Source organism: Monodelphis domestica, chromosome 6, assembly GCF_027887165.1.
Source record: "Monodelphis domestica isolate mMonDom1 chromosome 6, mMonDom1.pri, whole genome shotgun sequence".
In the NCBI taxonomy this organism is placed as follows: Eukaryota; Metazoa; Chordata; class Mammalia; order Didelphimorphia; family Didelphidae; genus Monodelphis; species Monodelphis domestica.
This window is the reverse complement of record NC_077232.1, coordinates 5,830,939-5,896,887: the sequence shown is the minus strand read 5'-3', so window position 1 is coordinate 5,896,887 and position 65,949 is coordinate 5,830,939. Positions and strand designations below refer to the sequence as shown.

General features: G+C 55.6%; 5 protein-coding genes across 11 annotated transcripts in view; 3 read left to right on the top strand and 2 right to left on the bottom strand.

The window, feature by feature from the left end:
* Positions 1-5,115, bottom strand: part of LOC130454915 (cardiotrophin-like cytokine factor 1) — a 7,848-nt gene extending 2,733 nt beyond the window's left edge. Inside the window, exon 1 of one of the 3 annotated variants that reach the window (XM_056801220.1) lies at positions 4,877-5,115. In XM_056801220.1, the coding sequence (XP_056657198.1) occupies positions 4,877-5,000 (124 nt within the window). In that variant the 5' untranslated portion in view covers positions 5,001-5,115. Of the gene's footprint in view, positions 2,923-4,076; positions 4,857-4,876 lie in introns of those variants that run through there. The other 2 variants (XM_056801221.1, XM_056801219.1) reach the window with 2 other exon arrangements.
* A 21,961-nt stretch (positions 5,116-27,076) lies between these two features.
* LOC100014782 (cell cycle checkpoint control protein RAD9A) lies at positions 27,077-30,048 on the top strand. 4 transcript variants are annotated; one of them, XM_056801217.1, is made up of 11 exons: positions 27,077-27,156; positions 27,345-27,415; positions 27,505-27,636; positions 27,736-27,850; positions 27,940-28,039; positions 28,277-28,451; positions 28,532-28,638; positions 28,717-28,781; positions 28,933-29,049; positions 29,385-29,550; positions 29,670-30,048. In XM_056801217.1, exons 1-11 carry the CDS (start codon positions 27,092-27,094, stop codon positions 29,763-29,765), a joined length of 1,209 nt encoding a protein of 402 aa, XP_056657195.1. In that variant the 5' UTR covers positions 27,077-27,091; the 3' UTR covers positions 29,766-30,048. The 4 variants fall into 4 exon arrangements, with proteins under 4 accessions (XP_056657195.1, XP_056657193.1, XP_056657194.1 ...); XM_056801215.1 differs by having other exon boundaries at positions 27,110-27,268; positions 27,972-28,039; XM_003341912.4 differs by having other exon boundaries at positions 27,112-27,268; positions 28,342-28,451.
* Positions 30,049-30,092: 44 nt separating this feature from the next.
* PPP1CA (protein phosphatase 1 catalytic subunit alpha) lies at positions 30,093-32,597 on the bottom strand. Its single transcript, XM_056801218.1, has 7 exons — positions 32,414-32,597; positions 32,036-32,167; positions 31,403-31,633; positions 31,210-31,314; positions 30,889-31,112; positions 30,670-30,804; positions 30,093-30,576 (listed from the first exon to the last, which is right to left on the bottom strand). The coding sequence occupies exons 1-7, from the start codon at positions 32,466-32,468 to the stop codon at positions 30,466-30,468; spliced, it is 993 nt and encodes a 330-aa protein (XP_056657196.1). The 5' UTR covers positions 32,469-32,597; the 3' UTR covers positions 30,093-30,465.
* Positions 32,598-33,695: 1,098 nt separating this feature from the next.
* TBC1D10C (TBC1 domain family member 10C) lies at positions 33,696-43,267 on the top strand. The gene is made up of 10 exons (XM_056801214.1): positions 33,696-34,187; positions 34,340-34,515; positions 35,533-35,632; positions 38,555-38,662; positions 38,976-39,082; positions 39,293-39,407; positions 39,701-39,766; positions 39,879-40,068; positions 42,056-42,210; positions 42,315-43,267. The coding sequence occupies exons 2-10, from the start codon at positions 34,358-34,360 to the stop codon at positions 42,657-42,659; spliced, it is 1,344 nt and encodes a 447-aa protein (XP_056657192.1). The 5' UTR covers positions 33,696-34,187; positions 34,340-34,357; the 3' UTR covers positions 42,660-43,267.
* Positions 43,268-59,154: 15,887 nt separating this feature from the next.
* CARNS1 (carnosine synthase 1) overlaps positions 59,155-65,949 on the top strand; it is a 12,412-nt gene continuing 5,617 nt past the window's right edge. The window contains exons 1-7 of one of the 2 annotated variants that reach the window (XM_056801212.1): positions 59,155-59,465; positions 60,885-60,903; positions 62,610-62,880; positions 63,017-63,106; positions 63,598-64,085; positions 65,184-65,388; positions 65,948-65,949. The exon at positions 65,948-65,949 is cut by the window's right edge and continues 63 nt beyond it. In XM_056801212.1, the coding sequence (XP_056657190.1) occupies positions 60,901-60,903; positions 62,610-62,880; positions 63,017-63,106; positions 63,598-64,085; positions 65,184-65,388; positions 65,948-65,949 (1,059 nt within the window). In that variant the 5' untranslated portion in view covers positions 59,155-59,465; positions 60,885-60,900. The remainder of the gene's footprint in view (positions 59,466-60,884; positions 60,904-62,609; positions 62,881-63,016; positions 63,107-63,597; positions 64,086-65,183; positions 65,389-65,947) is intronic. The other variant, XM_056801213.1, reaches the window with a different exon arrangement.

The following is a 65,949-nucleotide window of genomic DNA, read 5'->3' as shown; positions in this document are numbered from 1 at the left end:
CCACTCCTGCCTTGGGCCTGGCCTGTTTGGTGGCTCCACGCCGGCACGCGTGCCAGAAGCGTGCCACCTCGGCTCGGTGGCCTTGAACCCAGGACCCACCCAGCCGCCCATCAGGGGCCCAGAGCCAGGCGGGAGCCCAAAGGCCGTTGAACCGCACGCGCGGCTCCGGGACTGACGAGCCTGTGTGAGCTGGGCCGAGTCACGCGAGAAGCCCAAGATGGGGCGGCCTCGTGCGTGCGGGGCAGATCGGGGCTGCTTGGCTCGGGGGTGGGAGTGGCATGAAAGCTGGCCGTTGGGTCACGGTCCAGAGAGGGTCCGGCGGGGCTCCCTTGAAGGGTTCGAAAGTGGCTCCGAGTCCGTGGTCTGGCGGGGCTTGTGCTGGGCCTGGGCCAGGGTCAGCTTTGCACAAGCTGCCTCAGAGGCTCGGGATGCTGGGCGGGCTTGCTGGGGGACCTGCGCCTTCAGACGAGGAGACCTTGGCCAAGTACCTTCTCCTCTCTCGGCTTCAGCTGCCTCCCTTTCGAGAAGTCCGTGCCCGGCTTGCCTCCCCTGCCTGTTGGGAATGCCAGCCCATACCCAGCTTTGCCCTGTGATGAGCTGGGCGGCTTGGGCCTCTCCTCCCAGCCTCCATCCCCGGAGGAGGAACCCTATCTCGGCTGTCACTGGGGGGCAGGCTTGGGCCTCTCCTCCCAGCCTCCATCCCCGGAGGAGGAACCCTATCTCGGCTGTCACTGGGGGGCGTTGGGGCCTCTGGGGTGGTGACTCAAGCCCACCGCCTTCCCCTTTGCCCCTGTGGCTGCTCCGTCCTCTTAAAGCTGCCACCCAGCCCCTTCTGTCTCTGGGGCCGCTGGGCCAGCCCTTCACTTGGGATCCCCAGAGACATTCCGACCTGCCCAAATGGGCCTCCGAGGTCTCCTCAGGTTAGGAAACAGCCCAAGAGAGTGGAAAAAGCACTGGGCTTGGCAACAAGAAGTTGGGCCTGGAATTCTGGCTCTGCCCGGACCAGCTTTGTGGGCTCGGGGAAGTCCTCAGTTTCCTTATTTGTAAAGGGATGCCCTCGAGGGCCCCTTCCCAGCATTTCCTTGTTTGGAAGTTAAAAAACAGTCCTTCCCCCCCTCCCCCAGGTACTCCCCTCTTGCCTCGACACCCCCCTTGGGTGCCATCGGGCCCACACTTGCTGTCCTAAAGGAGTGACTTGGCCCCGTCAGGCTGTACTCCTGATGGAGGGTCCCCCACGTTCAAGGCAGGGATGGTGCTGCTCCCCAGGATCTTGGAGCCTGGCCCTGGAGGATGCTGGGAGTTCTCCGGGCCAGGCTTCGGCTGGAGGTGGGAATGGGGCCCCGGGGTGCTGTGGGCAGCCCGGCTCTAGCCCTTCGCCCGGGCCCGGGTCCCCCACACCAGGGAGATGCCTTTGACTAAAGCAGAACCTCCTCATCTGGGCAGAAACACTCCTGAGATTAACCAGACGAGGCCGGTGTTTCCAGGAATATTTCAGTTCTGAGGTAACTGTGTCACCGCTGGGGGGGGGGGGGGAGCTGAGGGATGAAGGATGGAGAAAGCAGGGAGAGCAGGAGGGGGCGGCTGGGCCCTCCCCCACCTGCCCCCAGCCTGGTCTCCATCTCCAAGGCTGGGAGGGGACGGTGGGAGGGGCAGCGGACACCTGTGTGCCCCAGGAAGCGGGCCGCCCCTGGGGAGAGGAGGCCGGCTCTGGGCTCCGGCTGTCTTTGGGGGTGCTGTGGTCCAGGAGCCCCCCTCCCCTCCCCCAGCCTGCCTCTGGCTGCCGCTGCCGATTGTTTACATCCCGTCTCCTCTGTGTTTATAAATCCAGCTGAGCACGTGAGGAGCTAATGAGCCAGCTCAGGTTTCCTGCTGGAGCACCCCCACCCTGGCCCCCACCCGGCCAGGCCCCTAATTCCATCCAGATCCCTGGGCCCTGGGAACGGAGGGCCCGAGCACACATACACACACACACAGCCCACGCAAGCGCATGGCCACCCCACATGGCTGCACACGCAGGCACACACGTGTACACGAGCCTTGGCCCAGCAGCCCCCACAGTCCCTGGCCTGCAGCCCTCAGCCTGACCTCACCCAGTGTGTCTGGGGGGAGCCTGGAGGCCCCAGTATGCCATGGAGGTGAAGGACAGGAGAAAAGCCTAAGAGGGGCCTCGGGGCCAGCAGGACCCCAGTGAAGCAGTGGGGGAGGGGGCCAGCCTCCAGGGAGAAGGCTGCTTGGGGACCAGAGGAGGCTGAGGAAGGCTCTTTCAGCCCCCAAGAGTGGGGGGAGGACAGAAGGGGTTACCAGAGCCCTCCCCAATTTCACATGGAAGAAACAGACCCAGAGTCAGTGCAGACCATCTGACCCCCTCCAGCTACCACCCTTGTGTGACTCAGGCCCCCAGCCAGGCAGCAGAAAGTGGGTAGAGGTTCTCTTCTCTTCCTCCTCCTTTCTGCTGCTACCTGAGCTGGCCTTTCCGGGAGGTCCTGCCTCCTCCCCCTCCCCAGAAGGACTCCTCTTTCTTCCCAGCCTTGAATAAAGGGCTGGATGGGGCTCCACTTCCGAGGGGAAACTAAGGCCCAGAAGGAAGAAGCAGGGGGACGGGTGAGGGAGTGGAGAGGAGAGCAGGCCTTTTCTGCCTGAATTCAGAGCGTCCTGTGGGAAGCCCGGTGTGTGTGAGACCTCCGGATGTGGTAGCCGGGTGGAAGCACCCCCAAGGAAAGGCCGGGGCAGAGGCAGGGCCGGGAGGGCTCCAAGGCACTGCCAAGCCAGGGGGGAGCGAATCGCGGAGTGGGAGCCGGCCGAGGACCGGGAAGGAGCAGTGAATGGAGAGGAAGCCCGGTGTGTGGGAGAGGTGCTGGTGAATGGCATGAATTAGGGGCGGGCTGGAGAGCTCGGCTCCACCGCGTGGACCGGAGCCCAGAGTGATTGGGCTAGGCCAGAGGAAGGCCACGGCCAGGGCTGGGCTGGGGGGGGGGGCCAGGAAGGGCTCCGTCTGCCAGCTCTTGGGACTGCCTCAGTGGACGCCTCCTTTGTTAGCTCTGCCGGCCGCCAGTCGTAGAGGACTGCCGGCCGGCTGTGCCGGGCACACACTGTACTAGGCACGGCCAGAGGAATGCCTCCCGCGCCTCATCTCTGGGTGTCTCCCGGCCTTCTGTGGGTGGCCCAGCCGGCCCGTCTCCCCCAGATGCCCTGCTCCTCTGGCCCGTGGCTTGCCCCAGCCCTCCCATCCCTCTCGACAGTGGGAGAGACTGACCATCCGCGGGAGAGGAAGGGCGGCCGGCTTTGGTGGGACCCTTGGGGCGCCGAGGAAGGGGGCCCAGCGAGGGGAGGGGCCTCCGTGGGAATTAGCGCTGGCCGGGTGGGGGGGTGCGGGGGGGGGGCTGGCGGACTCGAGGAAATGGGGGAATCCCTCGGGGTCTACAGCGGAAGAGCCCTCCGGGGCTGGAGGGGGGCAGGGAGATACTTGGATGCCTCGAGGGGAGAGTTCTTGGGAAAGTTTTCGGGGCGTCCCTGGGGTGGGGTTTAGAGGAGTACTTGAGGCCTGGGGAAATGAGGTTGGGGGGCTTTCTCTGGCCGGACCCCAAAGCGATGACCTTGCTCTTCCCGCCCCCTCCCCCCGCGGCGCCTCCTTCCCCCTGTGTGGCCCCTAAGCCCCCGGCCCCGCCCCCACTCCCCCCCTCCTGGGAGCTTCTCCCTTCCCAGCGGCGGGGGCGGGGTCAGGGGGACTGACGGAGTCTCTGGAGCCGAGAGATGCCCTTTCCCCCTCCCGTGGCGAGTTCCCACCTCCAGGCGCGGCCGAGACGGAGCGGTCCCCTCCCCTCCCCAGCCCTCCCCCGGGGCTGAGGACTAACTGACTCCCTTGGCCGCAAAGCGGAAAGTCTCCCGCCGGCCGCTCCCCCGGCCCGTGACGGGCTTTTTCCTGCCCGGGTCCGGCTGGGCCGCCCCCGCCCCCTCCACTAATCACTCCCAGGCCGAGACGGGGCCGGGCCGGGCCGGCCTGAGTCCGCCTGGGCCGGGGGCGGGGACCAAGGAGCAACCCGCTCGGGCCCCCCCAGGCCCGGCCGCCTCCCTCTTACCTGCCGGCTCCCCGGCCACGGGGAGCATCGTGGGGTCCGGCCGGGGCTGCTCCCAGCTTCGCGCGCGCCCCAGCCCGCAGAGGAGACGCTGAGTCCTGGCGGCCCGGCCCGGCCCGGCCCGACTCTCCGCTCCCTTTCCTTTCCCTCCCCTCCCGTCCCCTCCCCTCCGGGTGGGCGCAGCGGCGGGGGCGGCGGGGACGAGCGGCGGCTGAGTCCAGCTGAGGTGTTGGCCTCCCCCTGTTCCCCCTCCGTCCCTCCGGCCGGCCGGCCGGCCCTAGCTCGGGCTCCCCCCTCTCCCCTTCCCCTCCCTCTTCCTCTCTCCAACTCCCCCTCTTCCCCTTCTCTCTCCCTCCCGCTCGCTCGCGTCTCTTGCGGGTTCGGACTCCCCCCACCCCCCGCCGTCCCCCTTGTCTCGGTGTCTCTCCGTGTCTCTGTCTCTGCCTGTCTCTGTGTCTCTGGCCCTGGCCCTGCCTCTGCCCCGGGCTCGCTCCGGGGCTCCGAGGGTGGCGGGCTCTCCCCGCCCCTGGCTCGCTCGGGCTCCTCCTGCTCGCTCCGGGGCTCCCAAGTCCTCGGGCTCGGCTCCTCTCTCCCTTTGTGCGGGGCCGCTTGTTGCACCCGAGCCCGGCCCCAGCAGCCGCCCAGCCGGGCGGCGGACTCCGGGAACGGGCCGGCCGGGCCGGAGCTGCCCGGGGTAGCCCCCCGGGGGGCAGGGAGGGAAGCGGCTCCTGAGGGTCCGGGGAAGCGGATCTGCAGGCGACCGGAGAGGAGGGGGGAGGGGGGAGGGGGGCGCTCCTTCCTACCTGCTCGGAGGTCCATGGGGCCGGGGGCCGGGCAGGGGCCGGGCGCGGCTCCTCTCCCGGAGGCTGGCGGAGTGGGAGGGAGGGAGGGAGAGCCGCGGCTCTGGCGAAGCCTTCCTAATCCCATCCGCCAAGCCCACTCGCAGGTTTTTTTCTCTGGCTCGGGGCTTTTTTTTCGGTGTGGGACATTCTGCGAACTTTTTTTTCTTTTCTGACGTGTAAGGCTGGAACCACAAATTGTAGCGGCCCTCCCCGGGGGTGGGGGGAGGAGGGGGGAGAGGAGGGAGGGAGGGAGGGAGGGAGGGGAGGGCTTCTCTCTCTCCCACAGCATCCAGGGGGGGTGAGGTGAGGCGAGGCTGCGGTACCACCCTGGGCCTCCGGGGGGAGGGGGGGAAGAGGGAGGGCAGGAGACAGTCGGCAAACACTGGGGAAAAGGGGAAGGGAGGGAGGGAGGGGGGCCGAGAAGGGCCCTTTCTCTCTTGGGCTCCCTGCAGCGTCTGCCGTCCGTCTGCTCGACCCCTGCCCGGATGCCCGTCTCCACCAGAAGCGGACTCCGAGCTAGCCCCTCTCATTGCCCATCGCCTCCTGCAGTCCGATCCCAGCCCCTCGCCTCCATCTAGGACCGTTCGCCGCCCCCCCCCCCAGCCAAAGTAGTGACACATCCCCCACCCCCACCCCATGCCAATGAGCTGGCCTCTCAGCCAGAGATGGGGTTCTCCCTGCCTCCCTTTGTCTGGGGAGCCCCCACCCCTCTCCCCATTGTCCCGGCGCTCTCCCCATTCTCCGAGCTCGGACTGGGGCCTTCGCTGAAGCAGGTGACTAAGTGACTTGGGATCCCCCCCTCCCCTTCCCCTCTCTGGGAGGGCGCCAGCTCGGAGCCGAGAGCACTTGGCACTGGCCTTTCCCCTGAAAGTTCACGAAGTTTGTCATGCTTTTTCTTAATGTCAGCCCGAGTGGGGGGGGGGGGGGGGGAGGGAGATTTGTAATTCATTAATCAGCACGAGGCACAGGACCAGTTTCAACACAAGAGGTTTCTGTGGGTGACTCAGCCGTAACTCTCCCCATTCAAGACCAGAGGACAGACAGACTGAAAGAACTTCGCCTTTGGGGAAATGCTTTCCTCTGTAGAGATTTGGCTTTCTCCTTCCTTTGGGGCTGGGGGGAGAGGAGAAGCTGCCTTGGCTGCCAGCTCTCTTCCTTCTGTGGGCAGGAGGTGGGATGAACTGGAGACCTAGGGGACCCACGAGCCTAGAGTCTCTCTCTGAAGGGGCTCTGTCTGTCTGTCTCTCTCTCAGCTTTCATCTCTTCTTCCTGTCTCTGTCTCTGTCTCTCTCATGTCTCTGTCTCTCATCTCTTCTTCCTGTCTCTCTCTTTCTGTATGTCTTTGCCTTTCTCTCATCTCTCTTCCTGTCTCTCTGTCTCTGCCTGTCTCTCATCTCTTCTTCCTGTCTGTCTGTCTGTCTCTCTCTCTCATCTCTTCTTCCTGTCTCTGTCTCTCTCTCTCATCTCTGTCTCTGTCTCTGATCTCTTCTTCCTGTCTCTGTCTCTGTCTTTCTCTCATCTCTCTTCTTCCTGTCTCTCTCTGTCTCCCTTTCATCTCTCATCTCTTCTTCCTGTCTCTGTCTTTCTCATCTCTCTTCTTCCCATCTGTCTCTCTCATCTCTCTGTCTCTGTCTCTCTCATCTCTTCTTCCTGTCTCTCTGTCTCTCCCTCTTCCTTTCTCTCTAAAGGCTACCAGAAGGAGAACATAGGAAGAGCCCCACCTGGTCCCTGCAGGCTCCCCCATAGCCTCTGGGAGCCCAGAGCCTGGCATCTCCGAGGTGCTCAATGAATTCCTGTGGACTCTGGGGAGGGTCATTTGGTCCTTAAGTGAGTCCTGCCTGAGAGCCGGGAGCCTAAGATGGTTTTGTTCTGAGTTGGGGGGCCGCAGGGAGAGGGCAGAATAGCAGAGCTACAGCTGGAGGCAGACTGGGGGAAAGGGGACCCTCTCAGGGATAAATTCCAACAATCTCTCCCCAGGGGGGCCTGGACCCACTGAAGGGGGGCAGGAGAAGGGGCCTGAAGCCCCCCGGCCCCCCACGGCCAGCCCAGCCCAGCCCAGTCTGGGTTTGCAGGCCAGGCCATTGCTGCTTTCCCAGGACAGCTCTTCCCTTTTCTGCAGAGTGAGAGCTGGGGAGGGGGAAGTTTGTTTTCAATTACCTCACTGGAGTGGGACAGACTTGGTTGGTGGATTTTTGTGCTCTCTTTTCTCTAAACAAGGAGAGAAAGGGCTGGCCCGGGGCTGGGGGCAGCAAACTTTCCAGGGACACCAGTTAGCTGCTGGGACCAGACTGGTCTCTGAGGGAGAATGGAAAGAGCCTCCTGTGGCCACCCTTCCAGCTCCCTCTGGGCTTGGGAGCCTCCCTGGGCAGCCTCCTGTCACCCTTGCCAGGCCAAGTAGACAAAAGCCAGGAGGGGCGCCTGCTGGCCAGGAAGAAACCCCAGGAACTGCCCAGTGGAGAGGGAGGGGGTGGGGAGGGAAGAGGACCTGCTCAGAATGAGCCCTGCTCGGTTGGCCTCCCCTCTTCACAGCCGAGCTCACTTGCAGCCTTTCTTCTCTGGCTGGGAGTTTGGAGACAATATGGTTTAGATTTGGCTGAAGCCCCTCAGCACCTTATAAAGCACCTTGCTGAGTCAGGGAGAAAGCAGCCCCAGAACAAGAGGGGAGGGGGTGTGAGAGAGGGAAGGAGAAAGAGGAATGGGGGAGGGAGGGGAGAGAGAGGGATGGAGGGGGAGAGAGGAGAGAGGGAAAGAGAGACAGAGAAAGAGGGATGGAGGGAGAGGGAGGAATGGAGAGGAGAGAGGAATGGAGGGGGAAAGAGAGAGGGAGAAGGATGGAAGGAGAGAAACAAGAGGGAGGAGAGAGGATAGAGAGGGATGGAGGGAGAGTAACAAGAGGGAGGGGAGAGACAGAGGAGAGAGGAAGGGAGGGAGGGACAGAGGAGAGACAGACAGGCAGGAGGAAGAGAAAGGAGAGGGTCAAAGGAAGGGAAGATGAGGGAATATGGCTTAGGGAGGAGAGAAAGGAACAGTGAGACAAAGTGAGGCTACTGGAAGGAGGATGAAGGCATTTGCCCTCCTTTCCAATTATTCACCCTCTGAGGGCCCCCAGAAGTCATTTGTGCTCAGGAGCTGTGGGATGTCACCCCCGAGAAGGCTTGGAGGGTGATGTGTGGGGCCATCTGGCCACCCCGGGCGTGGGCACGGGCATGTACATTTGGGTTCTCCACTCCATTGCCCATGAAGCCCAGCCACATCCTCTGGGCTCTGGGCCCAGCCCTTCTCCGGATCCCCATTGGTGCTCCCCCCCCCCCACTCCCCCTATGGCTCCCGTCTCTTCCCAGGACAAGGCTCCTTCCTGCAGGAAGCTTACCTGGCTAGCTCGGCGCCAAGATTCCCATGTGAAGTGACTACAGAGACTATACTGGCAATGTGTGTCCCAGCTGCGTGCTCAGGACTCAGCCTTGGAGAAAGACAGTCTCTCTTCGGGCGGGGGCATGGAAGCTCCCAAAAGGAAGAGGAGTCTGGCGGGGTCTCTTTTCCTGCGCTGGGAGATGACCAGCCTGAGGCTGGGCTCCAGCCGGGAGGGGAACAAAAGGACCACAATCACCTGGGAAGCGGCATCTGCATTTCTTCACAAAGTAAGCGAGCTGAACTCAAAGCTGGCTTCCAATCGGAGGCTCCAGGCTGTCTCCCTCCCGGTGGCAGCTCACCCAGCAGCCACCCCGAGGTGGTCTGGGGCTCAGTGTCCCTCCACAAGGGGCGGACTTCCCGCTCTGCGCTCCAACTCCAGAGAATTCATCCCAATGACTCTCTATGAGTTTCACAGATCAAGGGGCTTGGAGGGCACTTGTGCCGCCTGGCTGCAGCACAGCAGCAGCCCGGGGACCCAGTTCCCTCCCCTGTCCCCCGGGGACTCTGGAAAGAGCCCAGGGTTCTTTGGGAGCCAGGCCCGGGGAACCTGGGCCCGCATCTCCTCTCCTGATTGCTCCGGCTTCTCTGGCTATAAAATGAGCTGCGACGTCCCCTGCCTGCCTGCCTGCCACGGAGCAGTGGGGAGAAGGAATGCCGGTCCTGCAGGCACAAGACCTCCACCCAGCCACAGCTCTACCTGGGGGACCCTGGCCCGAGCAGGGATGCAAAGAAAGAAGGGGAAAGGGCTCATTAAGCACCCCCTGGGTGCCCCGTTTCCTTCTGAGCATTTGGGGCTGGAGAGAGAAAAATCAAGGCAGTTATTTCCCCTTTCTGGGTCTCAGATTCCTTCTTGTAAAATGAGGGAATTGGATTACAATCAAAATGGGATTCTTTTGGTTCTAGATCTAGGATTCTCTCAGTGTAGGGGTGTTGGAAGCTAAGATTTAGTCAGGAAGACCCGAGTTCAAATCTTGCCTCAGATAATTATTAGCTAATTTTTTAATTTTAATTTTTAAAATTAAGCTAACTTAATTTTTTTCTTCCTCAGTTTCCTCATGTGTAATAGGGAGATAATAATTGCATCTACCTCCTAGTGTTGTTGTGAGGAGCAGATTAGATCATTGTAAAGCCTTTATAACACTATCTATTACTTTTTAAATTTTTTATTTAATTAGATGATTTCGAATATTTTTCCATCGTTACAGGACTCATGTTCTTTCTCTCCCCTCCCTTATCAGACACACAATTCCACTGGATTTAACATAACACTATCTATTATTAAGGCCAATGGATAGAGCATTGGGTCTGGAGTCAGAAGACTTGAGTTCAAATCCAGTCTCAGATACTGACTAGATTCTGGGCAGGCAAGTGAATTGACCTCCCTCAGTCACAGATTTCATATCTGTCAAATTAGTATAATAAAAGCACCGACCTCTCAGGGTTGCTGTGAGAATTAAATGGGGTATTTGGAAAGTGCTTAGGACAGTGCCTGGCACATAGTAGGTGCTCCATAAATGCATGTTCCTTTCTCCCTTCCCTTGGAAGGACCCAATGAGATAATATGTGAAAAGGTGTTTTTTTGTTTTTTTTTTAATGTTTCTTTTTTTCCTCCTTTCCTCAGACTCCCAGGTTCAGTCCACAGAGCTTGGTAGGGGGAGAGACTAGATGGTGATTACACTTCCATAATGAAGGGGGAGGGGGAAAGTCTGGCCATCCATTTGCAGGGTGTGTTGGCCTAGGGTTTCATCTCTGGGGAGAGCCTAGCCTTTCCACTCCGGAATTCTACGTGTCTGCCTCTGGGTGAGGGTCCCCTTCCCTGGTGGTGCCTGGCGCCTCTGAAGAGGGGCTCTTCTCAGCTCCAGCAAGCATCGCTCAGTGCCAATGGCAGCCAGACCAGAAAGTCCTCCCTCTTCCTCCCCTTTGAGTTTCCAGGATTGATCCCCCCGGCAAAGACAACAAGCCCCTCCAGGTGCCTTTCCACTCCTAAGTAGCAACGAGGGGCCCAGAAGAATTCTCCGGAGAGTCCCTGGAAGCTGCCATTGGGAGCAGAAGAGCCGATTGCCACTTGGGATGATCCGAGTTCAAGCTGGAATCCTGTACCCTTAAGTCTCACCCCAAACAGTCTGCCACAGAGCCTGAAATTCCTCCCTCCAAGGAGTCCCTTCCATTCCGCCAGGCTCTCAGGCCTCCGAAGCCCCCTTTCATGTGCACAGGACCAGGGAGGGGCCTTCTCTGAAGCAGGTTGGAAAAAAGAATTATGCCAGCCCCCAGGGAGAGGGTTCGAGGAAGGAGAGGCTCGGACAAAGGCCACCTTCAAGCAGACCACCTTTTCTGGCTGACATTGGGTTACGATCCGCAAATAAAAACGAAGAGTATAGTTAGAGGAAAGAGAGGACCTCGTGGCGGTAGTCCTGAAAGAAGTGGGGGATTCTGGGAGGCCTCGGTAAGGAGGGAGGCCGTTCCTGAGATGAGGGAGGCTGAGTTTGGTAGAACTTCTTCATTGGTTCCCTTTGATTCTCCCACCACCTCATTCTAGTTTGGAGCCACAGCCTGGGCAAAGGTGTGGAGATGGGAACTGGGACAGCTTGGAGGAGGCAAATTTGGCCAGGATGCAGTGTGGTCAGGGGATGGTCAGATCCTGCCAGGTTGCACCCTGTGGCAAGAGGAAGCTCCTGGAGCTTTGGGACAGGCGTGTGCCTGGTCAGACCTGGCTGGGCTTCTGTCCTTGGGGAACTGTGTGGACTGGATAAGGGAAGAGACTTGCAACGGGCAGGCCAGTCAGGAAGCTTTGCTAAGAGCTCCATGAACAGATGCAAAGTGAAGTCAGCAGAACCCAGGAAGCAATAGACGGGCGGCTGGAGCAAGGGAAATGGGCCTGAATGCAAATGGCCCAACCGAGAAAGACCCAGGTGGACGGCCGCCAGGAGCGATGAAGAGAAGTCCCAGCCTAGCCCTTTGTGGGGAAAAGGGGGGGCCTTGGCCTTCCTAGTGCCCAAGGGTGGGACTTTCCCACGTGTCCATCCGTGGTGGGGATTTTTTTTTCCTCTTTAAAAAATTCTGTTTCTTCTATGGAATGACTCTCTGGGAGGGAAAGGAAGAGGGATGTGCGGGATAACTAGGATGCTGCAAGAAATAAGAGAGCAATAAAAAGCAGCTATTGCAGTGATTCATGTGGGACCTGGAACAGGGCGTTTATTGGCCGTGAGAGTGAAGAGGAGGGGATGGATACAAGAGATGTTGTAGAGAGAAAATCTAGAAGCTTAAAAATGGATTGGCCAGGATGACTAGGTGGCTCAATGGAAGGAGCACTAGGCCTAGAATCGGGAGGACCTGCGTTCAAATGTGGCACCAAACACTTCCTGACTGTGTGACCCTGGGAAAGTCACTTCACTCCCATTGCCTAGCCCTTGCCCTTCTGTCTAGACAGAAGGTAAGACAGAAAGTAAGGATTAAAAAAAACAAACAAAAAGATTAGACATGGAGGCAGAGGGAAGGGGAAGTGTTGAGGGTGCCCGTCTATTCTTGTGCCAAGCTGTTTAGTGACATTCGTCCTTTGAAGTCATCTTGAGCACCCCCCAAAGGGTCCCCCCCACTGCCATCCCAAGACACACCTATAAGTGATACAAAATGTCAGAATCTCACAGCTGGATGCACCCCGAAGGGTTATCTAATGCAACCAAATTCCTTGTCACATTCCTTCGCTTTAAGAAATCTACTTTTACTGTTGCCTAAAGAGGAAAAAATCAACCCAATTCATGGACACATGGGAAGAGTCTGAACACTGGCGGCCCCCGAGAACCTCCACGGGAAGGCGGGCTGGGTGTGTCCCTTCCTCTCTGCTCATAGAGCCCCCCTTTAGGGTTATTGCTTTGTTCCATTCAACTTTGGTCTTTCTTGGTAGTTCTTTTCATTTCTATTGTGGCCCTTATTGTGTCTCTTGTTTTCTTGGTTCTGCTAAATTTACTCTGCCTCAGTTCACATCAGTCTTTTCATGCTTCTCTGTATTCAACACATAAATCAATGTTTTTAATACCCTCGTCCCTTCTTAGGATCCATACTGTGTATTAGTTCCAAGGCAGCAGAGCAGTAGGGGCTAAGCAATGGGGGTTAAGTGACTTGTCCAGGGTCACCCAGCTAGGAAGTGTCTGAAGTCAGATTTAAACCCAGGACCTCCAGACTCCAGGTCTAGCTCTCGGTCCACTGAGCCACCCAGCTACCTCACACATCTCATTTCTTTCATTGTTTCCCAATGTGCAGAGTTTTTAATATGTAATAAAGAGGCATCTACATCCCCATCCTTTTATTATTATTTTAATATTTTCTTTTCCCAATGACATGCAATAACAATTTTTAACAAGAGTTTTCAGAAACTACAAGATCCAAATTGTCTCCCTCCCTCCCTTCTCTCCCCGTTCTTGGAGATGGCAAGCAATAGGATTGCTATCCATGTATTATCACGTGAAACTTTCGTCCATGTTGGTCGTTGTTGTAAGGGAAGAATCGGATAAAACCATGAACAAGTTCATGTGAAGGACCATCTGCTTTGACCTGCATCCGCCTGCAGCTCTTTCTTTGGAGCATTCCACACCCACGTCCTTCCGCATCGTCCTGGATCGTGGCACAGCGGAGAGTCACACAGTGTGGCTATTGCTGGCTCTGCCTGCCTCACTTGGCATCAGTTCATGGAGATCTTCCCAGCGTTCTCTGAACTCCTCCAGTTCGTCATCGTGGTCCATCCCCACCCTGTGCCACAATGGGTTCCACCGTTCCCCAGCGGACAGCCAACGTCCCTTTAGCTTCCAAGTCTTTGCCGCCGTAAAGAGAGCTGCTGTGGATGTTTTGTCCGAGCAGATCCCCCCCCCCCATCCTTAAAAAAAGGGATGCAGACCCAGTAGTGGCGTTGCAGGACCCCTCTGGGCAGAGCTCCACATCGCCCTCCCCATGCTCGGCTCCGTTCACCCTCCGTTGTGCCCCCCCCCCCAGCACGACTCTCTTTCCTTCAGGGTCCCATCGGCCGATGGGAGGTAAATGCGCATTTCTCTAATAGAGCCGGATTTGGAACATTTTTCCTATGATTGTGGATGGCTTTGATTTCTCCGGCTGAAAACTGCTTCTTCGTATCATTTGGCCATTTGTCGATTGGAGAACGGCTTGTGTCTTTGTAAATTGGACTCCGTTCTCTAATACTTGAGAAATGAGACATTTGTCCACGTAGATCGTTGCTCACGTTGCCGTAATATCATGCCATTTAATTCGTGTTCTTTCTATTACATCTCTTTTCTCAACCCTCACCGGCCGTCTTGGAGTCAATACTGGGTATTGGTTCTGAGGCAGAAGAGCGATAAGGGGTGGGCCATGGTGGGGAAGGGCCTTGTCCAGGGTCACCCATCTGGGAAGTGTCTGCGGTCAGATTTGAACCCAGGACCTCCCATCTCTAGGCCTGGCTCACCATCCACTGAGCTACCCAGCCGCCCCCTATTACATTTCTAAATGGGCATCCATTGCAGGGGAGCAGCAGCCCACCGCACTTGGATAGCTCTGGTTTCCTTTCCTCGGGCCCCTGTGGATCTGTTGGCACCATGTCTCCTCGCTCTCACCTCTAGGGCCCAGCAGAACCAGTCGAACCCTTTGCCTGTCTTCTTTCCTCCAGCTCAGACATTCTCATTTTCCTCAGCCACGTTCATGTGGCAGAATCTCCAGGCTCTTCCCCAAGCTGGCTGCTGGTGCCTGAAAACTCCCCAGAAGATCAGCACGACTCCCAAGATGATGTTCCTCGAGGTGGGCTCTGCTCAGGGCCCTTTCAGAGAGGGCTGCCCAGGCACAGGAGTCCCATCTCCAGGCAGACAGACGGGAAGGGGCTCCCTTCCTGGCCCGGTATCCAGCCTGCCTCTTCCTGCTCCAGCCGCCATTTTGGTTCCTTCCTTCCTCCTGCCTGGGCCGAAGATCTTCTCCCCATAGAGTAAACAGGAGGTGAACAAGCGATGGATGAGCCACTCTGCCGGCTGTCATCTCCCCATCACACCGGAGCCTTCCCTTCCTGAGTTTCTCTACAAGCCCAGCCCTCTCTTGGATCAGCCCTGGCGGCTCTCAGACGCCTCCTGTCCGCCTCTCCGGCCCTTCCAAGGGGCTCTTCCCAGCTTGGGCCACGGCGGAGGCTCTCCGGGCACCTCCTCTCCTTCCATCTGTCCTGTAAGGCTGTTAACACTCGACGAGGGTGAGGGAGTTCCCTGATGATCCGCCTCACACGGCACACAATTTCCTTTCCTCCTCAGAACGTTCCCCTTGTGTCTGAGAGCTTCATCGTTGGGAGCTTTCCATTCTTCCTTGGCTAACTTCCACGGAGAACTTTAGACCGCGGGATCCTCCCTCCCCTCCTCGGAGGCCTGGGAAGTCTGCTCTCCCATAACCCAGGGCACCTCATTCGTGTCAGCCCATGCTCAGGTTTCCTCTCCTCCTCCAAAGGTTTCCATCACTTCTGCCCAACAACTCACTCTTCCTCCTTGGCAAGAAGCAGATTGGGAGGGAGGAAAGGCCCCTTCTGGGTTCCGCCATCTTTCCAAGGATGAAATGATCATGAAGGCAACAGGAGAAATGATTAATTCCCTTGTTTGGGGTGGAGAGAGGGAGAGAAATAGAGGCAGGGAGAGGAAAAGAGAGGCCGAGAGGAGGGAGAGAAAGAAAGAAAGAAAAGGAGAGAAGAGAGAGAGGGAAAGAGAGGCCAAGAGGAGGGAGAGAAAGGAAGAAAGAAAGAAACAAACAAACAAACAAAGAAACAAAAAAAGAAACAAACAAAAAAGAGACAGGAGAGAGGGAAAGAGAGGCCAAGAGGAGGGAGAGAAAGAAAGAGAGAGAGGGAAAGAGAGGCCAAGAGGAGGGAGAGAAAGAAAGAAAGAAACAAACAAACAAACAAACAAACAAAAGAAACAAACAAAAAAAGAGACAGGAGAGAGGGAAAGAGAGGCCAAGAGGAGGGAGAGAAAGAAAGAGAGAGAGGGAAAGACAAGGAGAGGCAGAGAGAGTAGAAGGAGAGAGACCCAGAAAGATAAGGAGAGGGAGAGGGAAGGGTGAAATAGAGAGGAAGGAGAGACCCAGCACATGTCCTGATGATTAATTCTCTATGGCCAATTCGCTCTCTCTCATCCCCTAACAACTCTAAAACAGAAGAGCGAAGGCTATGCCATTGGAGGTTAAGTGACTTGTCCAGGGATGGCACAGCTAGGAAGTGTCTGAGGCTAGATTTGAACCCAGGTCCTGGCACATTAGCCACTGAGCCAGCCCGCTGCTTCCTGCCATCTGCCATCCTTCCTGTTTTTGCCCACATGCGAGCACCCTGTGGACTCTGAGCCTCCCCCTCCACTCCCTGAAGTTCAACATCTCCTCCCTTGAGCACGGGGCATCCTCTGAAGAGCCAAGTCCACTCCCACCTCCCCCTCAACCAGTGTTGGGCCTTTGGAGCCGGCTCTGGGCCTGGGTGCCAGGCAGCGGCCCTCGGAGAGCCTTGGGTGCCTCCGGGAGCCCGATGAGACACGGAGGAGCTCATGGGCAGGAGGTCTGGAGCCCCAGGAGGAGCCCATCGTGGACAAGCTGGCTCCGTTCTGCGGGGGCTGCCAGGAGGGCTCAGGAGAGGCTGTCACTGGCCCACCCCTGGGAGGCTGCGGTTTCCAGGACACTCTTGGGAAAAGCCCTCTTTCGGCCTCAGAATCCCTGCTGTGCTGGTTCCAGGACAGGAGGGAGGGCCGGCTAGCCACGGAGGTCAGGGGACTTGTCCAGGGCCACCCCGCTGGGAAGGGTCCGAGGCCTGGCGGGGGAGGTGACAGCGCCCCTCAGGGCCGGCGGGCACTCCCAGAGCTGCCCCACCCCCGCTGACATTCTCGCTCCCGGGAGGTTCCCGCTCATGAGACGGCTGGCATTTGTGGTGGCGTGCCGGCAGTGGCGGAGGCGGCTGAGGGCAGGAGGGTGGGGAGCCTGGGAGGGGAAGGAAACCCATCAGGAATGTGTTCCTGCGGCTGCCAGCCCTGCCACACTTTCCCTTTTCCCAAGGAGGGAAGGAGCCAGGAGCTGAGGGCTGCCAGCCCTGCCTTGCCCTGGGCTCCCTGTGATGTCACCGGAAATCCCAGGGGGCAGGCGGTGGGGTTTCTGCTTACCTCACCTTCTGCCCTGCCTGGCCCTGCCCCGTGTCCCCCCTGGCCCTGACACAGCACCTGGACCAGCCCAGGCCCTCCCCGACCTCTCCCCGGCTTAGCACAAGAATCTGGCTCGGGAGGCTCCCTGGGGTCCCTCCCCTCTCTGGGGCCGCATCTCTCTGGGGGGTCCTGACTGCGGCAATGCAGGACCCCCTCCCTGGCACCTGTGCCCAGCCTCATGACTCGGTCTCCCCTGGGGGGTACCTCTGGGGGGGCCTTCTCCCGAAGTGCTGAGTCACCGGCTGCCACCCGATCCTCTCTGCCCTCCCTCCCTCCCTCCCCAGGTTTTTCCTGCCAACCTGGGCCTCCCTGGGGGCCGGGGAGAGCCTCAGCCTTGGGGGGGGAGCCGTGGAATGCTGAAAGGGCTTCAGAGAGGCAGAAAATGGGCCCCGGCTCAGCGGCAGGGGAGAGCAGCTCAGGGACCCCCAGCCTGGCGAGCGTCAGTGGCCGGTCCCTAAGGGTGGCGCATGGGGAGAGCTTTCTGCAGCTGGGGGAAGGGGGATCCCCACTGCGCCCCGCTTCTGCTCTGCGGCTGGCGCCTCCGGGTGGGGGTGAGCCTGCGCCGCCCCTCAGTCTCAGGCCTGCTTCAGATCGGGATCGGCGCGGGCCGGAGGAGCTCTTGGGCAGGGAACCCGGCAGGAGGGGCCTCTTGGGCTCTGGTGGTCCTCCAAGGGGGTCGGAGCTTCCTGGGAGGTGGGTAGGCTGGGCCTTGGAGATGAGCCCGCTCCATCCCCTCCGCGTCCCAAGACTCCCCCCCCCCATGCCAGGCTCCCACAGCTCCTGTTTGCCTGGGATCTCCCCCTCCTCCCAGGGCTGGCCTCTGAGGGCTGGCGGGTGGCTTGGAGGCATCTTTGATCATCCCTGAATGAATGAATGAAAGAAATGATGAAGGAAGGGCCTGCGCGATTTTATCCTTTTAACCAGGGCGGGAGGGTCTGGCCCGGAGGCAGCGCTTCCTCATCAGTGGCTGGGAGAGATGCTGGCACCGGGCACCCAACTCAGAGGGACTTGGAACTCGCGATGGCGTCTATCGAGCGCCCTCTTCTGGCCCTGCAGGGGTAGCCCCAGCCTGGTCTTCACCCCCCGCCCCAGCTCCCTCTTTGTGCTCCAACATTACCCAAGCAAGAATTGGGGGTAAATGTAGGGAGACAGAACCGTCCCCGGAAGCCTGGCTGGCTTTTCCCCACCAGGAGCTCAGAGTTAGGAAGACACCCGTCCAGTCTGCCTCTTTTCCGAGCCTGGATCCTCATCGAGAAAGGCAGAACAGCAATAATCCTCGCATCCCCACTTCTCGGGGTTGTCGTGGCTCAAAGGAACCTTCCTGAGGAGACGTTGTGGGCACGTCGATGCTCCCTTGTTGGCCCTCCTCCTTCTGAGGACGCCGTGCCAGGGGAGTCTGCAGGAGTGAGAAGCCTGCGGAGTGGGTGCCCCCCACCAAGGCCCTTCCTCCATCGAGCCTCGGTCTCATGGTCTGTGAGAGGAAGATGGTCCGGCCGTCCTGCTTCCCTCACAGCGTCCAGTAGGGTCACTCACAGCAAAGAGTGGTGTCAGCACCAAGAGCTGGAGGAACAGAAATGATTCTTGAGGGGGCAGCTGGGTAGCTCAGTGGATTGAGAACCAGGCCTAGAGACAGGTCCCAGGTTCAAATCTGGCCTCAGACACTTCCCAGCTGTGTGACCCTGGGCAAGTCACTTGACCCCCATGGCCTAGCCCTGACCACTCTTCTGCCTTGGAGCCAATACACAGTATTGACTCCAAGACGGAAGGTGAGGGTTAAAAAAAAAAAGAAAAGAAATGATTCTTGAGCCTTTCTCTGGGGTGGCACCAAGGCCGGTGGAGGGAGCTGCGGGCCCCAAACCCCATGGTTCCCTCACTACCTCCTTAATGGGGCTGTCATCCATGGATTTATCTAAACCTTTTGTGAAGCGATTTCTATTTCCAGCCTGGACCACATCTTAGGATAATGAGTTCCATCAGTTTCCTCCCCCACTGTGGGAAGTGGAGCTGCCTTTAATTTGTCCTAAGCTTACCTCTTTCCCGCTCCAAGGAGGCCCCCCGGAGGAAGCCCTGCGGATCCAGGTTTCAGTGCCCGCCTCCGCCGGGTCCCCCCAGCCCTGACCCGCCGGCGCCGCCTTCCTAAACGGAGCAGGACGGACCTGCTCGGGCCATTCCCGGCCCGGTGCCAGCCTGCCGCCCTCACCTCCAGCCCCGACTCTCCAGAGCGCGGACGTCCCTCCCGTTGGCGCGACCTGCCGTGAGACCTTCTCAGATCACAGAACCACAGACTGTCGCCTCTGGGAGGGGCCTTTGTCAGACAGCAGAGACAGGCCAGAGCCGAGAGCTCAGTGTGATGGGGTGAAACCCCAGAGGGCGCAATGCCAGGTCTTACGGGTGCCAGATCTGGGGGCGCAGAGTCGAGCCGATCGGCGTGTATGGAGATGGGCGAAGGCCTTTAATGCGCCTCAGACCAGTCTGGAGCAGCGACCAAAAATTGAACCATCTTGCAACTGAAAAGGCCCACATGGAGGACAGCTGGGTGGATAGAAAGTCAGGCCCAGAGATGGGAGGTCCTGGGTTCCAATCTGGCCTCAGACACTTCCCAGCTGTGTGACCCTGGACAAGTCACTTAACCCCCGTTGCCTAGCCCTTGGTGCTCTTCTGCCTTGGAATCAATACTCATTCTTGATTCTTGGGCAGAAAGTAAAGGTTTTTAATGAAAAAGAAAAGCAAAGGCCCACCTGTTGGGGGTCGTGTTCAGTTCTGGGGATCCCAGTTTGAGAGGGAGACTGACAAACAAGTCGGAGGGTATCCAGGGAGGCCCCCCGGATGGCGAAGGGCCTCGTATCCGTGCTATACAGGACTGGGTGAAACAACGAGGGATGGATCCGTCCGGGGGGCTCTCGTGGAAGAGGAATTAGACCTGCTCGGCTCAGCCTCAGGAGGCAGAAGCCGGAGCGATGGAGGAAGAGACGAGGAAGCCAATCTAGATGGGAGCCTTACTGGGTTACATGCCGGTTACCGTGGCTGAACTCCTTCCCTCCCAGCTTAGAATCGTTGGCTCCAAGGCAGAAGAGTGGGAAGGGCTGGGCAAGCCTGGTTAAGTCCAGCCACCTAGCTAGGAAGTGTCTGAGGCCACATTTGAACCCAGAACTTCCTGTCTCTAGGCCTGGCTTTTGAGCCACCTCACTGCACCCTGCATTTTGCTTTCACACCAATACTTTTTAAAGGCTCTAGAGCTGCCCAGGACGGTGCCACAGTTTGTTTTTGGTGCCAGGGAGCCTCGGTGAAGGGGAAGCTAGTTCCTGGCTCCCGCGCTTAGACTAGATCCAGAAGGCGGAGCGCCTTCTGCCCTGTTTGTTCTCCGGCTTTCTGGGGGTTGCTGTGTGGATGCTGCACTGTAGGGTGGGCTCCCGGCCCCTCCATGCAGCTCCCCACAATGACTGGGGCCTGGGCGGGCTCCATCGGAGTTGATAACACTTTAAACATTTCCGCCATAATGTTGGGGCTGAAAACACTGGCTGGGAAAAGGCCCCATTCTGTAAAGTTCAGTCTGTGTTACTAACACTTCCTCCACCGCTTTACTAAGTTAACAGAATTCCCGAACAAGAAATGACACCTGATTTCTAGCAGCTGAGAAAATGTTGAAAGGGCCCACCTCAGAGGTGTGTGTGTGTGGGGGGGGTTCTTCCTCCTTGGGGGCCTTCAGGCACGGGCTGGACAGCCACTCATCCAGTCCTGTCTCCTGGCTCTTGAGCTAAACGTTACATTTTAAGGGTGAGCATTTATACCCCAGAAATGGGCAAACACTACAGACCAGGGCTCAGTTTGGATTGTTTTATTGGTTCCTGGACCTAAGAAAGTGATAGAGAAAAGGTGAATAATGCAAATTCAACTGAAAAGTGTGCCTGACCTTTTAAGAACGACTGGTGAGTATGCCCCTGAACATGCCATTTTGGGTGAGATTGGTCACTGCTGAGGTCCCTTCCAATCCTCAAAATGTTAAAAGTGGAAAAGAACCTAGAACGGTGATGATGAAACTTTGAGACCGAGTGCCCAAACAGAAACCCCCACACTGCATGTGAGTCTCCCCCTTATCCCAGACAGGAGGGAGGAAGCTCCCATTGGGCAGCTGGACAAAGGGGCAGGTGAAGTGAAAAATATCCTCAGGTATGGTGGAGAGGGGGAGGGGAGCAGCTCCCTCTGGCACACGTGCCATTGGTTCACCAACATGGGTCTAAAACATCACAAGTCATAGCTGGGGAGGAGAACCTTATCTAGCACTGATGCAATCTCTTCTTGACAAAGAGAAAGAAAGGAACTTGGACATTGTGGGTAGAGTTCGTGACATGTGGCAACGGACTTAAATGGACATCCAGGGACTTTCCAAGGCCATGGAGCACTCATCAGTGGCATGCCATTCCTTGTGGGCTCAGCATGGGATGAATTCTCTTCTCTTTCAGATCAATGTTCCTCTGCTCAGGTCAATGGCAGTCCATCCAAAGAGCCAATGATAGTCATTGTGGGTTGCTGTGACCAAAGGAAAAACACCCCCTGGTAAGCAAGCTTCTCTGATCACTCATCAACAATGCCAGGCAAGAGCCATTCCCAGAACAGGGTGCCCAGGGGCTGTGCGGGAAGTCCTTGGGAGCAGGGGGCGCTGGGGCAAGCAGAAGGCGGGAGGGCAACGTCAGCACCCGGTTAAAAGTCCCCTTTGTTGGGTTTCCCAGACCATGAGGGATCAGATCATTCTGGGCCTGGGGGTGGTGACTCAGCTGAGTCCATGAATGAGGGTTTTTCTGGTCACCTCCACATCGTACCCCCTTAGGGCCAGTCTTTCTGTAGGGATCTCGAAGCTGCCACCTTGGAGATTCCATTTGCAGGATGCCTTTGGGTTCTCTGAAAGGTGAGGATGGAGGCAGGAAGTGCTGTCCTTGGGGGACCTGAAGGAGGGCTCTCACCTCCGAACTCACCATCTACATGATTTTCAGTTCTGAAATCACCATCTCTACCTGTTATAGGCCAGATACTACGCTAGGTGCGAGGGACCCAAAGACCAAAGCAATAGAAAAGAGCGTGCATAGGGTGGCACCCTCGGTTGGCTCACTCTCCCAGCTGGCACTCCCACTAGCAGGCTAGTTCTCCAGCAGGGGTGATCGATCGCTCCTTTGGGTTCTAGGAGCAATTTAATGGGTGACTCCTTATTTGTCCAATTAAATGTAATAATTTTCAACATACATTTTCCAAAATGATAAGATCCAAGTTGTCTCCCTCCCTCCCTCCCTCCCTTCCAGAGATGGTAGGCAATTAGATCTGTATTTTTTAAAGTAACATGTTGAGTGTATTTTTTTAATGAAATTTTAATTTTATTTTTAGTTTCAAATGATCTCTCTTCCTCCTCCCCCAGCCATTGAAAAGGCAAGAAAAACAAAATGCATAACAAATATGAAGTCATGCAAAATAAATTCTCAAATCAGCCATGTTCCTGGGGGCAGCTGGGTAGCTCAGTGGATGGAGAGCCAGGCCCAGAGATGGGAGGTCTTGGGTTCAAATCTGGCCTCAGACACTTCCCAGCTGGGTGACCCTGGGCAAGTCACTTGACCCCCATTGCCCAGCCCTTACCCCTCTTTTGCCTTGGAGCCAGTACACAGTGTTGACTCCAAGATAGGTAAGGGTTTTTTAAAAAAAATCAGCCATGTTCCAACTAAAAAATGAAAGGAAGGAAGAGAGAGAGAAAGAGAAGAAAATGGGATTTAACTGCATTTGGAAGCCATCCGGCGGGTCTTTGTGTTGATCAGAGAGTTCTTTAAGTTTCAGAGTTGATTATCTTCATAGTATTGCTGCTCTCATATAATTGTTCTCCTGGGTCCACTTGCTTTTCTCTGCCTCAGTTCATACAAGACTTCCCCAATTTTTCTGAACCCATTCCCTCCTCATTTCTTACAGCACAATAGTAGTATTCCATCACCATCACAGGCTGCAGCCGTTCAGCCATTCCCCGGCTGATGGGCATTCTGTCATTTTGCAGTTCTTCACTAGCACCAAAGAGCTGCTACACAGGGCTCCTTTACCTCTTTCTCCCATCTTTTTGGGAGTAGCATTGCTAGGTCAGAGGGCAGACATAGTTTTGTAGCCTATTGGGCAGAGTTCCAAATCCCTTTCCAGACTGATTGGCCCAGTTCACAACTCTACCCACAGTGCATTCAAGTGCTGTCTCGCCAACATGGGTCATTTTCCTTTTTTTGCCAACTTAACCGAACTGAGAGGTATGAGCTGGTGCCTCGGAGTGGTTTTCATTTGCATTTCTCCATATACTTATGAAAGGGCTGCTTCTTGATGGCTCAGGTTTCTTTTTCCAAAAAGCACTTGTTCATACCCTTTGACTATCAATTTGGAAATGGTGCCTTTTCTTGTAAATTTGGCTCATTTCCCTCTAGATCTCAGAGAGGAGACCTTCGTCAGAGAAACTTGCTGGAAAGACTGTTCGTTTTGTTTGGGCAAAAATCAAATCTACAGAATCAAAATTATCCATTTTTATCTGCTGTGATCCTTCCTGTCTGTTGTTTGATCATGAACTCTTCTTCCATCCATTGATCTGAAAGGTAATTTCTGCTGTGCTCCTCTAATTTGCCTAAGATGTCACCCTTTATGTCTACATTGTATACTCATCTGGAGCTTATCTTAGTGTATGGTGTGAGATGTTAGTCTATACCTGGTTTCTGCCAAACTCCCTTCCAGTTTTACCCAATAGATTTTAGTAATATCGAGTTATTGGGAGCAGCCAGTTGGCTCAGTGATTTGTAAGCCAGGCCTAGAGAGGAAAGGTCTTGGGTTCAAATGTAACCTCAGATACTTTTAGCTATGTGACCCTGGCTAAGTCACTTCACTTCCACTGCCTAGCCCTTACTACTCTTCTGCCTTGGAACCCATACACAGTATTATTCTAAGGTAGAAAGTAAGGGTTAAAAAAAAAACAAACCATAGTGAGTTCTTACCCCTGTAGCTGGGATCTTTGGGTTTATCAGATACTAAGTAATGGTGCTCATTTGCTTCTATATGTTGTGTACCTAACCTAGTCCATGGATTAACTTCTCTATTTCCTACCTAGGACCAGATACTTTTTTTAAACCTTTACCTTCTGTCTTAGAATCAATACTAAGCATAATTCGAAGTCAGAAGAGCTGTAATGGCTAAGCAATGGGGATTAAGTGACTTGCCTAGGGTCACAAAGCCAGGAAATCTTTGAGGCCAGATTTGAACCCAGCACTTCCCATCTCCGGGCCTGGCTCTCTCTCCACTCAGCCACCTAGCTGCCCTAGGACAGGACAATTTTGATGATGACCACATTATAGTGTGCTTTGAGAATTACTACTAAGGCTCCTTTCTTCTCACTTTTTCTTTTCATTGATTCTAAAGGAAGACTCCAGAATGGAAGGGTCTTCCTGTCTTTTCAGGGGTGAGCACAGCCACGGACAGACTCCCTACAGATTGGGGCTCCAAGCCTCTGACCTTGCACCGTCCCCTTGGCTGAAGTCTAAACAAGGTTCACCCTTATAATTTGTGCTTGGTCAGGCGTTCTTCAGTCATGCCTGACTCTTCCTGCCCCCATCTGGGGTTTTCCTGGCCAAGACGCTGGCGTGGTTGGCCATTTCCTGCCCCCAATCATTTTACAGACAAGGAAGCTGAATGGTTAAGTGACTTGTCCAGGGTCACAGTCCGAGTAAGGGTCTGACATCCGACTGGAGCTCAGGAACCCAGGCTGCCCCACCCTTCCATTAGGGACTGCAAAACAGATAGAAGGTCATTTGGGGCAGCAGGGGAGATCAGGGAAAGCTCCTGCAGCAAAGGGCCCACGAGGTAAGCCTTGAAGGAAGGAAACCAGAGTCCAAGTGAAGGTGAGGAAGGAGAGACACTTTCAGGCAGGGGGGTCAAAGGCAGGTAGACAGGAAATGGGGAGCTCTGCTTGAGGAACAGGAAACAGGTCAGCCCAGGTCTGATCTCAGCACCCTGGCCTCTCCTCAATCAACCCAGTGGCTCCCTATGGCTCCCAGATCAATATGAAAGGCTCTGTTGGGAGCCCCTCCCCTCTTCCAGTCTTCTTAGGCCTCCCTCCCTGAAGTGACCCTGGCCTCCTGCCAGGTCTAAAAGTCTCCCTCTTCAGCTTCTGGGCATTTTCTCTGGTCCACCATCCTTCCTCATCTCTTACTCCTGGCTAAATCCCACCTCCTCCAAGTAGCCTTTCCCAGCCCTCCTTCATCTTCGCTCTTATCCTGTCCATCTCAGATTTTAAAAATGTCTTTATTTTGGGGCAGCGGGGTGGCTCAGTGGATGGCGAGCCAGGCCTAGAGATGGGAGGTCCTAGGTTCAAATCTGGCCTTAGACACTTCCTGGCTGTGTGACCCTGGGCAAGTCACTTGACGCCCATTGCCTAGCCCTTACCGTTCTTCTGCCTTGGAACCAACACACAGTATTGACTCCAAGACAGAAGGTGAGGGTTTAAAAAAAAAAGTCTTTATTTTAATAACGGACGTCCACTAGGTTTTCCAGGTTCCATGATTCATGCTGTCTCCTCCCCAGGTGACAAGCAGTTCCACCGGTTATACATGGGTTACCAAGCACAACATCCATCTCCAAGTCACCCCACAGATTCCTTGTTTGGATGTCGTCTCCCCATTAGGGCAGAGAATAAGCTGTTTTTAGGACTCTCTGCAGTCATGCCGACAAAACGCTCACCATTAGAGAAATGCAAGAGAAAACAGCTCTGAGGGACCAGCCCAGCATCAGATTAGTTAGTAGAACTGAAAAGGAAAATGAGGAAGCTTGGAGGGCGTGTGGAAAAGACGAGACAGGAAGGCTCGGGTCGGAGAGCGGCGAAGTGGCTCAAGCATTCCGGAGAGTCATTTGGGCCAACAGTACAGACTCCTTGAGCCAGTGTGTGTGTGTGTGTGTGTGTGTGTGTGTGAGAGAGAGAGAGAGAGAGAGAGAGAGAGAGGAAACACTCGCCAAAACTGAAGCAGAGTGAAGGAAGGAGAACATGGTACACGGTGACGGAACAACTGTGAATGACTTCGATCTTCTCAGCAAAAATAACCCCCAAAGCCTCTGATTGCCAAAAATGCCGACTGCTTCAAGAGAAAGAACTGATGGAGTCTGATCCAGCCCAAAGGAACTTCTTTCACTTTTTTCCCTTAATTGTTTTTAGTTTGAGTTTCCTTCCACAAAAGAGTTATATGATTACAAATGTCAAATTTGTATCCATTGCTAACCCTCTTGGTCTGAGAAGGGAGGGAGGGAAGGAGGGAAGGAAAGAATTCAGAACCCAAAATTCTTTTTAAAATGTTGGAAATTGGGGGGAGGGGCAGCTGGGTAGCTCAGTGGACTGAGAACTAAACCTGGAGTCTGGAGGTCCTGGGTTCAAATCTGACCTCAGACACTTCCCAGCTGACCACCACTTGACCCCCATGGCCTAGCCCTTACCACTCTTCTGCCTTAGAGTCAATACACAGTATTGATTCCAAGATGGAAGCTGAGGATTAAAAAAAAACAACCCAAAACACTGGAAACTTTTAACATGTAATGGGGGGGGGGGGCTCAAAGATTACTGGGAAAAAAAGGAATGGGTTGTTTGGGGCGGATTTTTGCATCCAGTTGCATTGGTGCCTGCCCAATAGGTGTTCAATAAATGTTATTGATTCTACTTGGCCCAAAAGGGGAAGGCTTACTCCTGGCTGGTCCCTCTCCTCCCTTCTCCCCCCTCCCCCCCCCAGGGAAGCAGGCTGCTGAGGCGGGATCCCCTGGCCCTTGTCCTACCATTGGTCCCCTCTGCAGATTGTCCCCCCGGGGCTGGTCACCCGCTGGCTCCACTCTGGTCCTGGTTAATCCAGAGCCCCAAAACTCGACTGGCCCCCGTCAGCCAAAGTGTCCCTGAGGCTCCTCCCAGCCTCTTTCCAGACCTCCATCCCGCCTGTTCCTGAGGTGAGCTAGTGGGAGGAGGTCCTGTGACGGGGGCTCCTCCTGCCCCAGGAAGCTGCCCAGCCCTGCCCTCATCTGGGAAATGGGGGTCGTCCTTGCTTTCATTCACTCATTCCACATTTATTAATAAAGGAGTGGCTTGCGAGGCGCTGTGCTGGGGGCGAGGGTGCAGGGGCAAAACCAAGACAGCCCCTGCCCCAAGGGAGAGTAAACAAGGACGACATTTGGGAGAAAGACCGCTTTGGAAGACACGAGAGCCCCGATCACAAGCCCCTCCAGGTCTTGGCAGCCTCGGTTTGTGCATCTGCACGGGAGGCAATTGACAGAGACCTGGAATTTGAGAGAGTCTAGAAGTAAAGGGGCATACTCAAGAAGGAAGCGTCGGCGCACGCGCCATTTGGAGGCGGGCCCGCGTTGGGACCACACCTCCGAGCGGGAGGAGCGTTGCGACGCCCCAGGCTGGGGTAATGTGACGTGACAGGGGGTCAGAGGTAGTTGGGGTGCTTCGTCATGTGATGAGCAATTCCGGCCGAATTCCTATCATGTGACGAGGACCTCGACATGGATAGGCTGATTCCTCCGTCACATGATGAAGGCGCCTGCATAGGAACCAATGAGAGGGCGAGGCGGGCCGAAGCCAGGCCGAGGCCCAGCGCGCGGGAAGGGACCCGGCCCTGGGTGCGGGCTCGCCGGGTCGGCCGGGAGCAGGAGGCGGGGAGGAGAAAGGCGGGGGAAGGGCAGGCCGGGGCGGGCGACATGAAGTGCCTCGTGACGGGGGGAAACGTGCGGGGTAAGTGCGGGGCTACGGCCAGGGGCGGGGTCGGAGGTCACAACCTCTGCCCTCTGACACCCGCCCCCTTCCGCAGTGCTGGGCAAGGCCGCTCACTCGCTGTCGCGCATCGGAGACGAGTTGTACTTAGAGCCACTGGAGGACGGGGTGAGGGGCGTGCGGTGGAGGGCGGGGTAGGGCTGGGTAGGGCTATGGGCGGAAAGAGTTCACCTCTGACCCCCGACCTCCGCCCTCAGCTCTCGCTTCGCACCGTGAACGCATCCCGCTCGGCTTTCGCCTGCTTCCTGTTTGCGCCGCTTTTCTTCCAGCACTACCAGGCGTCCCGGCCGCCGCAGGGGCAGCCTCCGCGCTGCAAAGTCCTCATGAAGGTAGGGGCGTGGGGCGGGGCGGGGCGGAGCTGGGGGGCCGAGCCAGGAGGCTCGGGGCGCACTCCTCCTTGCTCACGGCCGCGTCGTGTCCCCTGTCAGTCGTTCCTGTCAGTATTTCGCTCGTTGGCAGCGCTAGAGAAGACAGTGGAGCGCTGCTGCATCGCGCTGAGCACCGAGAACAGCCGCTTGGTCATCCAGCTCCACTGCAAGCACGGTGCGGCCCGGGGCGGGAGGGGGCCAGGCCAGGCTGAGGCTCAGCACCCAGCCCTCCACATCCCTCTCACCTCCTGCCCCCGCCTCCAGGCGTGACCAAGACCCACAACCTGTCCTTCCAGGAGTGCGAATCCCTCCAGGCCGTCTTCGACCCGGCCCTGTGCCCGCACTTGCTCCGAGCCCCTGCCCGGTGAGCCAGGGGAGGGGTGGGGTGGGGTGGGAGGAGAGCTCCGGGTCCCCCATGGGGAGTGTGTTTCCCAAACATCCATTATTGGGTCTGAAGCAGGTTCTGCCGGGAAGGGGGTGGGGGTGGGCAGGGATCCTATGCCTACTGATGCCTCAGGAAGATGAGGCCTCCAAACACCCAAGACAGACAAATGACTTCCACCATTGGGCTGCTATTCCCATCGGAAAAATGGGCCCTTAGGGCCATCTTGGGTGGTCAGCAGAGCTGTCCAAGCTGAGCATTACTGTGGCCGGTGCCCTGGACAGGGTGTTGGTGGAAGCTGTGTCGCCCTTCTCACCAGCGTTGTCAGAGGTGACCCTGGGAGTGAGCAGGGGCCGAAGAGTCGTTTTCAGAAGCTACCTGGAGGAGGATACAGGTGAGCTGGGGAGCAGAAGCAGCTATGCCCATTGGGGTGGGAAGGTGTGGCTGACTAGAGCCTCTGCTTCCTCTTTGAAGATGCTGCCAGAGCCATGATGACAGAGATGAGCCTCAGTGAAGAAGAGTTCCAGCAGCTGCAGGCCCAGGAGGGAGCCTCCATTACCTTCTGCCTCAAGGAGTTCCGGGTGAGACCCTGCCCCCACCACAGCCCCTGTTGCTTCTCTGCATCAAACCAGCTCTGACATTTGGTTCTGGTCTTTCAGGGTCTCCTGAGCTTTGCAGAGTCAGCTAACCTTCTCCTCAACATCCACTTTGATGTTCCTGGCAGGTATTTTGGGCTCTTCCCAACAGCCTATCAGATAGGCAGGAACTGGGCTTCGATGGGGGCCCCCACAGGGCAGTGAAATATGAGAGGGACTTCTGCTATTCCCTCCTATTCTTGCCAAGGGCCCATGGGTAGCTCTCTTCCTTCCTGCCAGGCCAGCCATCTTCTCCATTGAGGATTCACTGCTGGATGGTCACTTTGTCCTGGCTACTCTGTCTCAGTCCGACCTCTGTTCTCAGGAGCCTTGTCGGCCTGGGCAGGGGACACACAGGTGAGGTGGCTTTCCTTGGCATCTCTCCCTTTCCTGTGAGCATGTTGTCCTCTGTTGTGATCTGGTCCAGCTTCTCCCTCTACCCAGCCTTTCCCAGCTCCCTGTGCCGGTTGGCTGTTTATAACAGTTTTCAGACTGACCTTGTAAAGTCTGTGGGAGATAGGACAGTCGAGTGGCTTGGGCCTCCTACTCTCCCTCCATTGTCCTCCCTTTGTGGGGAGAGGGGGTGGGCTGAAAGGACCCTTCCCTCTGCTGCACAAACAAGACTAGCCCAGCTGGTTGAGTTGTACCAAGTGCCCACACCCCATCCCTAGCTCTGGGCCTTTATCCCTTAGTACAACCCACCTGGATGACTTTGCAAATGATGATATCGACTCTTATATGATCGCCATGGAAACTACTGTGAGTGAAGGGGCAGCAGTCACTCCCAGGACCCCTTCCCCTGTGTCGGAGGAGGAGGCAGAGCCCAATGTGGTACCTGGGACCCCTCCTCTAAAAAAGGTGAGCAAGTGGTCAGTCCCCATAACTATTCCCTGTGGGGGTTGGGGATCTTCCACTAGGGCACTTGCTGCCCAGCTCAGGGCCAGGGCCCATGCTCAACTCTTTCTTTCCCTTCCTAGTTCCGTTCCCTGTTCTTTGGCTCAGTGTTGGCCCCAACAGAGTCTCCTTCTGAGCCCAACCCAGTACTGGCAGAAGACAGCGAGGGGGAGGGCTGAATCATGCTCCTCAGGACGAACCTCGAGTTCAAGACTTTTCACCTGCCTGGTTGTTTGTGCCAGGAAAGGCCTGAACCAAGCTGGGGGTGGGGGTATTGGTGCATCTGAGAGAATGGCTGCCCCTATCCAGCAGCAGGAGAGGACACAAGAGGCCCTTGGGCCTCAGCACCATGTGGCTAAGTTCTCTAGTGGGCTCTGGGTCTTGCTTCCTCCCCCTTCAATGCCCATGAGGCCTTCTGAGAAGGCAGCACCTTCTCCCTCAATAAAGACTCCCAAGCCCAAAGGAGCATGTGTCATTCCTGGACAAAAGGCAGGCTACTCAGGGGCTAGTGAGAATCCAGCTTTGACATTTATTCAAAAAAGACCAAATAAGGGCACAAAGCCTGATGTCTCCACACCCCTCTGCCAGAGGCAGGGCAGCTGAGCCCAGGCAGGACTCAAGCTTTCTTCCCTGCTCTAAAGGGGCTGTCCTCTTCCTTTCCCACCTCCCCCCACCCAGGATCCAGCTCAGAGAGTGGGGGGGAGCAGGGGAGAACAGGCTGGAGCTAAAGGGGATTAGACTATCTGATTTTGTTTATAAAAGAAAATGACACCGAAGTTTGGTGCTCCCTGCAACTAGAAGCCCTTGTGGGCATCTGAGGCCCCAAGAGGAGCCAGGATTTCTGTACAATCAGTTGTCCCCAGGGAAGCCCAGGGAGGGCTATTTCTTGGCTTTGGCAGAGTTGCGGGGTGGGGTGATAGGGCGGCCACCAGAGTTGAGGCCACTGAATTGCCCATATTTGCCTTTGTTCTTGTCGGCTGGTTTAAGGATCTGCAGAGAAGATGGGGCTGGTCAGAGGGTCTGTCCCCAGTGGATCCCCCAAAGCTCCCGTCCCTGCTCCCTTCTAGCCCTGGGCTCACCCACCTGGAAAGAGCACATGAGTGTTTCATCCACGCTCATCATGGCACCAGCATTGTCAAATTCGCCACAATAGTTGGGGGCAGAGAAGAGGGTGACCAGCTGCCGCTTGGCGAAGAATTCATAGCCATCTTCCACCACCTAGGCCAGAGCAAAGCCTGGTCAGCACTGGGCCACCCCCTGGTCCCAGCCCTCCTGGTCCCACTGCCCCCTTCCCCCACACACCTGGTGTGCCCGGCAGATGAGGTCCAGATCATGCTTGTGCAGAAACTTGGCCACCACCTCAGCCCCAAAAGTAAAAGAGACGCCGCGGTCGTTCTCCCCCCAGCCTTGGACATCTTTGTCAGGGTCTGACCATAGGAGGTCACACAGCAGCCCTTGGTCTGGCACGTCTGTGGGCCTCATGATGCGCCTGATCTGTTCCATGGACTGCAGGTCTGGGGATAGTCCTGGGGGGGCAGGGAGGTGCCTTCTCTGAGCCTCCTGCCGCCAGGGCAGGCACCTTCCTCCTCCCAGCTCAGTCAGACTCCCCTCAGGCCCCCTGACCTCCATGGCAGCAGAAAATCTTCTCATCTACAATGGCTGCGATAGGCAAACAATTGAAGCAGTCTGTGAAGGTCTTCCAGAGCTTTATGTTGTAGCGTCTCTTACCTGCAGGGGACAGAGGAGGTCGGGTGGTCTGAAGGAGGCCTGGATCTCTGGCCAAGTCCCAGGCTGGCCCCCAGGAGCCCCCACTCACACTCATCATAGAAGCCATAGATGCGGTTGATGCTGGCGCACTCGTGATTGCCGCGGAGCAGGAAGAAGTTCTCGGGGTACTTGATCTTGTAGGCCAGCAGCAGGCAGATGGTTTCCAAGGACTGTTTGCCTCTGTCCACGTAGTCCCCCAAGAAGAGGTAGTTGCTCTCAGGGGGAAAGCCCCCATACTCGAACAATCGGAGCAGGTCATAGTACTGGCCGTGGATGTCCCCTGAATGGGGGAGGCCCCAGACTGAGCTAGTTCTCTTCCCACCCCCAAACGGGAGCCCCCCAGACTGCTGTGAGGTACAGCTGTTCCCCATTATCTCAAGGCCATCCCAGCCTGGCACTTGGAGGAACACCCCACCCCCCCCAGCCTGGCTTCCCCCTGCGGCAGCAAATGCCCAGGGACTTGCCCCTCTCCTCTGCCCCCATGGAAGGGAAGTTCCCTTGGGCCCTTTACTTTTGGGGCCGTGGTGGTGGCCAAGTTCCTGGTCCCACAGGCCTGCCACCCGTTGGGTCCTGGACTCAAGTCGTGCATGTGGCCGAAGCTTCAACTTCACTATAAGGGGTTCATCTGTCCTGCCCCCCAGGTGCTTCTATGGAATCGAGGCAGGGGTCCCAGGAAGCTCACCGCATATCTTGAGAGGCGCCTCGAGCTCCAGGAGGATTGGCTGGCTCAGAAAGATCTCCCGGGACTTGAGACACAGGCCGCGGATCTCGTTCTCCGTCAGCTGTACGTTCTTGCCGGGTCGGGAGCCCTGCACTGGACACAGGCCTCAGAGCCCGCCCTGGCTCCACCGGGGGGGGGAGGGGGGGGGGAGGAGCACCCCCCATTCGCCCCCCGGCACTTCCGGTGGTCCCGGGCGCCCCCACCTCCCGCCGACACTTCCGGTGGTCCCGGGCGCGCCCGCTCCCCGCCCCGCCGGCACTTCCGGCGAGGCCCTGGCCCCGCTTCCGGCAGCCCCCCGGCCTCCCCACCCCACCCCGGCCTCCGGCCCCCACCCGGTACCTTCCAGGAGCCTCCCGATGATGGAGTCCAGGTTAAGCTTCTCGCTGTCGGACATGACGGCGCTGCCCCGAGGGCCCCGGCTACGTCCCTCCGGCCCGTGCCCCCCTCCGCCTCCGCCGCCGCCGCCGCTCCCGCCGCCCGCTCACGCCGCCGCCGCCGCGCCCTCCGCCCTCGGCCCGCGGCCTCAGCCCCCGCCCAGGCTCCGCCCCGAGTTTCGCGCCACAGCGCCGCTCGCCGGCCCGGAGGGGAGCAGCGGAGGCGATGGCGGCGGGAGAGGACGGGACCAATTAGTGAGGAGACGGCTCCAATAGGAGGAGGCTGAGGCGAGAGGCAGGACCAGTGAGCGAGCAGATGTCTCCGATAGGAGCAGGAGAGGGGCGGGACCGGCGAGCCCAGACACGGTCCTGATAGGAGGAGAAGAAGGAGGGTTGGGGGCGGAACAGGGCGGGGCTGGAGCTGGAGCCGAAGCCGGAAAAGAAGCCGGGAAGAGGGGCAGGGCCAAGACCAGGAAGTGACAGGAAGTGGGGCGGGGCCTGGGAGGAGACTGCGAAAGAAGAAGGAAAGGGACCGCGAGGTGGCGCTTGGCGCACAGCGCTGGACTTCGTGCTGGCGAGATGAGGCTTTGAATCCTACCTTAGACGCTTCCAAGATGCTATTGGGCCCAGGCAAATCTCAAGTTCTGCCTGCCTTCTTCCCCCATCTGTAAAATGGGGATGTCAGTTTTCTATCCACTTCAGAGCGCTACGGAAATGCTAGCTGGGATGGGGATGAAGATCATCTCGGGGAGGTCAAGGGGAAGGTCCGAAGGCCAAGGGGTGGGGTCTGAAGAAGAGGGACCTAAAGTGGGATAGGTGGGCCTGGAAGGAAAGAGGCCCAGTGGGGAGTCTGGGGTGCTCCCCCACATGCTATCATCCCCATTCACCTATAAGGAAACAGACTCAGACAGGCGACACCAGCATCTCTGAGCTGGAAGAGATCCCTGACTGAGTCAACAGGAATCAAGGGGGTGACCGGCCTCTGCCTGAGTTCCCCAGCTCTCTAGGGCCACCTCAACTTGGCCCTTTACAGCATTTCCCCAGAACAGGCCCTCCTCCCTGGGACTCACCCTTCCAACAGTCTCTCCTCCATGCTGACTGCCCTCCTCTGGCTCTCCAGAGCACTGGATGGTGGGACCCTCCCTGTGGAGGTCTGGAGCCAGGCTTGGCTGGACCAGCCCCCATTGAGAAAGCCAGGTGCCAGGTACTGGAGATCTCATTCAGGACACCCTGGCTTTGACAGCCAATGTCATGGGAGTACAGGATTCAGACCTGGATCTCATGTACACAGGGAGAAACTGAGTCCTCCAGTGTCGAGGCTTTCCTCAAGATCCCCTCCCCCCAGTTAAAGTCTGGAGCTTCTGACTTCAAACTAGTCTTCTGTAGACCCCCACCCAGTGAGGAGGGAAGATGAATCTGCCTCTCCTGCATAAGTGATACAGAAACATCTTGAATAAGCCAGCACAGGGTGGCAGGGGAGGGCAGCTCTTTGGATATCAGGGGGATAGCAAGTAGGGAGAGCCCAGCAATCCCTGTAGGGTAGAAAGCAAGGGTAGGCAAGAGCTGAGCCCTGTCAGGAGTGTAGGAGGCTGTGCTGGAGCAGAATAGGGTCCCCCACCCCCACTGCAGGGGCCACCCAGCTTCATCTGGGGCTAAGGAGGAAATGATTCTGGGGAGGAAGTGAGAGAGCCAGAGAGGAGAGGTGAGGGGCTGAGCAAAGGAGCAGCAAACTATCTGAGGTGAGTCAGGTCTGCCCCCAGAAAGGAGCCCAGGGCTGGACTTGCAGGATGCTGGGCACAGCTGAGCTGAGCCTGGCGTGAGGGGTAGGGGTGGAGGTGGCCCCGGATGCCAGGCTTTGGTACAGGTGACACTGGCTGTTGATTCTTTGCAGGAAGGGGGCAGGCTGGCCATGGCTGCCGCCCTAGGGGAGGACCTAGCCGTGGCCCCTGACATCCAGGACGACTCTAGCTCCCTTGGTTCAGACTCGGAGCTCAATGGTCCAGGGCCCTTCCGAAGGGCCGATCGCTACGGCTTTATTGGGGGCAGTGCCAACTCCTCAGAAGCAGGGTGAGTTGGGTAGGGGGTGCTGAGGGGAGTAGCAAAGTCAGCCTCCTGGGGAAGGGAATACTTTGGGGATCCAGACTGGGTTAGGTCGCATGTGATTCATTTGAGCTTCAGAGGTTGCCTGTAATTCAATAAACCTTTCTCAGAGCCCAGGAGGTACAGAGCTTAGATCTTGGGGCTACGAGAGGGAATGGGGGGAAAGTCTAGGTAGGACATGAGACAAAGGAAGCTGGGAAGGGAGGGGAGCAGCAGACTTGGAGTCAAGAGGCCACAGGACCCTGGAGTGTTCCAGGGCCCTCTAGTCTGGCCCCCTCACTTTCCGGGTGAGGAGGAGACCAAGGATGAGAGAGAGGAGAGGACTTCTTTAGCCTCAGTGTCCTATCTGTAAAATGAACAGTTTGGACTTTAGGGTGAGCCAAACACTAGGTCTTCTCTAATCTGTCCCTCTTTGAGGAAGGTGCCAGCTTCAGAACAGGGAAGGCATGGCCAGCTCAGAGCATCAGGCAAAGCGTGACACTGGATGAATAAGGGAGATGGGCTTAGGGCTGGGCATGGGTATTGGCCCTAGCCGGTAAGATGGGTGAAGGGTTCTTGGGGAGAATAGCCATGGCACCCAGCACCCCCTCTCTGTGCTTGGCAAAGTCCTAGAACTCCCATGAGGTATGGGCCAGGGAGACTCCTCTGTGGAATGGGCACCGTCAGGTCTGAAGTGGGCCAGAGACAAAGACAAGCTGCTGCCTACCTCCTAGCCCAGCTCCGTGTGCTGCTGGTCCCTGAGCCTTTAGCTCCCCAGAGCTGAGCTCTCTTGGCCTCTGTTCTGGGCAGGCCTAGCAGGGAGGGGGAACTGGGCCATGTCCCCTCCCTCTTCCAACCACACTCTAAGCCACATCCTTCCCATTCTGGTGACAACAAGAGAGGCTCGGTGTAGGGGCACCCCTCCCCCTGGGAAGGTGGCCTGTCTGCAGACAGAAGGGGCAGTGATGACCACTGGGGGGGCCTTGTCCTCTCTGACCCCTTTAGCCCAGGGCAGCCCCCGTTGGAACTCATCCGGCAGCGAGAAATGAAGTGGGTGGAGATGACATCTCACTGGGAGAAGACCATGTCCAGGAGGGCCAAGAAGGTGAGGGCCCCAACAGGGATGGGACAGGAGGGAAAGCTGGACTTCCACCTGATTCAGTGAACAAATAGTAGATGCCAACTGTGTGCTGGGCCCTGGGAATAGGAAGTGGAACAGACATCTGGAACGTCACTGGAATCCAGAGCTCCAGACCTGTGCCACTGGGTCGTTGCCACCTCAGGCTCTTGGAGAGCTGCCTAGAGCCCACCGGTCTATTGCAGACATGGGCCTTGAACCCAGCTGGCCTTAGTAAACACCCACTATGTGCCAGGCACGGTACCAAGCTCCGGGATAGCAGGGAAGGCAAGAAGAGGCCCTGCCCCCCGGAAACTGCCAGTCTGAACGGGAGACAAGAAGCAAAGGCTCCCTCCAGACAGGATCAACAGGAAAAGATGAGCAGAGGGAAGGCCAGCTTGGGAGAGGCTTCCTGGAGAAGCGCAGATTTTGGCTGGGACTTGAAGGAAGCCAGAGAAGTCAGTGGGTGGTGGAGTGAGAAGGGAAAGCATGGGGGTGGCCAGAGAAAACTCTTTGAGCCCATAGGTGGAGCTGGCAAAAGCTGCTGACCCAGGTGGTGGCTCTGGGATACCGAGGAGCCCAGGAGAGGAATCCATGAGCTGGTGAAGGGAGATGAGAGAAAGGGAGGCGCTGAGGGGCCTGGGTGGGGTGGTGGAAGGATGGCACATCCAGGGGCAGATACCCAGCAGGAAGTCGGGGACGTGGGTCTGGGGACAATCAGGAGACAGATTCTGGGGGGCTCTCCAGATCGAACAGAAGAATTGGACCCAGGGGAGCAGAGGAGCCCACTGTGAGGGCATGCAGAGAGAGAAGCAAAGGCCCTGAGCCCAGAAATGCCAAGAAGCTGGAGAAAGATAGGCCAGCCCAGAGCCCTGGTGGGAAGCCTGAGGGAGGAGCCAGAGGCTTGGAGGGAGTCAGAGAGTGAAGAAAGGTGGAGCAGAGGCCAATGTAGAGAAAAGGGCACTGACTTCAGCGAGGAAGGGAAAGTCCTGTGTGCAGAGGAGTGTGAGCAGGGCCCGGCACCTTGTCCCTGGGAGGCTGGTAGTGAGATAGGGGAGGGGAGATTGGGATGGGGGGAAGGCTGGTGTGTGTTTCTCTTTAAGGAGGCCAAGAAAACAGGGAGAGAGAGAGATACAGAGAGACAGAGAGAGAGAGGGAAGGAAAGAAAAAGACAGAGATTGGGAGAGAGAGACAGAGAGAGGGAGGAAGAGAGAGGGAGGGAGGGAGAGACAGAGAAAAGGAGAGACAGAGAGAGAGAGGGAGGGAGGGAGAGACAAAGAAAAGGAGAGACAGAGAGAGACAGAGAGAGAGAGGGAGGGAAAGAAAGAGACAGAGATTGGGAGAGAGAGACAGAGAGAGGGAGGGAGGGAGAGACAGAGAAAAGGAGAGACAGAGAGAGAGAGGGAGGGAAAGAAAGAGACAGAGATTGGGAGAGAGAGACAGAGAGAGGGAGGGAGGGAGAGACAGAGAAAAGGAGAGACAGAGACAGAGAGAGAGAGGGAGGGAAAGAAAGAGACAGATTGGGAGAGAGAGACAGAGAAAGGGAGAGGGAGACAGAGACAGAGTTAGAGACATGAGAATGGGCTAGGTGAGGGGACAAGACCCCAGGGGGTGCAGGAAAGGGTGAGATCTCTGACCCAGACCCAAAGGAGGGCTTGACCTCTTCAAAGACAATTGGTGGCTGGATGGTTTCTCAGATTCTGGAGCAAAGACTGCAGGGAATGGAGAAGCGGGTGGAGGAGGGGAGAAGAGGGAGCGCATGAAGATGGCCTGTTTTTTCAGGCGTTGAGAGGGTTTGGCGGGAAGCTCAGGAGTTCCATTTTGGACATGCTGAGTTTAAGACGCCTCCTCGACGCCCAGCTGGAGATGTGAGATTGGAGAGCAGCAGAGGCTGACCCAGTAAAGGAGACGGAGAAGAGCGGTCTGGGAGGCAGGAGGAGAAGCAGGAGACGGGGGTCTCTGAAAACCTGCAGAGAAGAGAGCAGGGGGGAAGCTGTAGGAAGGTCGGAGAATGAGAACCGAGGAAAGGGTTTGGCGTCGGTAGCTTGAGAGAGCCTCAGTGGAGGGATGAGATTGGGAGCTGGACTGTAAGAGGTGAAGAGGAGTGTGGCAGGGGCAGTGACGTGGCTCACTGGGTAGAATCAGGCCTGGAGCCCCCCTCCGGGTCCTGGATTCCAATCTGGCTTCAGATACTTCCCAGCTGGGTGACCTTGGGCAAGTCCCATAACCCCCATGGCCTAGCCCTTCCCGCTCTTCTGCTCTGGAAGCAGTGCTTAGTATGGATGCTGAAGTGGAAGGGAAGGGCTTAAGAAAAGAGGAGGGGAGCAGGAGCTCTTGGAATAGAGGATACGGGAAGTTTTCCTGAAAGCAGGGGCTCTGGGGGCCAGAAGGAGGTGGGGGCCGTCGCTGTAGGGGCTTCAGGAGAGAAGAGAAGGTTAGGCTGAAGGCAGTCAATCCTGGAAAAAGGATTGCTTTGCCCCGAGGTAGGGAACAGGGGTGTGTGTGTGTGTGTGTGTGTGTGTGTGTGTGTGTGTCCCCGGGAAGTTTGACAAATGGTAAATCTCATCCAGGGCTTCAACCCTTCTCACTCTCACCCAAACTGGAAGCTCTGGATCCCGATTGCCATCATCCAGCCTCTGTTTCTAGAGCTTTATTGAGGCCTTTTTGCCTTAAAAGCACCTACTGGGTGCAGAGAACTCCCACAAGACCCCGACTCGGAGGATCCTCACATCCAGCTTTTCGGAAGGCAGCCGAGAGGTGTAGACGCAGTTCCAAGGATGTGTTCCAGCCGGGGCCTTCCGAAGCCCCTGGTTTAACCCAAGGAAGACGGATGTTTTTTGCGGTGGGCCGGGTGGGTGCCCGGTGCCCATCTGGGGCCTCCTGGGCTAAGGGTGGCATCACTCCCTGCAGGTAAAGATTCAGTGCCGCAAAGGGATCCCATCTGCCCTTCGTGCCCGCTGCTGGCCCCTGCTGTGTGGGGCCCAAGCCCGGCAGCAGCAAAACCCCAGCACCTACCAGGTGAGGCTCCAAGCCATCTCCCTGCAGCCTTCTCTCCCGCCCCTCCTCCTCTTCCTCCTCCTGCTCTGAGTTAGCAAGTCCCAAGGGAAGAAGCAGGAGGGCCAGGGCCCAACAGGAGGGGGAGGGGGGCGACCTGCTTCGGGTCCCTCCCCCAGCTCCCCGCGCCCCCCCCCATCCAAGTTGAGCCCAGCCTGGGAGCAGGAGCCCCTCGGAGGATCCCTGAAGGGCCCCCACCACGGGGAGGGGAGGCCGAAGTTCTGCCCCAAGCGCTGCTGGGCCTCCCTCCCATCTGCCTGCCCTTGCTTAACCCCAGGAACTGCTCTCAGCCCCCGGGGACCCTCAGTGGCTGGAGGCCATCAGGAGAGACCTGCATCGGCAGTTCCCCCTTCATGAAATGTTCCTGTCGCCCCAGGGTCATGGGTAAGAGAGGCCGGAGCCGTTGGGGGGGCCGAGGAACTGGGGGAAGGCCCGCAGAGGCCCAGAGCAGGACCCGGCTTTGCCCCGATCCCAGAACTTGGGGGTGGTAGAGCCCATCCGGTCCCAGGCCTCTGCCTTGGGGCTGCCGTCGTCTCTGTTGGGCCCCCTCGAGGGGCAGGGCCCGGGGTCTCCTGATGGGGTCTCCTCACACAGGCAGCAGGGCCTCCTGAACGTGCTCAAGGCCTATACCCTGTACCGGCCTGAACAGGGCTACTGCCAGGCCCAGGGGCCTGTGGCCGCTGTCCTGCTCATGCAGATGCCTCCTGAGGTGAGAGACATTCGGACCCTGAGCCGGGGCCCTTGGGGAGGCGTCAGAGGCCCCAGGGACCCTCTTCCTCTCCGAAGGCCCGATAGCCCATCCCCAATCCCAGGCCTGAGGAGCCCCCTCCCCCAGCCCTGAGGAGCCCCTCTCCCAGCCCTGAGGAGCCCCTCCCCCTGCCAAACTGGTAAAGGAAGAATCCCCCACAATGATGCTGGGGGGGGCGGCTCTCGGTGCCCCGGGGGGCCCCTACTCTCCCTGGTGCTTTTGGCCTCTCCCCACCTCATCTCCTGCCCCCACAGGAGGCTTTCTGGTGTCTGGTGCAGATCTGCGAGTTCTACCTGCCCGGCTACTACGGGCCCCACATGGTGAGTGACCCCGTCTCCTGGGGGGTCCCTGGGGAGCCGTGTGGGGCAGACAGGCCGGGGAGGGGGAGGGGGAGGGGCCCGGCCCTCACCGCCCCTTTCTGGGCCGCTCCAGGAGGCCATCCGGCTGGATGCGGAGGTGTTCTCGGCCCTGCTGGGCAGGCTGTGTCCTCGGATCCACAAGCACCTCCACCAGCAGGGCGTGGGGCCCCTCCTCTACCTGCCCGAGTGGTTCCTGTGCCTCTTTGCCCGCTCCCTGCCCTTCGCCACCGTCCTGCGCATCTGGGACGCCTTCTTCAGCGAGGGTGAGTGGGGCGGAGCGGGCAGCCCCCCCCCAGGGCCGTCCCTCCTCCAGGCTCCGCGTTGTTCCGCCTGGCCCAAGCCCGGGTTCTCCTGACAGGTCGGCGGAGGCTGGTGCAGGAGGCCCTCCAGCTCTGCCTCGTACCACAAATGGTCCTCCGTGTGGGCCATCCTCTGGGCAAGGGCTTGGAGTCGGGAGACCCCCTGCCGGCTGTCTCGGGGCTGCCTCCCCCTGCGCCAAGCGAGGGATGCTTTTAGGGCCTTCCCAGCCCCAAAGGCCTGTCCTGGGCAGCAAGAAAAGGTCCAAAAGTCTGGGAAAAGGCGCTCCTTACCTGCAAGGCTCTCATCATCTAATGAGGGAGGGGACAAAAACAGGAGCCCCACTAACTCCCCTCAGGGCATCGAAGGAAGCAGAGAAGGGCTCACCTGAGCAGCCAGGGAAGGCTTCCTGGAAGAGGCAGCATGGAGCCAAGCGTGGAGAGCAGGCAGGAGCGAGGCAAGGAGAGCTTAGACTTAGAGTTAGAACAGACCTTAGGGATCCTTTGATCCGATTGCCTCCTTTCACAGAGGAGGGAAACTGAGTCTCAGAGGACGAGCCAGGGTTCAACATGGCCCAGAGATGAAGAGGCAGCACTGGCATCTGAACTCAGGACTCGGTCCTTATCCAGGGTAGCAGGCAACCTCTCATGAGCAAAACAAGGCTAGAAGGCCAGATGGGTTGGCCTGGAGAGGCAAGGAGCCTTCTGGGGAGGCCACTGTTGCAGTGGTGCTGGTGAGGAGCACTGAAGGCCTAAACCAGGATGGCGAGAAGGACAGTCCAGGGGAATGCTGGGGAGGGAGCTGGACCTGCCTGGATACAGGTGGAAGGAGGAACCTGGAGGAGGAGGTGGAGGGCAGTGCCCACTGCGCCAGGGAAGCTGGGGGAGGGGCAGCTTCCGGGGCTTGGGGGGAGGGCTCAGATTTGAGGGGCCAGCAGGAAGCCCCGGCAGCCTTGTCTGGGCTGTGGCTGGTGAGGAAGAAGAGGCGAGTTCAGCCTGAGATGGTGGTGAAGGGCCCTGCCTCGCCCTCCCCTGCCCCCTTTCCCCTGCACCCCCTCCTCTCTCCTCCCCTGCCCCCTTTCCCCTGCACCCCCTCCTCTCTGTTCCAGACTCTCCCCCCCTTCTCCTCTCCTCCCCCCAGGTCAGAGAGATGAGGTGAGGCCAGCCTTGGAGGAGGGTCTCCGGCGTTGTGCCCAGGATCTGTCCTCAGTGACGTGAGCCCATTTAGCAGGGTCTTAGAAGAGGCAGAGAGGGCAGGCTCCTCCCAGTTGTGGGTGACACACCCGGGGGCCAGGAGGAGCTAATGTTCCGGGTGAAGGCCAGGATCCAAAAGAAGACCTTCAAGAGGCAGACATGATGGTCCCAACCCAACACGAGGAAGTCGAGTATCCATAAATGTAAAGTCTGACCCTTGGGTCCAAAAATTCAGCCTCACGAGTACCCGCTGAGGGAGGTACAATGAACCGGCCGTTTGTATGGAAAGGGTCTGGGGGTCTTAGCGGACCACAAGAGCAATGTGACTTATTATAGGGCAGTCAACAACGTGATCGTGACCTCAGGCTGCTTGGGCAACATAAACGGGTCAAAGCCCGGCCTTGGCGTCCTGCCTCCATCAGGCTGCGTTCAGGGAATTGGGTTCAGTTGGCTTAGTGGAGGCTCGGGAAGGCCGCTGGCAAACTGAGAGTGTCTGTGGAGGGCGGCCAGTGGGCCTGGAGTCCGTGGCCCAGGGGGCTCGTGGCAGTAGGTGGAGATGTTGAGACGAGAAGAGAAGGGAGCCTCAGGGAGGCCCGGGAGCCTCCCCCAGCTCCAAAAGTCCCAAAGGCAGGATGAGGTGAGCCAAGACCCTGAGGAGTGGAGGCCTCCCCGAGGACTGGGCCTCGCCACAGGTGGGGAGCTTCTGGCTGGGGGGAGGGGCTGCCTCTGAGGCCCTTTTCGGCTCTGGCCGTCTCTCTAGGAGTGAAGGTCTTGTTCCGGGTGGGCCTGACCTTAGTCCGCCTTGCCTTGGGCACCGCTGAGCAGCGCAGGGCCTGCCCGGGGCTGCTGGAGACACTCGAGATGCTGCGTTCCATCCCGCCAGCCCAGCTGCAGGAAGACCCGTTCATGGCCCAGGTGGGTGGCAGCCCTGAGCCCCAGTCCCAGAGGCAGAGGCTTGGCTGGCATCCTCTGCCTGCCATGCCCTCCCGTGCCCGCCCCTCAACGAGCCGTCCCCACAGGTTCACGCGGTGGCCGTCTCGGAGCGAGACCTGCGACGAGAGAGCCTCACCCAGCTCGCCAAGCTCCAGAAAACTGACCCAGAGCTACAACTGAGGCCCAAAGACCGCCTGCCCGGGGCGCCCGCCATCTTCGAGGCCCAGCAGCTGGCCGCAGCCTCGAAGGCGCCAGGCCGGGAGGTGCCCCGGATTGTGGTGCAGCCCCCTGAGGAGGTGCGTCCTCGAAGGAAGCCGCAGACGAGGGGCAAGACCTTCCACGGGATGCTGACTCGGCACCGGGGCCTGCAGGCCGAGGGACCGTCCAGGACCCACCGGGCCTCCTCCTCCTTCCTGGACACCCGGTTCTGAGAGACCTGCCTGGGGCAGCCCCAGGGGAGGAGTGTGGAACTGTGGGCTGCGACTCCGGCCTCTCCTGTGTCCTTCTTGGACCTCAGTGGGCCTGGTGCCCTCCCAGGTCTCTTTCATCGCTCTCTCCAGGATGTAATGAGTGACATGGGGAGGATTTGAGCCTGAACTCCCCTGTGGTGGTGCTGGGGGTCTCCCTGCTTCTCTGCCCCCACCTGCCACATTTCTCTGACCCTCATGACCCCCCCGGCCGCCCCCCACTCACCCCAGGAATCCATCAGCCAGCATGTTCTGCTGGCTCCCACTTGTATTTTCAGCCCTGAGCACCTCGTGGGACCTGGCCCAGAGTCGGGCTCTCAGGCAGGTGATTCAGCTGTTAAAAGTGGCCTGAGCTAGACCAAATCCTGGGGGACACAATGAAATTCTGGGGTCCCACCCTGCGGTCTCCACAGCCAGCCAGCCAGAGTCACAGAGAGAGGCGGGCCTGGTCCTGCCTCCACCAGAAGAGGGGCTGACCAGGTCAGCCCCCAAACAGGCCGGCGGAAGTGGGGCTTCGGGGGGCCAGGGGGCCCCCACAGGGGCTTAATAAAGGCGGATCCGTCCCATCTCCTGAATTGTGGTCGTTTTCTCCTCTGGGAAAAGAAGGCGGATCTCGTCTGGGGTGCTCAGGAATCTCCTCAAACTCTTCCTGTCCAGGGAGCCCGTCCCCTGCTCATAGGCCCCCGCCAGGGTGCACCTGGGCTTACTAACGGCAGCCTGCCGGCCCCAGAGGTCTGCAGGGCCAAGCGGGAAGGGGCTTTCCCCAGCGGCCACCAGGAGCACCACATCATTCCTGGGTGCCCGGGGGCGCAGCCCTGGCCTTGGGGGCAGGAGACCCGGGTTCCAGGCCAGCCTCAGAGCCTCCGCCGCTCTCCAGCTCTCGGGGCCTTTATGAAGCGAGGGGGCAGGACTGGCCGCTCGGGAAGGGCCCTGCTTGTTCCCGCTGTTGGCAGGACGACCCCACCTGCTCTGGGGGCCCCTCACTGCCTCCGAGGCTGGCATCTCCTGCTGGCTCCAGATGGAGGCCTCCAAGCGGCCCCTCTCCTCCCACCAGGCCTGGCCGACAGGAGCAGGAGGGGGATTCTGCTCGAGGCTCCTATGCCCCCCCTTCCCAGGAAGCCAAGGTTGAACAGAGGCCCAGTGTGTGAAAGACAAAGGAGAAAGGCCCAAAGGCTCCCCCTCCTCCACAGCCCCCACCCCCATCCCCAGAGCCTCCTGGGAGCTCAGAGCCTGGCCAGCTGGGGGGAGGGGGCACCCCCCGGCAAAGTGGCCCACTCTATGCTCACCGGCTGCCTTCTGCCCCCTCCCACCGGCCCCCACCTCAGCCCTTCCTCTCCCGCCTGTCATGGAAACCATCCCCCAACTCACTCCCTAATTGCTACCTGGGCCCACCGGGCCTCATTAGGGCTCCTCCGGCCTTCGTTGTTGCTGGGTACTAGCTGTTGCCAAGGCAATGAAGCGGGTTCCTTGGAGACCCCCCTTCCCTTGCCATCTACACTCCCCAGTGTCTTCACCACCCCCAGGCCAGCCAGGCTGGAGGAAGGGGACAAGCGGGGAAACTGAGACCCAGCCAGTGACACAATGGAGCCAACAGGTGAAGCCAGGTGTCCCTCGATTGCCAGACACCTGGCTCTGCCCGCTGGAGGATGGAGGGACTCCTGAGCCCCACCCAGACCCCAAGCAGGAAGGGTGAGGCCGGCCTGGGCAGAGCCCAAGTCCTCCGTCCACTTTCCCACTTCCCACAATGCAAACAAGTCTCCAGGCCAAAGGTTTGGGCCGGGCTGGGTTGGGCCTCCAGCGGAGGGAGAGCCTGGGGGGGGCAGGGCAGAGGGAGCCGCCCAGGCTCAGAGAGACCCCCCACTCCAGGCGCCCGGAACTAGGCGGCGTGACTGCCACCATGCAGAGGGCCGCCGGCGACGCTGTCAAGCAACAGAGAAACCAGTGACTAGAGGCTGGTCAGCAAAGAGAAGGCAGGCAGGAAGGGCAGCCGAGCCCCGCGTGCTCTGGCTGGGCGGCTGCCTGTGCCCTCCCTGGTCAGCCGGGGACCGCCCGGTGCCTGAGCCCTGCAGGGCTGTCCTAGGTGGAGAAGGGCTCACCTCGGAAAGCCAGTGGGTTGGAGCAGAAAAGAATAATGATAATAAGGAGAGAATCCCGGCACCACGGTCTAATAGTCTCTTGTATCTGCAGAATGCTTTCTGCTTGGGCAAAGCAACTTAACCCCTTTCATCCTCACAATGACCTGGTAATAGTTCCATTTTTACAGATGAGGAAACTGAGGCCCAGGGACTAGTCACATTCCAGATCCTACGGCTCAAGCCTGCAGCAAGATTTGAACTTGGATCTTCCTGACTCCATGTGCAGGATTCTATCCATTGCGGGTCCTGAGAGTCAGGAAGACGTGGATTCAACTTCTGCCTCACTCACTTACCAGCTGTGTGACCCTGGTCAAGTCACTAAAATTCTCTGGACCTCAGTTTCCTCATCTGTAAAATGGACCCAATGGCCTCTGAGCTCCCTCCTAACTAAAGTTCTGTGAGCCCCTGAACCTGCTCCAAGGAGTTCACCCAACAAGTCAAAGCCTTTCCTATACCATTCCAGATGTCAGGGGGGGACCTTCATGAATGATCCCTCCCCCATGGCCTCTCTGCCTCAACTCCTTTTCCAGTCTCTAATGCCCTGGAGGAGCTTAAACAGGAAGAATGCCCAGGGGCACCTGTACCCCCTGTCTGGCCCAGCTCAGAGTGATGGGTTGTTTCCTGCATGAGAAAGGAAGCTGCATGAAGGCAAGAATTGCCTTTCCATTTGGTTCTTGCCCCATCATAAAGGCTCAGGCTAATAGGGACAACACTGATTCCTTTTGGTCTCAGAGGACAAGACTAGAACAAGGGAGGCTGTTACCAGGAGGCAGACTCTCACCTAATTTAGGGAAATTTTTCTAAACAATCAGAGATATGTAACAAAGGAATAGGCTGTTTTGTAAGGTAGTGAGTTCCCCATCTCTGGTGATATTCAAACAAAGTCAGATGGCTTATATCTGGCAAGCTGCCCAGGAGATTATTTTAAATAAGCATTTAATTTTATTCATTTAATTAATTAATTTAGAGTATTTTTCCGTGGTTCCATGATTCATATTCTTTCCCTCCCCTCTCCCCACCCCCTCCCATAGCCAAGGAGCAATTCCTCTAGGTTTTGCATGTGTCATTGTTCAGGACCCATTTCCATATTATTGATAATAATTGCACTAGGGTGATCACTTAGAGTCTACATCCCCAGTCATATCCCCATCGACCCATGTGACCAAGCACTTGTTTTTCTTCTGTGTTTCTGCTCCCACAGTTCTTTCTCTGGCTGTGGAGAGCGTTCATTCTTTCTGATAAGTTGCTCCAAATTGTCCTGGATCCCTGGAGAAGTCCATTACCTTCGATTGTGCCACAGTGTGTCAGTCTCTGTGTACAATGTTCTCCTGGTTCTGCTCCTTTCGCTCTGCATCAGTTCCTGGAGGTTGTTCCAGGTCACATGGAATCCCTCCAGTTCATTATTCCTTTGAGCACAATAGTATTCCATCACCAACAGATACCACAATGTGTTCAGCCATTCTCCAATTGAAGGGCAGCCCCTCATTTTCCAGTTTTTGGCCACCCCAAAGAGCACAGCTATGAATATTCTTGTACATGTATTTTTCCTTATTATCTCTTTGGGGTACAAACCCAGCAGTGCTATGGCTGGATCAAAGGGCAGACGGTCATTTAAAGCCTTTTTGCCCAGGAGATCTTTGATCGGCCTCAGGCCACCAATTCCCAGGTTCCTAACTTGTTCCTGGCCCTGGGAAATGCTGATTTTTTTTATGGGTCTCCCAGGTCCAACCTTGCCCCAGGCCTCAGGGAAAATTGGCCTAGTCTCTTCAGCTAGGAGGAAGGGCTGGATCAGCTACACACAGGAGTTTATGGGATTGTGGGCTCCAGGTTGGAAAGGGCCAGGAGAATGAGCCCTAACCCTAACCTTATCCAGCGCTTTTCAGAGAGGGAAACTGAGAGGTTCAGTAAATTGTCTCAGGTCCCACCGCTGCTAATAGTAGAGCCAGAATTTGATCCAGGGACGTCCAGACTGTCTATTTGTGCCCCCTTCCTATGACTGGACTGGAGAGGATGCCATTATAAAGGTCCACAGACAAGTTGGACAAACTTTTTCCCATGGCAAAGCCATTGGTCCCTGTGGACGTTGGGTCTTTCACCAGAGCCACGGGAGCTGTTTGGTCCTGGGCAACAATTCCAGTTCACAGAACTGAGATGTTCCCACGGCTGGTACCACAGGAAGGTCATGGGTTCCCTAAACAACCCTTTGTTCCTTTTGTCTTTAACTATCATGGGGGGAGGGGCGATGGATGGCCCCCATCAAATTGGCTACAACCTGTATCAGTGACCTTTGAGGAATTTAAAGAACTCAGTTGATTTTCACAGGTCTTTGGAAGCATTTTTAGGTACCTCAGAGAGCCACCGCCTCCCACAGACCCTTCACCTACCCATAACTTGTTGTGGCAAGAGATGAGGGTCCATTAAGTGGTAGTAAATATCTGGGGGACAAAGGGCAGTGCACCTGCACCATTCCATTCCCTACCTCCACATTTATCTGTGCTAGAGCACAGCCTAGAAATGCCAAGGATGGGACCCAGAAATGCATGCCTTTTATGGCTATCACAGCTCATCCCTGTGGAGGAAGGATTTCCCAAGGGGCTTGGGGACCCCCGGCCAGTTCTATGTTTGTAACTCTTCAGCATGCTCTCCCCTTCCCCCAGGATGGCTTAGCTTGTGTTATTCCACCCATATTGGTACACAACCACTATACTTGCCACATAGACAAGTCCACAGTCAGGAATCTGTGTTCTCAGTGGCGTTCTAGACCCAAGAGGTTGAGGCCAACTTTAATAACCTCTTCTTCAGCAGTACAGAGGTTTTTCTGTCAAACTTTGGAAGGGTGACCATGAGAGACTCTGTTAGAAACATCTCAGCTGAGGTTGAAAGATCGACTCAAGACAGCTTAGGCCATCGCCCCAACTCCGAAAGCCACCTCGTACCTGCAGGAAGAGACTGATTCCTCTGCAAAAACAGTTCTACAACAACAGTGGCTGGCCCTCAGCACACTCATAGCCACATCACATCCATCGGGAGGTATGTGTGCCTTTATTCATCAGTCTTGTTGTTCTTACGTAAATTGGTCTGAGAAATCATGACAAACATTCAGGAGCTTCAGAAGATTTTCACTGACACACAGCAAGTGGCTGTAGAGACTTGTGGGGCTCCTGATAGTCACCAGCAGACCCTCTCGTGGCTGCAGGGAACTGGACTGCTTGTTACTATCATCAAATGGGCTCTTCTAGTTTGGGAAATTGTGGAACTCTTCAGAACCTGTATTAGCTGCTAAACTACAGTTTATAACAAGCTTTTTTACCAGGTGAAAAAATGATGGACACTCACACTGTGGAGCATGGCCAAGTCAGAGAGCAAATAGAACTCCCTTCTGAGTGAGAAATCCTTATTTTTTGTCCCTGTTTGACCGACCCATTATCAAATGGGATATGCAATCAGAATTTCTGTTTTTTTTAATTGTTCTTCTCTGTATTTCCAACAGGAAATTTGAAATGTTTTTCTTCTTCCTTTTTTCTTTTTACTGGAGCATATGGAATCAGTATTCATGTTTGAATTTTGAAGGATGTTTCCAAGGTCTATTAGCCCCAATACCTATATGAACCCAAAAGCTTTAGACTATGGAAACCTGCCATCAATTGTTAAGTGTCATGGAACTTTAACTAAAATTTCTGTCTGATTCCAGAAGAAGGGATTACTAGGGAGCCAGTGCACAGTGCAAAGAAGCATGAGGTCAAGGAGACCAGCAATTCCTGTGGGAGTGAGGAGGATCTATGCCACAACAGAGGACTGGTTTAGGGGTTCCAGGAAGTGGTTATTTGGCAAACCCAGAGGCTGAACTTCCCTGTGCCACATTCCTACAAGTATATTCATTTGGCTTTTGTTTTGACTCCCCATTCCCTGAGGCTGAAGGAAAATCAAACCAGGGAATAATATTTCCCTTTTACCTCAGACTTTTGTCCCCTTTTCTCTTTTATAGTACGGCAATTTTCTGTAGTCCTGGCTGCTGATGGGTGAGTGCAATATTGCTACAATTGTCCTGCATGCTTGTAAACCACTTTAATTGGGCTTTGCTGGTGATTCAGGGACCTGTTATGGTTTTATTTTTACTCGTAATTTTTTACACATGGAATTTTGATGTAAACGTTTATCCAGAATTTAATTTTTTTCTATTCTATTTTTTTTTTTGAGAATCGATTCCTATATCTCATAGCAGAGCCATGTTTCCCAGGGTGATTCTATCTATCTATCTATCTATCTATCTATCTATCTATCTATCTATCTATATCCCTCTATTCTAGCTATATATATATCTATATATATCCCTCTGAAGGGAGGATTGTGTGATTACCCAGAAATCCAAGAAGTAAGATCTTTTAAAGCAACTTCCATTCCCCCATCTTTTTCCTCTCCTACTTTTGATTACAGCCAGTTTCTTAATTTTCACTCTTACACATCTCAGAATCAATACTAAGTATTAGTTCCAAGGCAGAAGATAGCAATAAGAGCTAAGTGGTTGGGGTGAAGTGACTTGCCCAGGGTCACCCAGCTAGGAAGTGTCTGAGGCCAGATTCGAACCCAGATGCACCCATCTCTAAGCCTGGCTCTCCATCCTCTGAGCCCTCTTGCTGCCTCCTTCATCAGAGACAGCCTTTTCAAGACATCATAGGCAGCATTTTCAAGAACTCTCTGTTCCAACCTCCCATCATCTGGCACATGCATCCATGGAAGGCTTCAGTGACAGATGATTCTCCAGACTCTTCTTGGATACATCCAGGGACAGGACACTCATTGCTATGGCAGCTCAGGCCATCCTTGTACACTACCAGGTGTCATCAGAGTCCCCCTTGTACAGGCTGGCCCTCCACTTGTCCCATGCATGGACATTCATTTCCACGTGGGAGCCCTTGCATAAACTGTCCTGGTGCCTGGAGTGCTGTCCCCTGTTGGAATCTGGGCTCCTCCAAGGCCCAGCTCCAGCCTCCCCGGGCCCCGGTACCCCTTGATCCCCCCTGCCGCAATGACTTGGCACTGTTCAGGTACCCCTCTGCCTCCCCCATGCCAACTCCAGGAGGACAGAAATGAGCTTCCTTTCCTCACTGTATTCATCTGGGCTTGGCATATAGGAGGGGCCTAAGAAGTCCCTCTACTATGAAAGAACCCCGATCCAGGGATGGAGAAAGACCCAGCAGCAGTGAGGACCATTCAGGGACGGGTGCAGAGTGATAGGATCATCCAGGAACAGGGGGCAATTGGGGGACAGAGAGAGGAGAAGACTGAGAGCAGGTCAGGTGCCTCCTCTCCCTCCGGGTGGGACTGAAGGCCTTGAGGTGGACTCACAGTCAGGAAGCCCTAAGTTCAAATTTAGCCAGACACCTCCTAGCTGTGGTACAGCCTCAGTTTCTTCATCTGTAAAATGAGATAATAACAGCACATACCTGTACTCACGTGAGGAGGCCCAAGTGTATTATAACAGGTTAATGCACTCTGCAAACCTTCCAGAGCCCCACAAGTGCTAGTTCTTCTGCTTCTTCGCCAGTCACATCTCCCCCAGTGGGTCTTTGGGCAGAGGGTGGCCTAAGAGCCCCCAGCCTCGACTCGGAGCAGTTTCAGCAGAACAGATGGAGGAGCACCTTTCGCTCACCCAGGAGGAGTGAGGTTGGGCTGAAGGCGGCTTGGAACTAGACAGATCCTAAGCCCCAGCCCCTGGCAGGCAGGGATGGAGGTCCCCAGGCCACTCGTGCCAGCATCTAACCTGGGGCTTCACTTCTCGGTGGAGAATTCCAGGGTGAGATTGAGTGTGGGTGTCTCCAGTCCTCTGCCAAACCTCAGTGATGACTTCTCTTCTGTCCTTAAGAGAAGCCTCTGCCTGGCCCCAGGCCTGAAGGTTGGTGGTGCTAGGATCCAAAATGATCCAAAGGACATTTATTAAGTACCTACTGTGTGCTGGGTTCTGTCCTTGATTGGGGAGTTACTAAGACAAAAAAGCCCAAGGAGATTTCATTCTCCACACAGACCCCCAGATCTTCTTTCCCTGCTCCGCAAGCCTCTGCCACCTGTCCTGCACATGACCCAAAGGTGGACCTTTCTGCTCACTTCCTAGAGGAGAACCTTCCTCCAGATCCCCCTAGCCATTCCTCATATTGTAGCAGCTGAGGGCTCTAGAAGATGCTGGCAGAAGAGTGGCTGCTGGCTTCGGGGGGTGGGGGGGTGAGGCCTCGAGAAGGGAAGGCTCAGGGAGAGAACTGCCATCAAGTCTCGGAGGGCCCACCATGAGGAAGAGGGAGCATTTAGATCGTACTCTACAGTTCACAAAATACTTAAAAATATTGTCTCACAGTGTGGGAGAAGAAACGCAGAAGAAAAGCAGATGATTCATCACTTGTCTGTACAGGTAAAGGACTTGGGGCTTTGGTCTTAAAAGATGACTCTATTACCAAGATGAATAATTTGGAAATGGGTTCTGAGGGAAAATATGTGAATAACCCAGTGAAATCACTTGTTGGCTCTGGGAGGGAGGGAGGAAGAGGGGAGGGAGACACCATGGATCATGGAACCCTGAAAAAGTTTTTAAAATTTCAATTAAAAATGTTCAATTAATTAATTTATTTAGAATATTTTCCCATGATTCCATGATTATGTTCTTTCTCTCCCCTCTTCTCTGAGCTGATGAGCAATTTCACTAGGTTTTACATGTATTGTTGTTCAAAACTTATTTCCATATTATTAATATTTGAAATAGAGTGATCATTTAAAGTCCAAATCTGCAATCATATCCCCATTGAACTATGTGATCAATCATGTTTTTCTTCTTCATTTCTGCTCCCACGGTTCTTTCTCTGGATGAGGACAGCGTTCTTTCTCCCAAGTCCCTCAGAATTTCCCTGGGTCATTGCATTGCTGCTAATAGCAAAGGTGTTACATTCAGTTGTGTTACAATGTATCAGTGTCTGTGTACAAAGTTTTCCTGGTTCTGCTCCTCTCACTCTGCATCAGTTCCTGGAGGTCGTCCCAGTTCACATGGAATCCCTCCAGTTCATCATTCCTTTGAACACAATCCATAACCAACAGATATCACAATTTGTTCAGCCATTCCCCAATTGAAGGGCAGCCCCTCATTTTCCAGGTTTTTTTGCCACCACAAAGAGTGCAGCTATGAATATTTTTGTACAAGTCTTTTCCCTTATTATCTCTTTGGGGAACAAGCCCAGCAGTGCTATAGCTGGATCAAAGGACAGACATTCTTTTAGCACCCTTTGGGCATAGTTCCAAATTGCCATCCAGAATGGTTGGATCAATTCACAACTCCACCAGCAGTGCATTAATGTCCCAATTTTGCCTCATCCCCTCCAGCATTCATTACTTTCCTTAGCCAATCTGCTAGGTGTGAGTTGGTACCTCAGAATTGTTTTGATTTGCATCTCTCTGATTATAAGAGATTTAGAGCACTTCTTCATGTGCTTATTGATAGTTTTGATTTCTTTATCTGAAAACTGCCTATTCATGTCCCTTGCCCATTTATCAATTGGAGAATGGCTTGGTTTTTTGTACAATTGATTTAGCTCCTTATAAATTTGAGCAATTAGACCTTTGTCAGAGGCTTTTGTTATGAATATTTTCCCCCAATTTGTTGGCTTCCCTTCTAATTTTGGTTGCATTTGTTTTATTTGTACAAAACCTTTTTAATTTAATGTAATCAAAATTATTCATTTTATACTTTGTAATATTCTCTCTCTTCCCTGGTAAAAATTAAATTAAAAAAAATTTAAAGCTAAAAAACAAGTTTGATTACTTCCAAATGGCCAAAAACAAAATATTTTCTCATATTTCTAGCTGCACTTTTTATGGTGATAAAGAATTGGCTCCTCTCAGCCATGATGATCCAGGACACTTCTGAAGGACTTTTTTTTTTTAACCCTTACCTTTCATCTTAGAATCAATACTGGGTATTAGTTCTACGGCAGAAGAGCAGTAAGGGATAGGCCATCGAGGTTAAGTGACTTGCCCAGGGTCACACAGCTAGGAAGTGTCTAAAGCCAGATTTTAAACCAGGACCTCCTGTTTCTGGGCCCAACTCTTAATCCACCCAGCCACCCAGTTGCTTCCTCTGAAGGACTTCTGACAGGGAATGCTCTCTACCTTCAGGAAAAGATGGATTTAGATCAAATCCGACAATCAGACTGACTTTCACAGCCATGGATTGATGGCTCTATCTCAGGGTTTTCATTTTGTCTGGGTGAGCTCTTCCAACACTGACCAGTACAGAAGTGTTTTGCATGATAATACATGTATAATCCAGATCAAATCATTCACCATTTCCAAGAAGGGGGAGGGAGGGAGATCATTTAGAGCTTATAACTTCAGGAAAATGTAGTAGAATATTGTTATTATATGTAATTGGGAAAATGAAATTTTGTCACATAAAAATAAAATATGCAGGAGGTTCTGGGTTCAAATGTGACCTCAGACACTTCCCAGCTGTGTAACTCTGGGCAAGTCACTTGACCCCCATTGCTAGCCCTTACCTCTTCTGCCTTGGAACCAACACATAGTATCACTTCTAAAACAGGTCAGGGTTTTTAAAAATAAATAAATAAAATAAGACTTTATCTCATTTGATCCTCACAACAGTCTTGGGAGGTAGGTACCATTATTTTCCTAATTTTTCTGATAAGGAAACCAAGGCAGACAGAGGGGATGCACCTTGCCCCAGGGACCTACCTACCTAGTGTCTGAGACTGGATTAGAACCCAGGTCTATCTTCCTGACTCAAGGTCTAAGCCTCTGTCCCTTGTGCCACCTGGCCACCCTAAGGACTGTGAGATTTAAAATGGTTGAGGTCTTAAACTGTAGTGGTTAAAATGGTGGAAGATATAAATTGTGATAGATATAAGAGAGGGTGAGTAAATTTGACTGCAGAAATATGTTTCACTACAGTGTCTTGGGTTTAAAATCAAATATAAGGTGGTCGCCAGGGAAATATTCCCAATTATTCAAATACCCAAGTCAACTGGGTTTTATAGAGATTTTAATTAACAATACAATGAGTAATCAAAGAAAGAGAGAGAGAGTAAGAAAGGAATAAGTATGAAGGGCCTCAAGCCAATATGGCCTAGACCTGAGTCTTAAAAGAGATCAGTCAGTTTTTTATAACTCACCATAAGATCTGTCTAAGTAAGGATTTCTAATGACACCAGGCCAGCAGCATCTCAGCTGCTTTCACCAGCTCCCTCCTCCATCTGAATGTTTCAGAATCAGTCTCCTCAGAATGAGTCTCTCCAATCTGAATGTTTCAGAATCACTCCTCAGCTCTTCCCTGAGCTCTTATTTTTAAGGGCAAAATTTCCTCTGTCACCTCCCCTAAGTCCTTACATCTACCAATCACTGTAGATGTTTCTAAAGGACCGCCCATTCTTAGTCCACACCTAAGAAGGTGTGGATTTTTGAGCAATTCACACCAGGAAAGCTCTGAGTAAGTTTTCCAGTTCTTTGTTCCTTGTAAATTCACAAGTTGCTTGACCTTTATAGGTACTTAGCTTAAGAAAAGTCTGGGTTTCAGTACTTTTCATTGTTCAGAAAAGAGTTTACAACTTTATCTTCCCCTAGGGCAGACCCAAGTAGGTAAAGTAGAATTCTCACATTCCTGCTTTAAGTAGAGTTCACTGCCCAAATGGGGAATGGTCTTAATCCAATCTTATAAAGTAGGGTCTGGGAAATTTTAAGGTTTACAGGACAAACTGGTACTGTTTAGCCCAAGGGCTTAAGGACAGGGGATGGTAACAGGAGAAAAGGGAATCAAAGTTTGAGATCAGGAAAAAGTTAACACTGTCCAAGAATGGAAAGGGCTGCCATGTAAAGTAGGTTTCCCAGCTCTGATGGCCTCTTTGGGGGCATTTCTGCTCCAATGGACTGGAAGCTCTGAGGTGAGCGTTCTTTCAGTGTCTGCCTGTGGAGGGCAGCACCATGGCCAGGGCCTGGGCCAGGTGGAGCAATCAACCTAACTAAGAAAGTGCTCTTGGCTTTCTGCCTGGCAGCTTGGGGAAGTAGGGCGAAGAGATGGGAAGACAAGGAGTAGCAAATGTGAAGATTACAGTTAATTCTCCCCTGATTATAACAATGAAAATACTTAACTCTCCCCTGATTGTGAAGATTAAATTGTCCCCCCTCCCACTATTTTTAGATTTAATCCTCATAAGTGTAAACAGGATACTGAAAAGTTAAGTATGAAGATTGTGAATCTTGAAATCTCTCAGACTTGAGAATGTTAAAAATTTCCCCATCGGTGAATTCTTAATCAGAACAAATTCCCTACTGAGAAACATTCCCCATTTTGATGTGAGAACTTGCCAGGATCAGAAATGGGAGGACCTCTACTCCACCCGTACTTAAGACTGCTTTAGGGGAGAAAACTCCTTGCTAAACAATGAAAGTACTTGGACCCATGCTTATAATAAGGCAAGGAGTTCTTTGAGCCAGGCCTATTTTTAGAATTGATACAATGGGATGCTAGGTACCTAAAAGGGTCGGGCAAGTTTTCTCTTGATGAGATTAGTTGACTCAGCTGTGTTTTCTCTAGTTCAGACTTACTGAGGAGATTGGTCGACACAGCAGCATTTTTTCTGATTCAGACTTAACTGAGGAGATTGGTCGACTTAGCAGGAATTCAGATGGGCAGTCCTTTGGAAAGCGTCTACAGTGATTGGTAGATGTAGGGACTTAGGGGAGGTGACATGGGAGAAAAACCCCTATATAAGAAAAAGCAGAATCTCTTGAGGAGATATATCCTTTTGGAGAAGGAATTCCTTTTGGAGGATCTCTGATGAGGACCGCTTGGGAAGAATCTCTTGAGAGAGGCTCTGGAGAAGGGAAGCTCTTGGAGGACAGTCTCTAAGGAGTTCTTGTTGGAGCTCCTCTAAGGGGACTCTGTCCCTCTGGAGGCTCTGGAGAGAGGCCCTTTGGAACAGTCTCTGGCTGGAAGGCTCTCTGGTGAAGTCAGCTGAGATGAAGCTGGCCTGGTGTCACTAGAATCCTTGTTTAGGCAGACCTTGTGGTGAGTGTTAAAAGACTGACTGACTGATTCTCTCTCTTAAGACTCAGGTCTAGGCCATGTTGGCTTAAGGCTCTTCATATTTATTTCCTTTTTCTCTCTTTCCTTTAATTACTTATTGTATTATTAATTTAAAATCTCTATAAAACCCAGTTGACTTGGGTATATTCATAATTGGGAATATATTCCCTGGTGACCACCTTATATTTGATTTAAAAACCAAGACACTGTAGTGAAACATATTTTCTGCGGTCAAATTTACTCACCCACTCTTATATCTATCACAATTTATAACCTCAACCATTTTAACTCACTACAGTTTATGGGCTTCACTGTTTTAAATCTCACAAGATCTGCCCATTTAGATCTAATCACCAAAGGTGCAAATATCCCACTTAATCATGAAGTGGGAGGTCAGTGACCCACGTGTGCGATAGTGGGTGCCGAATCAGAATCCACTGACTACCTTCTGGGCCGTCCTAGAGCAGAGAGACAGCTGTGATTGGTAGATGTAGAATTAGAGGAAGACAGGAAGTGACAGAAAAGAAGCGTCTTGAAAAGGAGCTGTTACTTCCTGTAAGAGAGTTCTTCAGTTTTTGGAAGTGGAGCCTGGAGGAATTCTTTATGCTTTCGAGTTGAGGCTGGTGAAGAGGGGCAGAAGAATCTGCTGCCTGGACTGACACTTGGTGAGTAAAAGGCTGACTCTTAACTGCTGGATTTTTCTGAAAAACTATTCTCTGGAGAGACCTACTTTTATTTTTTTTTTTTAAATTAAACCCTTACCTTCAGTCTTGGAGTCAGTAGTGTGTATTGGTTCCAAGGCAGAAGAGTGATAAGAGCTAGGCAATGGGGGTGAAGTGACATGCCCAGGGTCACACATCTGGGAAGTGTCTTTGGCCAGATTTGAACCCAGGACCTCCCATCTCTAAGCCTGACTCTCAATCCAATTGAGCCACCCAGTTGCCCCCTGGAGAGACCTACTCTTGAGAGACACTTCCTGGTTCCTCGGTTTAAACTAATTTTCCCTGCCAGGAGGGGCCGGAAGTAAATTACTTGGTTCTCAGGCTGGATATCTTACCTTATCCTCTCTCTGATTTCTTCCTTCACTCTTTCTGCATTTTGTAAATAAAATCTCTTTGGAATTGATTAAATTCCTGATGACCACACTCTTAAGTAATCAAGTCCAACCCTTTAAAAATAACCCTTCCCCTCCCCTTACACAAAGAATGCTCCTTGATTGACTGGCTGGAGCTGGGGTCCTCTGGGGGTCTAGTGAGTCTGGGAAAGCTGAGATATGATCCATTACAACTCCCCATTTTACAGATGAGGGAAATGAGGTGCCAAGTCACACATGTATTAAGTAGAAGATCCAAGATTCAAACCCAGGTCTTGACTTTAATCTAGCCCTGCCTAGGGTATTAATGTCCCAGAGAGCCAGAAATTCCACTGCCCCAAGATGCCTTTGAAAATTCACAGGATTAACAGCTGGAAAGAAACCTCAGAGGCTGCCCTATAGATAAGAAAATGAAGGCTCACATAGCACTGCTGGGTTTGTACCCCAAAGAGATAATAAGGAAAAAGACTTGTACAAGAACATTCATAGCTGCTCTCTGTGGTGGCCAAAAATTGGAAAATGAGGGGATGCCCTTCAATTGGGGAAGGGCAGAACAAATTGTGGTATATGTTGGTGATGGAATACTATTGTGCTCAAGGGAATAATGAACTGGAGGGATTCCATGTGAACTGGGATGACCTCCAGGAACTGATGCAGAGTGAAAGGAGCAGAACCAGGAGAACATTATGCACAGAGATAGATACATTGTAGCACAATTGAATGTAATGAACTTCTCCATTAGTGGCAGTGCAATGACCCTGAACAACCCGGAGGGATCTACAAGAAAGAACACTATCCACATTCAGAGGAAGAACTGTGGGAGTAGAAACACTGAAGAAAAACAACTGCTTCAATACATGAGTCAAGGGGATATGGCTGGGGAGGTAGACTTTACATGAACATCCTAGTGCAAACAACAACATGGAAATAGGTTCTGATCAAGGACACATGTAATACCCAGTGGAATTGCTCATGGGCTATGGGAAGGGGGTGGGGAGGGAAAGAATATGGTTCTTCTAAGCAAGGAATAATGTTCTAAATTGACTAAAAAAAAGAAAGAAAAAGAAGGCTTAAAGAGTATTAAATGGTCAAGGTAAGATTGGAACCCAGATCCTCTGATCCCTAAGACAGGGAGCCTTCCCCTGGGCTCCTCCAGAAATCTGCTCCTCTTTCCCCTGCTTTTTTGAGAGCTGTGATGAGTCCCTAAAAGGAGTCAATTAACCTGCCTTTGCCTGGAGGGGACCTTGGAGACTCTCTAAGGGCAGAATTTCTGTAGACCTGCCTTTGCTTGAGGCCCTTTAGGGAGGGGGCACCCATTGGCTGGTGTTTGGGAGCATTTTTGTGAAGAGCCCCAGAGCCACCCTGCACCCTGTTGGACCCTGGAAGGGAGAGCCACCAGCAGGGAAGTCCTGGCGAGAGGATCGGGCTGTTAGAGCTCGGGCTCCAGCCCATTCTTGGGGAGTGCCTGGCCTGGCCTGGTGACCAGCTCCAGACGGGTCCCACAGACTTTGCCAGCGCTGGGGGGGGGGGGGGGGGGGGCGGGCCGCGGCAGCTGGTCCTCTCCTCTAAGAAAATCCCTGGGTGGGGCCCCGACGACCTTGGGGAGAAGGCGGCTGCGCTGGGGGAGGGGGTGCTCTTTCTCAAAGGGGTGCCCTGGCCCGGGCTGCAGGAGGCGTGGGCTCTAGCCTGGAGCCGCCACCGACCTGCTGGGTGACCGTGTTTGTGCCAGGCTCCCTGAGCTGCCTCTGCGGGCCTCCGGCCAGAACTTGGTTTCCATAGCTGTGCCCCTGGGGAGTGGGAGCCGGCCTCGTCTCTGGGGCTGTGTGACTGCTTGTCCCGAACAATGCGTCTCTGTTTCGGTGGCCTCCTTTGGGGGGAGGGAAGGAAGACGAGGGGAGGGGGACCTGTACCAGCCTCTCCGGGTCGGATCCATCCTCCCTCCCTCCCTCCCTCCCGCCCGCCCGCCCGCCCTCCTCTTCCCTCGGGTTCCGATGGGTCTCTGGCTGCCCAGCGCTGTCTCTCTTTTCTCTCGGACTCCTCACATCTCGGCCTCTCCCGGTGCCCCCCCCCCGCCCCTCCCCCCTCACTTTTCGCTGCTCTCTCGGGATCTTCTCGGTCCAGGTCTCTCTCCCTCCCTTTGCCTCTCAGTCTCTCCCCTCCGCTTAGGCTCCCAGGCGGCCGGCTCGGCGCTCTCGCGGTGTGCATTGCCCCAGAGGCACCGGGAGAGCCGGGAATGGGACAGGGGTGTCTGCGGGGCCCTTCCCGGCCCGAGCCACGTGCCCGCACCTGGTCCCTCAGGAGCCCCGCCCGGCCCGAGCCCTCCCCGCCCTCCCTGGCACTGGGCATGCCCCGCTGCAGGGCTATATAAAGCCTGAGAGCCTCTAATCCCCGGCCATTGGTACCAAGCACAGGGCAGCCCCGGCCAGCCCCGCCCGGCCAGCGAGCCGCGCCGCCCCCTGCTCACCCAGGTACCCCTGGCGCCCCTGCCTGCCCGGGGCTCGAGGAGGGGAGAGGGTGGGAGCGCGGAGGGGGGGCCAGGCAGGGCCCTGGGGGCTGGAGGCGGGGGAGGCTAGGGAGCCCACCCGGACATGCTTGAGACCCAGAAAACAAGGCGGGGGTCCCCGTGAGGAGGCAGCCCCGCCCTCGCCCCTGGGTCCTCCTACTCACCCACTGAGGCTCCCTGAGGCAGCTTGGCCTCGTGTGTGACCCAGGCAGGGGACCCAGAAGTGCAGATTCCCAGCCCAGTCGCCTTGTCCCGGGTTACAAGTGTCTGCCATCTAAGCCCAGGGATGCGCCTCTGCCCTTATTTCCTGGACTTAGCTCAGCCTTCAGAAATGCCCCTGAGGGTGGCCCCAGGTCTGGGCAGCAGCCTGGCATCAGAGAGCCTGGTGCCAGCTCTCTGGCCCTGAGGCTGGTGTCTGGAGCTTCAGCCTGGGGGCCCTTGGGTGTCAGGGTCATGCAATGCCACCCCTGCCCTGGCCCCAGTCCCAGCCACCCTCTCCTCCCCAGCCCCTGGCTGCTCAGCCTTAGGCACAGGAATGACCCTGCTGGCTGCCTCTCCAGCAAGCAGTACATACTGGCAGCCCTCCCCCAGCCCCTCCTCTCCGGGCTCCGGCCAGTCAGAGCCAGGGCTGGGCATCGGGAATGGAATCCAGAGGTGTGAGTGTGTGAGACTGTGAGTATGTGTGTGTGATTGTGAAAGTGTGAATGTGTAAGTGTGTGAGTATGAGTGTATGACTGTGTGTGTGTAAGAGTGTGAGACTGAGTGTATGTGAGTGTGTGAGAGTATGTGTGTGTGAGTGTGAGTGTGAGTGTGTAAGAGTGTGAGAGACTGTGTAAGTGTGAGTGTATGAGTGTGTGGTTGTGAAAGTGTGAATGTGTAAGTGTGTGAGTATGAGTATGACTGTGTGTAAGAGTGAGACTGTGAGTGTATGTGAGTGTGTGAGAGTATGTGTGTGTGAGTGTGAGTGTGAGTGTGAGTGTGAGTGTGTAAGAGTGTGAGAGACTGTGTAAGTGTGAGTGTATGAGTGTGTGGTTGTGAAAGTGTGAATGTGTAAGTGTGTGAGTATGAGTGTATGACTGTGTGTGTAAGAGTGTGAGACAGTGAGTGTGAGAGTATGTGTGATTGCGAGTGTGTGAGTATGAGTAAGTGTGTAAGAGTGTGAGAGTGTGTGTGAGTGTATGTGATTGTGAAAGTGTGTGTGAGTGTGTGACTGTGAGTGTGAATAAGTGTGTGATTGAGTGTGTAAGTGTGTGAGAGAGTGCATGTGAGTGTGTGGAGGGGTGGTGCTGGGACACAGCTTGGGCACACTGGCTGGGGAAGGGGCTCCAGGACTGTCCACATATTGCTGAAATGCTCTCCTCTCTCCCTCTTCTCTCTGGCTCAGCCACTTCATCTACAAGATGGTGAGTTCCCTCTCCCTCTCCCTCTCCTCCCTCCTCTCTGATCCTCCCTGGCCCCTCCCCCAGGCCCTGAAGGTGCTCCCAGCTGAGTTCCCTCCCCTCCCCCAGGCTGGCTCGGCTCTAGGGCTCCAGCCTCCTCCGGAGCCCCCGGAAATTCCATTTCCCGGAATCCAGAGTAAGGGAAGATCGGGCCAACTTCCGGCCCCCCCAACCTCCTGACACTTGGAAGGGAGGCAGGAAGAGCACGATGTTCCCATTTGTCATGTGGAGCCCAGGAGGGTAGTGATGGGTCTCACAGGTGGTGCGGGAGCTGCTGCCTCCTGCCTCATGGAACCAGGAGATTTCTGAATGGGGAGAAGGGACCCAAGAGCCCAAGTCATCACTGAACAAGGATCCCCACACATCCAGCCTTTGCTTGCAGACTTTCAGGGATGGGGAACTCACTACCTTAGGAGGCCGCTCTTTGAGCAGCTTCCATTGCTAGGGAGCTTCCCCAGCTATGGATGCTACATTTGGCTGTTGTACCCATTGCTTCTAGCCCTGGCAACATTTCTCACCCAGGGCTGTAAGCAGGGGCTGTGCCTCATTCAGGGTGCCCAGTGGAGAGGAAGAGTGTCGGAAAGATCTTTTTCAGTCCTACCACACACTTCTTAGCTGAATGACCCTGAGCCAGTCATGCTCCCTAGTGCCTTAGTTTCCCTCATTTTACAAAGGAGGGTAAACAACACATCACCAGGCTAAACAAGATAGCAGGGTCATCCCAAAGGCAGTAGGAATCCAACCTCCCCAATTCCTAGAGGAGGGCCCAGAGTCTCAGAGACTTGCAATGATTTATCCTCCCTCATACAGCTAGATAGTGGGGGATTGCCTGATTGGGGGGGGGGCCTGTCTCAGATCCTTCATCTGGCAAATATTGGTAGAGGGTGGGGTGGGGGGTTGGGCCAAAGCCTCCCTGACTCTACCCCAGGCTTTTCACCAGCCAAGCTTCCCCTCTGGGCTTGGTTTTGTAAAACATTTCCCCAATTTGATTTCTTTTTTTAATCTAGTAGGAAGGAGGCAGCTGGGTGGCTCAGTGGATTGAGAGCCAAGCTTAAAGAGGTCCTGGGTTCAAATTTGGCCTCAGACACTTCCTAGCTGTGTGACCATTGATTGGCAAGTCACTTTACGCCCGTGGCCAGTATTGATCCTAAGCTGGACAGTCAGGGTGATGTTGTTTTTAATCTAGTGGGAATACCCTTTTGCACCATTTTTGGCAGGGTCTTCAGCCCTGCCCATCTTCCTTTGGGGGATGCCAACCCTGGTCTTAGACATCTTGCTCTCACCTTCCCTTTCCCCTTGGGGGGCACCCGCCCCCTCTGAATGAAAGATGAAAACTCCTTCCTTTGTGGATCTTCTTGTACCCTCTCACCACCTGTGTGCATTTGGGCAAGACCTTTGCCCTCTCTGGCCTCAGTTTCCCCATCTGTAAAATGAGGCTGGCTTCTATAATCTCTAAGGTTCTGACCTAGAAAGCCCTTTTGTGTGGCCCTCACCCCCAGCTCAGGCCCTGCACACAGTAGGTGCCTAATAAATGTTTGAAGGCTCAATATCCCCATCTGGTCCCTGTTTCCTGGATCCCCTCTCCACAGGTGGCCAGGTCTCCCTTGGGGTCCCCCAAGATCTGCCTGTCCCTTCCCCCTCCTGCCCAACCTGAACCTCTCCCCATGAAGCTTTCCTTAGACCAGCTACGCCCAGATCTGGCCCACCCTGCAGGCTCCAAGGACCTGGAGGAAGAAGGGGATCAGCATGGGGGCCCAGAGCTGCCCCCAAGAGGCCCCCTCCTGGGCTCTTGGCGCCAGGATGTGAGCCTGAACTGCAAGAGCTCCCCTGAAGACGGTGCTGCCCGGGCATGGACCACCTTCTACTACAACTTGTTGCAGAGCTGCTTGCAGCAGGCAGGCCTGCCCGAGACTGTGGACCGCACTCTGGAGCCTCGTCAGGGTGAGCCTTCCGCGCAGGAAGGGCTGGGGACGGGCATCGCACAAGAGGCCGGCCAACTCTCTTCCAGACAGGCCTGGGTGCGAGGGGGGGCAGAGGAACAACGAGAGGGGAACAGAACACACTGCTCTTCCCCCAGGCTGCCCTGGGATGGAGGTGACCATGTGCCTTCTGGGCTCCCCAAGTTCCTTCTTCTCTGTGCTGCTGGAGGGCGGGGCCCAGAGCCCAGGTAGGTGACCTTCAGGCTGGGGAGCCACCCAGGCTCAGCCCCCCCTCCTCTTCCCCTCCCCTCCCCCCGCTCTCCCCATGGCAAGGCTGACCTATGGAAAGGGCAGGCAAGAGTCCCAAAATACCCAAGCCAGGCAGCTGCTGGGCATTCCTGACCAGACAGCTGGGGATTCCTTCCCGGGGTGCTGGAGACCAGGGAGGCCTTCCTGAAGGGGGCTCAGGTCTGCCAGCCGGCCAGGGAGCCCCTGCTCCACACCAGGCACCAGGCTAAGTGCCAGGGCTCACATGAGAGGCAAAACCCCTTCCCTGCCTGCCCTCAGTGAGCCCCGGCTAGCAGAGGAGACATGGGAGCTGGGCGGGCACGTGGGAGCCTGGCACCTGTGCCAGCCTGTGGCCTTGGAGAATCTGTCCGACGGGTCCTCTCCCAGGCTGGGTCCATGGGAAGCCCTCGGGGCCTCCTCCCCAACGTCCTTCCTCCTCTCTTGCTCCCAGGGAACCTGCTCTTGTGTCTGTCTCCGTCCTGGCTCACCAAAGTGCCCGCGGCCGGAAGACCAGCGGAGGCGAGCCTGCTGGTCTCCAAGGCTGTGGCGTTCCACCCAGGGGGCCTGACCTTCCTGGAGGAGTTTGTGCCCCCCCGGCGGGTCACCTACTTCCTCGGGGAGCTGGGCCCCCGGGCCGGTCGAGGCCGGGAGGTGGCCGAGCTGAGCAGGGAGGTGGGCTGCCCCCTGGGAAGCTCGGCGGAGCTGGCCCGCCTCCTGGAGGACCGGCTGCTCACCAGGCAGCTCCTGGCCCAGGGGGGCAAGGTGGCCGTGCCTGCCACCCTGGCCCTGACCTACAAGCCCCCCCAGCAGCTTCGGGGCCAGGCCAGCACCCAGAACCTGCGTCGGGTGGAGCTCAGCGGCAAGGAGGGGCAGGAGGGGCTGGTGGAGGAGGAAGTGGAGACCTTTCTCCAGCTTGGCACCCTGGGAGATGCCCACCAGGTACCAAGAGCTCTGGGGATTGGGAGAGGCGGGAGAACCTGAGCTAGCCAGGCAGGGGGGCCGGGGGGGGGGCAGCTGGCTTTGCCCCCTACCTAGACGGGTGACCTTGGGCAAGTCAGTGAAGCCACAAACATGTATTAAGTGCCTGCTGGGTGCTGGGCACCCTGCCCAACTGGGACAAGAGCACAGCCCCAGCCCTGAGAGGAGCTCCCAGGAACAAAGCTGTGGAGATCCAGGAGTAAGCCAGAGGCCACCTGCCAGGCGCCAGTCAGTGAAATGGCCCTCTGACTCTGGCAGCCTCAGTTTCCTCACCTGTAAAATGAAGGGGCAGGGCTCCACGGCCTCAGGGGTCTTCCCCAGCCCCCGGCTGTGCCCCATGTGTGTCTGGGGATGGTGGTTTCCGGGATTCGGGGATTTCAAATGATCCCAGAGAGCTGAAGGTCTTGAAGACACCCAGAAGGATGGGCACCTTCCTATTTTGATGGGCAGAGAGATGTATGGAATTAGTGCCAGGGAGCAAAGTTAATCATATGGGGGAGTGGAGAGAATGCTGGACAGCAAGCCCTGAATTCAAATCTCACTGCTTCCACTCCTTAGCTGGAGGACATTAGGCAGGTCATGACTTTCCTGAGCCTCAGTTGTCTCCTCTGTAAAATGGGGTTAACACATGCAGGCCTACCTCCCATGGTTATTGTGAGACTCAGGTAAGCTGACACACAATATGCTCTAGTACAAAGAAAGAAAGCAGATTGTGGAGTCCCCAGATCCGAGTTCAAATCTCAACTCTGCCACCTACATGTGGGACCTTGGACAAGTCACCCAACTTCTCTGAGATTGAGTTTCCTGATCTGTAAAAGGGAGAGGGTTGGGCTAGAAGGCTTTGGAGGTCCCAGCTCTCAGTCTACCACATCAGTTGTCATGAGGACTTTGGGGGCTTTTGTTTTCCATGGGGGAGGAGGGGGAGTCCAGAGCTATGAGTTCCTTCAGGGAAGTAAAGCAGAGCAGCAGCTCCCCCATCATGTGTAATCTGAAAGCATGGCCAGGAGAACTGAGAGGGCTGCCAGGGCTCCCCTCCCTGATTCCCATCTACCTCCTCAGGTGGCAGTGAAGCCCGGGGGCTGGCGCTGGCATGGGAGCCATGCCATGAGCCTGCATCCCAGGTCTGATCCGGGGGCCGTGGTACGAGCTGTGCTGGCCCTGCTGGAGAAGCTGGAGGAGGAGGAGAGCATCCTCGTGGAGGCTGTGTGTCCTCCAGTCCAGGTCCTCCAGCCTGCAGCCTCCAGGAGCCTCCCATCCCAGCCGGGTAAGAGTTGCTCCCCAGCGAGCCCTTGGTCCCGGGTCCCGGGTCCCGGGTTCTGGGTCCTGGGCCCCAGCCCAGAATCTGAAGACTTGGCAGGACAGCTTGGCTGGTTCGGTGCTCCTCGCCTTCATTTTTTCTCATTGGCAAAGAGGATTTGGCTCCACACGGTGAACCCCTGTGCCCTAGTAGACAGAGTACTGGGTTCAAATCCCAACTCAGACCCTTACTAGCTGCTATGGTCACGGGCAAATCGTCATAGCTCTGAGTCTCTGTTTCTTCACCTGCAAAATGGGCCTGACCTTTGCCTGAGAGCTAGCCTTGGAGTGAGAAAGACCAAGGGCCAGAACCCGCCTCGGGCACACACTGCCAAGCCATTTGGGCCCGTCCTTTAGGGTCTCGGGCAGCCCTTGGCAAGGTGCCAGTCTGCACGGGCAGAGGGAGATTCCACGAGGAGAGTTCTATGTGCCACCACAAAACCGGCAGGTCCCAAAAGGGAGGAAGCAAGCAGTCGCCTCTCGGTGTCTGCTGCCGGATTCCTTATGGTTGTTCTTGTTTCTGCCAGAG

Bases quoted from the DNA above. Each gene is read 5' to 3' on its own strand.
- LOC100014782 (XM_056801217.1), top strand. From the start codon at position 27,092: ATGAGAGGGCGAGGCGGGCCGAAGCCAGGCCGAGGCCCAGCGCGCGGG. The intron at 27,637-27,735 runs GTAGGGGCGTGG...GTCCCCTGTCAG, and splicing joins GCTGCAAAGTCCTCATGAAG to TCGTTCCTGTCAGTATTTCG. The intron at 28,639-28,716 runs GTGAGACCCTGC...CTGGTCTTTCAG, and splicing joins TCTGCCTCAAGGAGTTCCGG to GGTCTCCTGAGCTTTGCAGA.
- PPP1CA (XM_056801218.1), bottom strand. From the start codon at position 32,468: ATGTCCGACAGCGAGAAGCTTAACCTGGACTCCATCATCGGGAGGCTC. The intron at 31,315-31,402 runs GTGAGTGGGGGC...TGTCCCCTGCAG, and splicing joins CTATGGCTTCTATGATGAGT to GTAAGAGACGCTACAACATA. The intron at 30,577-30,669 runs GTGGGTGAGCCC...TCTTCTCTGCAG, and splicing joins CACTCATGTGCTCTTTCCAG to ATCCTTAAACCAGCCGACAA.
- TBC1D10C (XM_056801214.1), top strand. From the start codon at position 34,358: ATGGCTGCCGCCCTAGGGGAGGACCTAGCCGTGGCCCCTGACATCCAG. The intron at 34,516-35,532 runs GTGAGTTGGGTA...TGACCCCTTTAG, and splicing joins GCCAACTCCTCAGAAGCAGG to CCCAGGGCAGCCCCCGTTGG. The intron at 42,211-42,314 runs GTGGGTGGCAGC...CCGTCCCCACAG, and splicing joins AAGACCCGTTCATGGCCCAG to GTTCACGCGGTGGCCGTCTC.